The following is a 72,089-nucleotide window of genomic DNA, read 5'->3' on the forward strand; positions in this document are numbered from 1 at the left end:
AAGCTGGTGCTGGTGGACAAGAACATAAGGAAGCTTGGCACGAGAAATGGTCATTCAGCCAGATTTTTCCATCCCTAATTCAGGGTGCTGAGGCCAATTGTTGTGCTACTTTCACTGCCCCCCTCCCCCCCACCCTGCTGAGATTAGCTAATTCAGCACAGACTGGGATGGAACCTGGCTTCTTCACCTCTTTAGGTGCCTTCCTTAGTGCTATACATTATTCCCAACCAAGGAGGCAACCAGATAATCTGCTCTCAGCCCACAGCCAGGCAACCTCCTGAGGGAAAATTCTGCATCAATAAATCCCGATCCCCAAACGCTATCGAGAAAACTCCAAAATATGCATCTATCCTTGCGTCTTGGCTCATTTGTGGTACTCTTACCTCTGGGTGTGAAGATTATGGACTTGTGCTCCATGCGTAGGTACCCCAGTGTAACACTGAGATTCCTGCACTGTCAGAGGTGCTCTCCTTCAGATGAGATGCTAAATCAAGGTACCGTCTGCCTGTTCTAGTGGATGCTTAAGATCCTGTTGCTCAGCTTGAAGAGAGTTCACTGATATCTTGGTGGACATTCCTCTCTCAACCAATAACACCACAAAACGGATTCATTGGTCATTCTTCTCAGTGCTGTTTTTGGGGATATCGCTCGTGCAGAATGGCTCCAAAATTCATTGTGTGACACGCTTTGAGAGATTTTGCCCAGATATATAAATGCAACTATAATTCTCTCTCCACTTTCTGCTGTTGTACTGCTTCCTTCTGTTCTGGCTGAACAGCAACCGTCATGGCCGCTGCAGCGTTTGATTACCTCAGTCAGTTCCGAACTCTATAACGTCCATGGAATCATGCGGCCACATCCGTTTGATCTCATTCTGGCCCTCAGAAAAGCCTCACCTTGACTGAAGCAAAGCATCCTTCTGATCTGCCTCCCCTCGCACTCTGAGCCTATCGAAGTCCCATCCTCACCCCTTTAATCTCCATTCCGAACCCCAGAAACATCCCATTCTGAACCAGGAAAGCTTCCCACTGATTCTCTCAAATTCCCATTCTGGCTGTGCTTTGCCAGACCACCCACACTAAGATAAGCTTGGTTTTCATGCTCAGATTTGCCTTCATTCTCCAGTACGATAAACTAAACACGTCTCTGTTTATACAGCACACTCATGTTAAGTGTGATTTTCTACAATTATGAATACACTTATCAGGCATAACCACTTGAGGGGTGCGCAGACACTGAGCCATTGTTTGAAAAAGGCTGGCTTAGATTTGCTGAAATGTGACAAATTAGGATTGCTTAAAAATACCCTTAGATTTGCACTTGCTAGAGGTTTGCAGAAGAGAAGATGGAAATTATATGTTCAACTGATTCCTAAATAAATGAAAAATTAACAGATATAGGTGTCAGCTGTGGCTCAGCACTCTCACCTCTGAATCAGAAGGCTGTAGATTCAAGTTTCTGGAGTTGATTGTTCAAATCAACTCCAGGGATTTGAACACAAAATCCAGGCTGACACTCCAGTGCAGTACTGAAGGAGTGCTGCACTATCGGAGCTGCCGTCTTTCAGATGAGACATTAAGTTGAGGCCCCATCTGCCCTCTCAGGTGGGTGTAAAAGATCCCATGGCACTATTTCGAAGATGAATAGGGGAGTTCTCCCCAGTGTCCTGGCCAATATTTATCTATCAACCAACATCACTCAAACAAATGATCTGGTCATTATCACACTGTTGCTTGTGGAGCTTGCTGTGTGCAAATTGAATGCCACATTTCCTACATTACTAGTGACTACACTTCAAAAAGTAAAGCGCTTTGGGACATCCTGAGGTCATGAAAGATACTATATAAATTCAAGTCTTTCTTTCTTTATTTTATCCCTGTGACGTTTCTCCTGGGACTCTGACTAAGAGTACGAGCAGGTGAGTCTGAGTGTCCCCATGCCCTCTACCAATGCTGCTGTATGACCAGCCAGTCGTGGGCACTGAGGTGCAATCTGTGTTTGGGGCAGGGATCCTTGCCTGCACATGAGGGTGCATCAAACAACTGGGCTTGAATCAGAGGGAGAGACAGTGCATGTATTTGAATGACGGCTGAGACTGAATATGCAGCTGGCTTTTCTTGCTCGCCTCCAAGATAGTGCCACAGGATCCTTTACTTCCAGCTGAGAGGAGGTAAAGGAGGCATTGGTTTAATGCCTCATCCGAAAGACGGCATCTCTGACAGTGCAGCACTCCCTCCGCACTGGAGTATCAGCCTGGATATGTGCTCAAGCCATTGGCGTGGGGCTTAAACCCATAACCATCTGACTCAGAGGTGAGGGTGCTACCACTGAGCCACAGCTGACAGCCCTTTAAATATATAAAATATATAAAATATATTTTCAGAAACAGTGGTGACACGGCGACACTGATGCTTCAATAAGCAATGCCGCAGAGTATCAGGGCATCGAACTTTCTCCGGTAATTCCCTATGCCAGGTGAGCTGTCAGAGAGAGATGCCAGGGAATGGTTGGACATTTTGCCACTTGGAGGAAGAGAAATTCTCTCAGTCACTCTGGTACAGTCCCTTTTACCCAACTCAAATACAGCATTGGTTCTGGGCTGAGAGCAGATTATCTGGCTGCCTTCCTGGTTGGGAATAATGCATAGCACTAAGGAGGGCACCTAAAGAGGTGGTAAAATACGTTCAAAATGCACTTCTAAAAGCTCTCCCGATAACGTATTAAGTAAATGCATCACGTGGTCAGATTATAAAGTGCCTAGTTCACTCCCTGTTCTGTTAACTAATCTTACTTGGGGTTGCAGTTGGAGTGTAATAGTTAACTTCAGTGTTCCTGGGCTAGGAAAGAAATACAAACAGCCAGGATTCTTGCTACTAATTGCTGTCCAGTGATTCCTACTGGAAAGTGTGTGTGGTTATCGAGGACCCAATATTCCTGCCTTTACAAATGGGCGAGCAGCAGTGTCATGTCAGCCCGAAATGCTCATGGACTATTTGTCAGTGTTCAGTCTAAGGCTTCTTTCTTTAAAAAAACAGATAGCCAGGTGATGAAGGATAGAACACTAGAGCCTGGTCTTCAGTTGCTTCCAAGCCTTTATTCACAGAGCTCACCCTTACACATCATGCACCCCCTAGACAAGCTCCCTCTGATAAATGGATACAAGAAAGTCACCAATTGATACCCACCACCTGAATACAATTAGCACTAATTGATATAAAACACATGAATACAATTAACACTTCCTCACCAGAAGTGGATTAACAGGCACTGGCATAGAAGTATCACCGTGAGATCCAATCTCTTGATGTGGACCCTCGAAGACCTCAGCCTGCTGTCTGGCTTGATCAGCCATCTTTACCCATAGCCCCTTTCGAACTGACAGAAGAGGATGGGGCTGCTGCAAACTAACGGTGGTTGGCACAACAGCTTCTCCCGCCACTCCCCTCACCCTAGCAGTCACCCAAGAGGCGCCCATAGTGGTAGGGGTGCCCATCGATCCTATTAAAATGAGGGAACCTCTCCCGATCCCGGATACTCTGGCCAGGTCACTGGTGGGTAGATCCTGACACTCTGTGTTTGCCACATACATAGTCACATGCATCAAGAGAAAAGAGCAACACTGACAGTGAGCAAGATGAAAGAGACAAATGAAAAAACATGGCAAAGAGCGGATAAAAAAGGGAAAATCACCAAGGCCACACTCCCAGCGCTGAGCTTTGCTGGACGGGAGATTGGTTGGGGATAGGACTGCAACATCAACTGCCAATTCTCCGGCCCTCCAACTCATTCTCCTGCTGATCGAGGCTCCCTGAATACAGGATCGCAGAAATAAATCTTTACCTGATTGGCTTCAACAGAAATAAAAATTGAGAGAGTTGTAAAATGGGCTGCCGATTCACTATTGCCCCTTTTGACACTATCGCACAAAGTCAAAATCTACTCTAACGTCCTCAGAACGGGAAGAGAGAAAATCAATGGGGGCGGGGAGTGAGAAAATATAAGGTGCTTAAGAAATAAGACGACAAATTATAAATTTCCGAAAAGTTACACTTGAAGGGACAGAGCATCAATGGACAATCCAAACCCAGTTTTCCTCTTGGAGTTGTGGTCGTCAATTAATGGCTGAAAGTAGTATTCCCTGCTTCCTTGTGGAGATGAGCTTCTTCCAGCAGTATGGCATCCGCAGCCAGCTGCTGCAGCTGTGTCCCTGGTTAGATTTGCCACTTTTATCTAACCAGGGACACAGCTCTGTTCCTGTGGCAGTCGTTTATTTTTCGTCCTCTCACCCAGTCACAGTCTGTGTAAAAACACAAATGGCAAAATATTCTTTTTCTGTACTGTCACCCAGGCCCCCCTGCCTGCTTTGAAATGTTTCATCGCGGTGGGATACGCTGCCTAAATATTTGTCTAAGGATGTTGCCAGTGTGTCACTGTGTAGCCTGAAGTTTACTCGGTAAATCCTAAGTGAGAACAGCCAGTTCGGATAGACTGATTGCTCTCTAAGTCATTCAGAAATGGAAGATTTTGCTTGTGCTTTGAAGAAAATCTTGTTTTCAAATGTGACAGTGAATTCCCATTCAAAATGAGTGTAATGTGGGGGATTATAAGAGGGTGTTTCAGGGTCTCCTATTGATAAGAAAGCTGTAGTATACAGACCAGGAGAGTCTTAGCTTCAATCTCTTATCAGTGCTGAGTTAACTGATCTAAGCCAGGGCAGCAGGAATATTTTTCTTGAGCCCACTCTATCGAACACAACTGATTGCGTTTTGACCGAACGGCTGGTTTCAGGTACAAGAGGAGCAACTGGGGGGGGTCACGGTTTCAGTGTCCTGTGATTTTTTTTTTGGTCACCGTCCATCAAGACACGATAGAGGCTTCCTGCAAAAAGGACGAAGTGCAAAAAAAGGGGATTAAATTCGATTTGGGCGGAGACGCGAAACAGGCGGTATTGCATCTGGCCCGAGTTATACGTCCCGCCTGATATTTAGGTCTATCAAACAGAATATCGAGCGGCAGATGTGATACCGCCCATTTCACGTCCCCACTCAAGTTGGGTTTCACCCCCACTTATATCATAGGGTCAATCGCTGCGCAAAATAATGGGGGGTTCTCAGCAACATCTGTGCAATAGAGGTGAATTGTCCTTCTGCCTGAGATGAGCACTTCCCTTTATAAATAGGTGACTCTCCAATGGCACCAAGCTAGCAGTCTATGTGGGAAAGTCTCTCTCCTCCCATCATGGTTGACGTTATGTATAATATGGTAACTTGAGATAAAGGAAATAGTAATCAGAAATAAAAACACAAATCAATCATCTCATAGCTTCTCCTTTTTCTAAATGTAAAAAATGTGAACTATTAAATATACCTGAATGCATTTTGCATCCATATTAAAACATGTATTTCTTTCTGATCGTTGCATTGTGCACCCAGAAAATTAAATAAATAACACCGTTGATTAAGAGAATTCAATGTAGAAACAAAGTATGTCGAACATTTTTTAAAAAAACATGGCCATTTAAATATATTACTTAGTAACATTATTGAATTATTGCAATTATTTATAAAATGACAGTAACATACTGCTTTACATGTTTAAGTTGGTGAAAGGATTTGATTGGGGAGATAGAGAGAAACTATTTCCTCTGGTGGGAGAGTCCAGAACAAGTGGGCATAACCTTAAAATTAGAGCTAGGCCATTCAGGGGTGATGTCAGGAAGCACTTCTTCACACAAAGGGGAGTGGAAATCTGAAAATCTCTCCTCCAAAAAGCTGTTGAGGCTGGGGGTCAATTGAAAATTTCAAAACGGAGATTGACAGACTTGTTTTAGGTAAAGTTTTAAAGGATATGGAACCAAGGCAGGTAAATGCAGTTAAGATACAGATCATCTATGATTTAATTGAATGGCAGAACAGGTTCAAGGGGCTGAATGGCCTATTCCTTTTCCTATGTTCAGACTTTGATTTTACATGCTATTTTAACATTGAAAGGATTTTGTTGCTATATTGGAAACATCTCTAAATACAACAGATTCTATGTTTTCCTATTGTTCATACAACTGGGTGAACAGTGATCAGTAGTACACTACGTAGTTAGATTCAGCACACCTGGACAGTTTTGCCTTCTGCTAGTTCTTGACTTGATGCTTTCCCCGTTTCTCTGATATAAACAATCGCAAAGTCATAGACAGAGCAGCAATCTGCTTTAATCTGTTTCTCATTATCACAGACTCATTCTAATTGGCTGTGTTTAAAATTATTGCAGCTAAATTGCACGTACCTCTCATTGTGATTGGGTCTGTTGAAATGAATGAAATAAGGGCAATTAACACTTTAGCCACATAAAAAGGAAAGCACCATTCCCCAAGAGAGTTGACATACAGCCAGAGATTTGAGATAAGAAAAGTCTGTGTTCTTAAAATAATTTTTTGGGTTTTCCCAAAGCATAATATTACACCCCACTGAGTAAGTCGGGAAGGGTTGTTTTTTATACCGTTTCCTTTGCTGTGTGATCCCTTATTCACAAGGGCGTGCCGGGCCGAGCTAGACTAATGTAGTGACACAATCTTTCTCCTCTGCCTGCCCACTTATAACATCAGTTCCTGCATTATATTATGTTCTAAATCAGTGAGTGAGATAAAGGCTTTACTGAATTCTCATATATCTAGAAAAGTGTTTAAAAAATTAACACTTCTTTATATTCATTTTGAACTACCTCTCATCTCCCTCTCTCTCTCTTCTCCCTCATCAGATTTTGTCAAAACCTCTCCCTCCTCCTTTAAGACATATCAGGAAACCTTCCTGGTCACCTGTCGTAATACCTCCTTATGTAGCTCAGTGTCTAATTTTGTTTGATAACACTCCTGTGAAGCATCTTGGGACATTTTACGACTTTAAAGGCACTATATAAATGCAAGTTGTTGATGTTGAAATGAAACCAGGACAATTATAATGCAAATTTCTGCCCCCTCTCCACTTTTCACCCCTCTCCTGAAAGCACTGACTTTTGCTGAGCTATACAGTCACAGAGAAGCCAGCCACTCTCTCATACCTTGCCTAAGTGACCTCTCTTCATGTTTGAGCCCAGGCAGTGAGTCTTGGCAGGCTTTTCAACCATGGAGGCATCACAGCCAAACCTGATGCCGTTCACGTCTGACATAGGCACACACAAACTCAACTGGACCAGCCACATAAATGCCGTGGCTACTAGGCCAGGTCAGAGGCTGGGTGTTCTGCAGTGACTGGCTCACCTCCTGACTGCACAAAGGCACAAGTCAGGAGTGTGATGGAATACTCTCCACTTGCCTGGATGACTGCAGCTCCAACAACACTCAAGAAGCTCGACACCATCCAGGACAAAGCAGCCCGCTTGATTGGCACCCCATCCACCACCTTAAACATCCACTACCTCCACCACTGATGCACCGTGGCTGCAGTGTGTACCATCCACAAGATGCACTGCAGCAACTCACCAAGGATTCTTCAACAGCACCTCCCAAACTCATGAACTTCACCAACTAGAAGAAAAAGGGCAGAAGGTGCATGGGAACACCATCACCTCCAAGTTCCCCTCCAAGTCACACACCATCCTGACCTGGACATATATCGGCCGTTCCTTCATCGTTGCTGGGTCAAAATCCTGGAACTCCTTACCTAACAGCACTGTGGGAGAACATTCACCACACGGACTGCAGTGGTTCATGAAGGTGGCTCACCACCACCTTCTCAAGGGCAATTAGGGATGGGCAAGAAATGCTGGCCTTGCCAGCGATGGCCGTATTCCAAGAATGAATTAAAATAAATCATTCACTTTTCAGGTGTTCCTGGATAGCAGTCAGGAGAAGGGACCTTGGCTGCTTTTTCTTCTCCCTTACCCTAGTGAGCTGATAACAATTGTAGTGCCTCTATTGTCTCTCCTGGAGGGTTTCAGTGCCTCCAATAGCATGAATGCTGGGTCCTTTGCACTACAGTGTGGCCTTGGAAGCCAGATGCTTGGCATCCAAGGCAATGACGCATGAGATGATTGAGGAGGGTGAAGGGGAGAATACTGTTTAAATTAGCACCCACTCCCACCCAAATCCCGCACAAACTCAGGCGAAATGCAGCAGCAGCAGAGGAGCATAGCATAGATTCGTCCAAATCAGATATGAACAGAGCAGCGAGGTCCAGCCTTAAAACACACACCACAAGGGAGATCAGCCACCAGGAAAGCCGATCGGAATAACGGTAAGAGACAGATAACATTAGCTTGGGATGAACCCCTAAATGTACCATCCTGTGTATCTGTCTCTAAAGTGTTTCAACATTGTGTCTGTTGAGCGGGAGCCACATTTAAAATGAAGTGCCGACTTGAGTTTTTTGTACAATATAATACAAATGATCGGCAGTAACATCAGACCTTTGGTCAGTGCCTGTAATTTGGGGCCTACCTAAGTTTCCAATTGTAGCTACGCCCTTGGGCTTATGTTATCTAAATCAGAACAGGCCATGGAAAGGACCTAGGATCTTCCTGGTCTGTTTGGCTAAATACCCTGGTGCATTTCTCCATTAAAGTAGGAGTGTCCAAGTTATCTGCCTTCATGGGACCATTAGGATTTATTCATCATTGAGGTAACAGTGCCAAGAACAGACCATTCCAATTCTCCAGGCCCAAAAACTGCAACAGAACAAACTTACGATTAAGAAATAAAATCAAAAAAAGAAATGAGTTGCCTGGACTTCATGGCCTACTAGATTGGGCACCTCTGCACAAAAGTATTGGTGAACTCACTTTTAGCTCACCAGGTGGGTTTAATCATGAACACATAACCACCTGTGCTGCGGTCAAGTTAACTCATCTGGGTGCAACCAGGCTCTAAGGCCCGGTGATGAGTTAGGTTTTCTGGTGGCAGCCCTTCCTGTTCTGACATGTTCTTACTCAAGAAAGATTCATCAGTCCATGATCATGGCATGACTTCATCAACCTGTACCGTCTTTGACATTTGATTGGTTGAAAGATTGGGTTTGGGAGCTGATTTTCAGCCAATAAGAAACCAGATTGTTTGACTTCATTCTCACCTCCAAAATGAAAGGTGTGAATCACGAGGATGAGAGAAAAAGTACACTATCAGCATTGAAGAACAAACCTAAATGGCATCTGTGCTAATGGAATTATAATTATGAACCAGTACAGGAATGAAAATTTGAAGTGCTCAAAATAGTGGCTGGTGTTAGGACAGTTTTAAAGGGATAAGCCTTCTCTATACTCCTGACAAGTACTAATGGTAAATTGAGATGTGCATCCCCTTTGCTGCTGAACTGGCCTCTTAACCTTTGACCTGTGCGGGGCAGACCATTTGATTTTCAGAAGGCATTTGCTGACAGCTTTATGATGGAGAGCTGCAGAACTGTAAAGAGAGGGCGCTGTAAATTTCAGAATTCGAGAGAGGACAATTAACGGGGCCAAAGTGTGGGAAAGTTTTCATGAAATGTACCGCGTGACACGCCATTTCATTAGATTCTGGAATAGTTTTGCCTTCGTACGATTAAAACAAAACAGTACAAGTTGTTAATACATACCTTAGAAAAACAGCTTAATGGTCATATATTATAATTTAACTGTTCCCATGGGTAATGGGGGATTGAGTGCTGGGTTAACAGTGTGTAATTTTTTAATGATATGAAGTCACCATATCCACCTTAAAATAACTATATCCACAATCCCTCTGCCCTTGCTGAAAAAAACATTAAAGTTCAGGCTACCATACTTAATGGCAAGTTTGATTTAAATATAGATTTTTTTTTGCCTTACATTTCAGGTAATAGATATATTTTATTTAAACTGTATTCTCCTCTTCCCCCTCCTCTGTCATCTCATGCACCATTGTCTCCGTTGTCAAGCATTTGGCTTCCAAGGTCACACTTTAGTTCAAAGGTTATTGGAGGCACTGAAACCCTCCAGGAGAGGCCATTCCACCTCTACCCTCCAATGGCAAAGATAAGCTGCCGCCAGTGGCAACGATTGCCTGGATCTCATAGAATCATAGAATGATACAGCACAGAAGGAAGCTATTTGGCCCATCGTGCCTGTGCTGGCTCTTTAAAAGAGCTACCCAATTAGTCCAATGGATCTGCCATTTTGATTCTGGCTATGAGCAGCCTGAACTTTCAGCCTGAACATGCAGATTATCAATGTGCATTTATCATTGGCCAGACCCGTATTGGACCATCCCCCCACATCAGGGAGCTGCACTAGGGAAGCAAAATCTCAAATGTGATCAAAGTAACGGCACCTGTGCAAGACTGTGCATCCACAGTCGCATTAATGCTGCATTTGTGATATTTGAATAACTGCACTTGTACAAACTGTCCTCACGCATAGTTACTGTAAGACCCAATACACCCCATAGAGTAAACATGATGAATTGGGCAGCAAAGGAACATTGGGATCAGCTATGTTGTTCTCTACATCCTCTCCAATACATGTATAAGTCTGTGTGCCATGGTGACCAGTGCCAACACATTACTCCAACTGTGCTCTGACCAACATATTGTAAAGTGTTAACACCACCTCTGGAGCCCGGTATTCTACTGTCTGGCTGTGTTAGCGCAGCATTCTATTTGCATTTTAATTGCTTTCCTGCATTGTGTAGACATTCGAAAGTCATGAGTCTATCGTCAATCCCAGGTCCCTCTCAAGGCGAGGGATCAGAGGAAAATATCTCTCACTCTTCATCTTGACAAATTTTGACACATATGGACACATGCAGAGAAATGATGCACTGCATAGATACCGTCACAGTTTAATGGATGAACCTGTTTCCTTACAATGGACCAGACAGAATTGGGTTATTGTACTGGGAGCCCTTTTTTTCTGGCTTGAATTTAAGAGAAACAGAGGACGCTGCAGAAACAGCGACTTCCTGCCAAAAAGAAGTCTGTCAGTGGTGTGTCAACCCCAATTGACTTTGAAGTACATGTGTGCATTGGAAGCTTGCTAAGAAGTCATGTTATGTTTTCTGTTATGTTGGTCATACATTGGACCAGTTCTGGCACTGGTTTCAGTGGTGGGATGCTGATCTCTTCTAATGATCGACCAAAACAAACTTTACTTGGCTCAGCCTCCCACACTCATCATGTGATTAACCCTCTCATGAACCTAAAGTAGACAGAGCCATCCAAGAATATTACACAGAAGGAGTCACCGCTGGAGAACAAAGATGTACAATAGAATCACACTGAAGATAGGACAAGGTGTATATGGTTCACAAGTGAGGGAGCCTCGTTTAAGGAATGGCATGGTGGCACAGTACATTGGGAGCATCAGGATGTGGCGCTATGCCATTCAGTTTAAATTCATCATGGCGAGGAAGCACTGAGGAGATGCCAGATCTTTCCCCACAGGCAATGGAGAAAAAAAAAGCACCTCTTAGCAATCAATTCAGAATGGCATTGAAGCAAGCATGGAGGAAGGGCATCACCTGTCTGCTTGCTCTGCATGTTCCTCGTCCGACTGAGATTAAGAGGCTTTCGCATCTTGCTCCACACTCATAAATCAACCCCATATTTCTCTTTATTATGCCTTGTTGGTACCCCAATAAGCTAATTACCGATGGTTGTTCAATGGACCTGCGAAGAAATCTATTGAATTATGTTCATTCGGTCGTGAATGATTGATGAAATGTTAAAATAGCAGTGTAGGATTATGTTAACTCCATGGCAGAGCTGTGGGCTCTGATGGTGACGACCCAGGTTGAAATCTCAGCCTCAACAATATCCCTCCTCCCTTCACCCAGCAGCAAAGAAACCATCAAGACATATTTTCTTACGCATCGAGGTGGTGGAAGCAGATTCAATAATAACTTTCAAAAGGGAATTGGATAAATACTTGAAATGGAAAAATCTGCAGGACTATGGGGAAAAAGCAAGCGAGTGGGACTAATTGGATAGCTCTTTCAAAAAGCCAGTACAGGCATGATGGGCCGAATGGCCTCTTTCTGTGCTGTAAGATTCTATGATTCTAGGATTAAGTATTTGATAATCTAATTTTTTGCTACAACCTCCAATCTCAGTTAAAATCTTTGTCTCCAATGGCTGACTCTTTAATCAAGCTCCTTCTACAGACAATCTACCTCATCCCACCCATGGGAAATACACTATAGTCCTCAAAGGTGATGAAGCAAATTCCAGATTATCTATCCATCCGTACATGTTCACTATTCAACCTTTGTTGTCTGCTCTCCCCAGATAACATCCCCTCTGCCCCAGGAACACATGAACCATTGTGTCCCATGGAGCATTTCATTATCTCAGTCGATACTTATCCCTTTAAGTTCCAGTCTTATTCTTCACATTAACAGTAAGTGCCAGCAGGTCATTCACACATGGGGGTTATCAGCTGAGCACAATGTCCATGTACAAACATATTCAAGCGCAGGTCACTGGAAAGCAATCAGAAGCAGGAACTCTGACTGAATTACTTTTTTCTCTCTCTCTCTCTCTCAAGTCCAGGACTGCTGTGGCCAATTGTATCAACCCTCTTGGTACTTGGACTGAGACCAGCTAACTCAGCTCAAACCTGGAACCCTGCTGGCCTGGATGGCTCAGAACTACACAAGTCAGTGCCTTTACTCATTAAGCTGGGGGGAGTGGCCTGTGTAACCCTGCCATAAAGAAAGGTATCAGTTCATTGCAAAGAGAGGTGAAGAAAGAAAAACAACTCAGTCCTCGCTGCGGGCTGGAGTTCGGCCAACTCGTTCATAAATTATTTAGGTGCCAGAGTTAAATTTATTGCTTAAAAGCTTGTAAAGAATTTATGAGGAAACCAAAAGGTATATTTGGTAAGGTCCAGGATATGTTAAAATGCAAAGGAGTATTATGACAGCTTCCAAGTATCTCGCAAAGGTCAGCAAAGAACACACTTTGGCTTAGCTGAAAAATGAAAATACCAGCACTTACTAAAAAGCTACCACTGGACTAGTTTCTTCCCATAAACTATTCCAGGCAGCTATTTTTGTAATGTACACAAGCTCAGGTGCTGAAGTGATTTAAAGCACATGGTATCTGGGAGGACTGACAGTCCTGTATTTTCAGATAAAATATGTAGTCCTTTCATCAGGATCAGCTATTACTGTCAGGATTGTTACTGAAATGACTTTCTTCTGAATGGTGCAACATGTGATTAACCCCTCTTGCGCCACCAATGTTAGGATGTCCTTCACACAAAGGGGGTAATTTTAACTCTGATCGATGGTGTAGAACAGGCGATAATGAATTAACCGCCCATTATCCACCACGTTTGATTTTCCTTTCCATTGAAGTTAATGAAAGGGAAAGTGGGAAGAGGTGTAGAATAGGTGGCTAATTCGATGTCGCCCATTTTACACAATCGCCCAAAGTTAAAATTACCCCAAAAAAGTGATCAACACATGGAATGGGATGGACTGCCAGTTAGGGAGGTAGAGACAAAAACTTTGGAACCATTTGACAAACATTCAATGCTGTGACAGAGTGTAGGTCTTTTTTTCTGGATGTCCCTTTAAGGACCGCGCAGTGCAAGCTCTGACTAGGGCAAATTAATTTAGCCGTCCTGGTCTGAAATAGGAGCAAGTGCCTGAAATGAGGTGTGCGCCCATTTCAGGCGGCAGCCAGAGCTGCCTAAAAAAAAAGCCCCTGACCAATTTAGCAGTAGCTCAAACGCCCTTGCAGATTGGGCGCGGGCCTCTGCCTTGCTAAATTGGTTATCACTACGCCCGTTTCAGGGCCATAAAATGGGCGCAACAATGTTGAATTTATGCCCCAATGCCTTTCAACACTTTCAAAGAAAAATGTATTGGACAAAATAAATTTATTTTTTAATTTCCAAAAAATGTCCTTGACGAATTCTGTGCTCATCTAGGTGAAGATGTTGGTGCTCAAGAAATGGAACAGTTTTCCATTGTAGGCATTCTGTTTCAGCATCAAGTACTCCCAGGTCAAGTGTAGCACAGTGAGTGAAGCTCTCCATACTTTGCCCCAACCTCAGAAAGGTACCCTCAACTGCACCAGTGTGACATTATTCCATTTCTCACACCAACCAAAACAAAAATTTAAGTTAATTGGCAAAAGAGCCAAAGATGAGATGAGGAGAAATGTTTATTATGATCTGAAATACATTGCCTGAAAGGGTGGTGAAAGCAGAATCAATAGTAACGTTCAGAAGAGAATTGGATACATTTTTCTTTATTCGTTCATGGGATGTGGGCGTCACTGGCGAGGCCGGCATTTATTGCCCATCATTAATTGCCCTTGAGAAGGTGGTGGTGAGCCGCCTTCTTGAACCACTTGAGGGGAGAAAATACTTGAGGGGAGAAAATTACAAGGCTATTGGGAAAGAGCAGGGAAGTGGGACTAATTGGATAGCTCTTTCAAAGAGCCGGCACAGGCACGATGGGCCAAATGGCCTCCTTCTGTGCTGTAAGATTCTATGATTCTATAACCGTTGTGTTGACAATGGATGGCAATTTAATGCCAATTATTAGGGAGAGTTGTGTGCTCCATGCCTGTGAGGGAACTGGATTGGTTCTGCCCAAACTCATTTCTTGTAGGATCCTTAGAGCTATCAGTCAGAGCAAACTTTCATCACATCAGTCTGGACTGGATTCAAACTTATTTTCCAGAGATGAACGATTAGAGTCTACGCCACTGTTTCACCGCAGATTTGATCTTTAACAGTGTTTCTTTCTGTAGTCTACTTTACATGAAGGTGCCAGGGAACAAGTAATCTGCTAGCAACTGATCTGCTGTTCATTTGTCTTAGATTAATGTGATTTTTCATAAAGTTTGGAGGGTATTCCTTAGACATCATAAATGAGGAGTAAAGACTTAATGCGTTATGGAGGCTTAGGAAGGCAATAATCGCGGAACTCACCAGACTGCTTGAGCCTCCTGTATCCACTTACGTTGAAAATTAATCTTTATTTACCATTTTTTTCCCTTCCTCTCCTGAAGTTGTTAACAAATTCCTGTGCTACATAGTTATTGCAGCCCTCTGGTACCTCGCCAGAAGTGACTATTCTCTGTGTGTAAGTCTGGACAGTGCATGTCGGCAGGGTTGTTGACTCTAGGGAGGTATCACTATCAAGTCCATTCCTGTCCTTACCCAATGTCTGCATTTTACAGCAGAGGTCACACAGTAGCAATGAGGTGTGGCAATTCTGCCTGATTTCTCCTCTCCCCTGGCCCAAGGGCACTGAGACAATTGTAGCACCGCCAACTGGTGGTAGGACCTAGGGGCCTCCCGATCTGCATTACCACACAAGACGTGCCTTTGCCCATTAAGCCATTGGGGCAGCTCTTTTACAATGAGTCATTCATCTTCTTAGCCATCCAGGCAATGCTTGAGTAATAGCGGATTCAGCAATGCTGTTGTTTTTCCATCTTGAAGCAGTTACCCATTTCATCCCACGCTGTGTCCTTTCTCTTTAGCCCCCCGTTCTCCTGGTTTACACAGCTAAAGAACTGGAATTAATTTTTTTCGCAGGGAGTGAATCACAGAAGATGTTGTTACCATATTAGTAGTTCCTTCCATTTAGATGTGGGACCGAAAATGTGCTTATGTACCACATCAAAGAAGCACATGTATATTGAATTGAGAGTCTTTCAGTTAGCAACTAAAGTCTCATCATTCCAGATCTGGGGAAAGATGTACCTCATGACCATTCCCAATATTTTCTTTTAAATTATTCTTCTGGCCAAGACGTACTGGCTCTTTGTACTTTGTACATTGGATGTTTAAACTCTTAATCACAGGCAGAACTCTTTCCTTAGGCTCTTCGATCTTCACTTCCCCCAATTCTATTATTTTTTTCTGCTTTACCTCCTTTGTCTTTCTCTACTTTTTAATTTTTTTTTTATCCATTGTGTTTGTTCTTTGATTACAACACATTGGCCCGGATTTTGCAGGAGCAGGGCATCTTGCGGTGTGCCCGGTTAGTTAGATATTTTTCCTCACGCCTCAGCTCAAAGATTTTTGCCCTGCGAGTTGCTGGAAGTGCGAGCTAATAACGGAGACATGAGGGTAACAGGCCATCTGGGACCTCAGTGAATAATGGGAACAGTGTATCTCCTTAATTAATAAGATTTAACAACTGAGAAAGAAACAGAGGAATGACCGAGAAGGAAATAGGGTGAATTAGAGTCAAATCAGGTACAAAGAGAAATAAAGGCCTCGATATAACCAGGGAGGCAGATTGGCAGCGGGGGGGATGACGACTGGGCGCGGGGGTAACCCGCCCAGTCAAATCGGTGGGTTCCCCACGCGATTGCGGGTAAATTGAAGCCACTTACCTTGGCTTCCGGGTTTCCCGTTGGAAACCTACGCAGTGGGCGGACTGCGCACCCGCATCACAGGCTGTCAGCTGGAGGAGCCCTATTTAAAGGGGCAGTCCTCCAATGCTGCTCCTGTAGCAAACAGCCAAAATTACAGCATGGAGCAGCCCAGGGGAAAGGCTGCCCCCAAGTTTAATGATGCCTCACTCCAGGTGTTGCTGGATGGGGTGAGGAGGAGGAGGAGGGAGATCTTCTACCCGGCGGACGGGAGGAAGTGGCCTTCCTCTGCCACCAAGAAGGCCTGACTCAAGGTGGCAGAGGAGGTCAGCAGCACCACCAACATATCCTGCACCAGGATACAGTGCAGGTAGCATTTCAATGACCTAACCAAAGTGAGCACACTTACTCATTCTCCTACACTCCGTCTTCCACATCACCGCCCCCACCCCACAACTCATTCTGCACTGCCAACACTACTCTATCACATCACTCCTCACACCCACTCAAACCTCATCCTCATCTTACCTGCACTTACTCACCTCCCCAGTACTCATCCCACCACTACCACTCAACCCAATCCTCATACAATCTCATGGCTCTGTCTCATACTCACCCTCTGATGTATCTCTTTCACGGTCACCCTCACCCAACCTGCCACTACCTCTGCTGCGGCCACAGGGGATGCATCACGAATGAGTAGTAGGAAGCGTAAGGCAAAGGTTTCGTGAGCACAAAGGGGATGCACAAGGGTGTTTGACACTTTGTCATGTTTTTTATTTATATTTGGTTTTGGTTCAACTCACATTAAATATTATATTGTCACCACTACTGTCACGTCTTGGTCATTCTTGACTGGCTTGTGCAATAAGTCCCTTTCATAAGGTTCTTCATGAACACCCGCACTTGGTGCCACCCATTAGGTCACCCTACAGTGGATGTATGTGTAGTTGCACGACTATTTTGTGCAGGTGTCTATGGCGCAGCACTGTGTTGTGGAGCTCCACGTGGCGGAGGTGGACGGCATGCCTGGCGAGGCTGGTGATGTTGCTCGTCCTCAGATGAAGTGATGAATGCAGCCATGGCGCCCCCCCCATCCTGACGGTATGAGTTTGAGGGGGTCCGCAAAGTAGATAAATGTGTTTGCACAGCAGAGTTTAGGGTATAAATTAATAATTTTGAGTGGAAAGGTAAAACTTTCTCTGAAGTGACAGAGTGCCCTGCTGCAATAAATGAAGTATTTCCCCCAACTGTCAAAAGATCCTTTGCATCTCCCACTGGCTGCTGACTGAAACATGTCTGCTCCAACAGGGAGTGTTTCCCACAGCCCGGGAAACACGCTGAGGATCCATGAAAATTACACCCCCGCCAAAATCTCCAGTCAATGAGGTCTGTCAAGTACCTCAACTAGGTAAGTAAGTATTTAAATTGTCATCCCGCCGGCTTTAATTGCCGGTGGGAGTCCCGCACGCCCGAACGCGTCATTGGGGAACCCAAAAGTGGGCGGGTTGGAGCCGGGCTCCAGATCCACTCTGGGATTCCCCCATTTTAGGAGCCCCTCGCCCCGAACGCACCCGCTCGGCCATCCTAAAATCGACGCCAAAATGAGGGAAAGAAAGATTGGATTAAGAGAGAGAGAAAAAAGAGAAAGAAAAATTTAAATTAAAAATTTTTTAAATCTCGAACAACAATTTTCTACTTGCAGGAATGAAACTCCACAGTTTAAATTGTCCCCTTTCTGGGCTGGAGAGGTTGAGTGGCATTACAGGAACATAAATCTCCTCATTAAAAAGGTACTTACGCTGTTAATTACCAGCACTAACTTTTTATGGCACGTTAAGGGGCTGCTCTTTCAAAACTGAGATGAGGAGAAACTTCTTCACTCAGAGGGTGGTAGGTCTGTGGAATTTGCTGCCCCAGGAAGCTGTGGAAGCTACATCATTAGATAAATTTAAAACAGAAATAGACAGTTTCCTAGAAGTAAAGGGAATTAGGGGTTATGGGGAGCGGGCAGGAAATTGGACATGAAGCTGAGTTCGGATCGGTCAATGCCCTGTGGGTGGCGGAGAGGGCCCAGGGGCTATGTGGCCGGGTCCTGCTCCGACTTCTTGTGTTCTTTAGATTTGTGGTTGGCATCAGATCAGCCATGATCTTATTGAATGGCGGAGCAGGCTCGAGGGGCCGATTGGCCTACTCCTGCTCCAATTTCTTATGTTCTTATGTTCTTATGTTTAATTGGCAATTAATGTGCAATTGCTGCAACTTCATGAAACTCACAGGGAGGTTGAGCGCGAGCTCCCATTTTCACGAGGCTAACAGCAGAGAGACGCCAATTGTCCAGCAACTTGTGACGATTCACAATTCACAGGGTATCTCTTCCTTGCCACAAGTTGTTGGATGATTTACACATTAATAAGGGTAAGTGCCATTAGACTCGCCTTTATTTTGGCAGAAAAAACTGGGCCATTGTCACTCATTAATTTCTTAGTGTGCACTGCATGTGGTACAGTGCAGCTGGTACGTATTGATAATGAATGAGCCTGACAATATGGTATGCAATGAGCCCAGAGTTTGTTCCTGGACAGTTGCAGTAAGGTCAGGTTGTGACTGCCTGCCTCCTGAGTCAATATTTTGTGGCTTTTGGGTATACCACTATGGGTTGTGGGTTACTATATTTGGGTAGAGTGAAGCAACAAAGTTAAGAGAAAGAAAGTTAAAAGAAAGATAGAAAGAACATACATGCATTCATATAGCACCTTTCATGATCTAAAGACATCCCAAAGCACTTCACAACCAATGAAGTTCTTTTGAGTGTAGTCAGTGTTGTAATGTAGGGAAATGCAGCAGCCAATTTGCGTACTGCAAGGTCCCACACACAGCAATTAAATAAATGACTGGATAATCTGTTTGAATAATGTTGGTTGAAGGATCAATATTGGCCAAGTCACCAGGAGAACGCCCTTACTCTTCTTCAAATAGTGGCATGAATCCTCTACATCCAACTGAGAGAGCAGATGGGGCCTTGGTTTAAGGTCTTATCCATTAACACTAAAAAATACACATTGGGTTGCAGTATTTACAGCAAATAAATATCAACAATCAACTATTTGTAGTCACAAGAAACTAAGAAGGCAATTTGGTTCATCAAATCTGTTCCTTCCACAAGCTATCTACAATTGACCATGGGCTCTACCAAAACCTATTTAACCTTCTAAGGGAAGGTTCTGTAAAACTACTCCTTCATCCCCAAAGGCCAATGAGCAACCTCCAGAATACTCATCCATCTGCACATCCCCATTATTCAACCCTGGCCTAATGCCCTGCAGACAACATTCACCCTGTGTGAGTGACACCAGAATCATCATGGCCCATGGAGTATTTAAGCATCCAGAGGTTGGATAATGTGCAGCTTAACGTATCTCATAATGTGGTCCCTTAGAGTATTGCATAGTCTCGGCTACTGCTCCCATCAGTGAGCTTTATAGTGAGAAGGCTCGAATTTGGAGAGAAAGCATGAGTAATTTCAATGAAGGATAGGGAAAAAAAATGAAATAAACAAAAGATTATACAGAGAGAAACAAACTAGAAAGGGGAGAACCAAGGGAGAGTTACAGGAACCTCCTCCAAGGAAACAGATCAGAGGGACTTGAACAAGAAGGACTACAAGATAGTTGGATCACAAAATTAATCAGTGGATAGAAAGAAAATCAGAAGTAAAGATAGTTATGGGGGGGTATACCATATACTAAAGATATAACATGTTGTATTTAATATTGTGGAAACAAATAGCTCATCAAAATATCTAATTTTACAATACAAGTTTAAAGGAAGGAGAAAGTGATATATCCACCATTATTGGCTCCCAGGGACTTATATCCACCATTATTGGCTCCCAGGGAGATATATCCACTATTATTAGTTCCCAGGGACGTATGTCCACCATTATTGGCTCCCAGGGACATGTATCCACCATTATTGGCTCCCAGGGACATGTATCCACCATTATTGGCTCCCAGGAAAATATATCCACCATTATTGGCTCCCAGGGACATGTATCCACCATTATTGGCTCCCAGGGACTTATATCCACCATTATTGGCTCCCAGGGACTTATATCCACCATTATTGGTTCCCAGAGACATACGGTCACCATTATTGGTTCCCAGAGACGTATCTCCAATATTATTGGTTCCCAGAGATGTATCTCCACTTTTATTGGTTCCCAGAGATGTATCTCCACTTTTATTGGTTCCCAGAGATGTATCTCCACCATTATTGGTTCCCAGAGACATATCTCCAATATTATTGGTTCCCAGAGATATATCTCCACCATTATTGGTTCCCAGAGACATATCTCCAATTATTATTGGTTCTCAGAGACATATCTCCAATATTATTGATTCCTTGTTGAGTTGTCACCATTGTGCTAGTAGTCTGTATTGAAAATATAAGAGAAGATTGCATGGTATCCACTAGGTACCAACTAGGAGGGAAAGTAGAGATGATGGTCATTTAGGGTGGGGCAATTCAAACGTAACCATGTTTCTGGCTGGGACTATGACTATGTAAGTCCAAGCTTATGATGACAATCTAGGGCAGAGAATCAGGGCCTTAACCAAATGAAATTCTGGTGTGGGATCTCCCCGGTCCAGATTTAGAAGATATGTCTTCACTTTATATTTTATTAAACATTTCCCCTCAATTCAATTTTCTGCCCTTTTCAAGAAGAGAAAATCATGTTAATGCTAAAGGGATCAAGGGATATGGGGAAAAAGCGGGAACAGGGTACTGAGTTAGACGATCAGCCATGATCATTTTGAATGGCGGAGCAGGCCCGAAAGGCTGAATGGCCTACTCTTGCTCCTATTTTCTATGTTTCTATGTTAAAATTCTCTCTGACTCCCACAAACAACTGAATATTCCAGGATATCAAATTAGCATTAAACCTATTTTCAGTCTTTGCTGAGTTTGCTGAGCTTAGCTGGGGAAATAGATGAAGCCCCACAATTAGTCTCATCGCCCCTGCACCAGGGAAGGACAAGAAAAAAATCTGCTGCTTGTTCTCTAAGAGAGAACAGAGAGGTCAGAGTGGGAGTGGGACAGAAAATTAAAACGGCAAGCGACTGGAAGCTCAGGGTCACGCTTGCCATTATAATTCCCCTTCCGACTCCCACTCTGACCTCTCTGTCCTCGGCCTCTTACACTGTTCCAATGAAGCTCAACGTAAGCTCGAGGAACAGCACCTCATCTTTCCTTTAGGCACTTTACAACCTTCTGAACCCAACATTGATTTCAATAACTTCAGATCATAACCACTGCTCCCATTTTCTCAGACAGCAGGTGCTGGTAATGATTCTGCTGTTGCCATTTACAGCTCCTCTAGACCCATCTTTTGTTTCTTTACTTGTCCCATTACCACCCTCCTTGCCTTGCACCATCATCCCTTTTGTCATTTAATCACTCCTGCCCTCCATCCTATCACAAACCTTCCCTTTTGTTCATTCCTCCCCTCCCCTTTGCCTGGCTTTGTACTTGCTTAAAAACTGTTAAATCTTCAACTTCTGACGAAAGATCATGGACCTGAAACGCTAACTCTGTTTCTTTCTCCACAAATGCTGCCTGACTTGCTGAGTATTTCCAACATTTTCTGTTTTCAGCATCCATGGTATTTTGCTTTTGATTAAGTACTTTTGAAGTGTAGTCACTGTTGTAATGTAGGAAACGCAGCAGCCAATTTGCACAAAGGTCCCACAAACAGCAATGAGATAATGACCAGATAATCTGTTTCAGTGATGTTGGTTGAGGGATAAATATTGGCCAGGACGCCAGGGAGAATTCCCCTGCTCTTCTTCAAAAGACTGCCATGGAATCTTTTACATCCACCTGAGAGAGCTGACGTGATCTCAGTTTAATGTCTCATCCAGAAGACAGCACCTCCAACAGTGCAGCATTCCCTCAGTACTGCACTAGAGTGTTAGCTTAGATTGTGTGCTCAAGTTTCACGTGAATTGGACTTGAACCCACAACCTTCTAACTCAGAGGCGTGTGTGCTACCATTGAGCCACGGCTAAGACCTCATAGATGCAACATGGCCATTTGGAGTGAGGTACCTGGAGGATGTCAATGTAGTGGGACAGTACCCTAGTTAGACCGCACCTGGAGTACTGTGAGCAGTTCTGGGCACCGGACCTTCGGAAGGACATATTGGCCTTGGAGGGAGTGCAGCGTAGGTTTACTAGAATGATACCCGGACTTCAAGGGTTAAGTTACGAGGAGAGATTACACAAATTGGGGTTGTATTCTCTAGAGTTTCGAAGGTTAAGGGGTGATCTGATCGAAGTTTATAAGATATTAAGGGGAACAGATAGGGTAATAGAGAGAAACTATTTCCGCTGGTTGGGGATTTTAGGAGTAGGGGGCACAGTCTAAAAATTAGAGCCAGACCTTTCAGAAGCGAGATTAGAAAACGTTTCTACACACAAAGGGTCATAGAAGTTTGGAACTCTCTTCCACAAACGGCAATTGATATTAGCTCAATTGCTAAATTTAAGTCTGAGATAGATAGCTTTTTGGCAACCAAAGGTATTAAGGGATATGGGCCAAGGGCAGGTATATGGAGTTAGATCACAGATCAGCCATGATCTTATCAAATGGCGGAGCAGGCACGAGGGGCTGAATAGCCTACTCCTGTTCCTATGTTCCTAACGTCACTGCCTTGAGGAGAGGATGGAAAAGAATTGGAAAAATAAGATTAAATTAGGAATCGGGGAGAGGGATTACTAGAAGGCCTTGCTATTGTATTGCCATTCAGTGTGTCCTCCACTGAACACATTCCTTGTTTAATATCTTGTTACCACAAGGGCTAGAGAAGCTTAAACCACTAAAAACATTTATTTTGAAGCTGTTGCTAAAAATACATGGGACGTCGCTGAGTGTGGGAGGTGCTAGTCTTTGCCGGGTTGAGAAATTCAGCTGACCTTTCGTAGCACAGAGAAAATATTTACACTAACTTTTAAAAAATATATATTTTGGCACTTGAAGATACGTGAAGAAAGTCTTATGTGTTTATTTCAGCATTGGCCAATCAAGAAAACCGACACATGCATGCTGTACCGAGTTATTAGCAGAATAAAAGTGATGGTTGCTCTTGCCTTGCTCTTGTTGTTTATTAATGATTCCATTTTCAAAATTTTAGGCACCAGATAATTACCAGCATTGAGCAAATAGAGAATAACGGATATCTGAGAGTGAGTTACAGCCTGGAATCTAATCCAACGGTTTGGATGGTTTATATATATAGAATAATGGATACCTAGGAGTAATGGATACTCAGGAGTGAGTTAAAGGCTGGAATTTAATCAAGAGGTTCGGATGGTTTATGTATAAGAATAATGGATAGCTCAGATTAAGTTACAAACTAGAAACTAACCAGTAGGTTCAGCTGGTTTATAGGGGGAATAGATAGCGAGGAGTGAGTTCGAGTCAGGAATCTAATCAAGGGGCTTTGGTTTAAGGAGAAGAAAAGGCCAATAGGCCCATTCAGTTTGTTCCTTTCAAACCCTTCTCATTTATGTTAGCCTCTCCAATTGTGCTATTCGGGCTTCTGGGCTTTGCCCTGTAGATCTAGCCCTTAGGTTTTCACTATTATGCTCTCGGGGCTGACAAGAAATGCTTAGAGTGAGATTTATGATCACAAATAGACAAGTTGCAGACCCATTTAAACAAATGGAGCTATGTTTACTTTTAAGAGTGACATGTGTCAAAATAGATTACATATTTAAACCAAAATGAGCATCACTGCTATTACGTCTAGTCATTATTTGGGATCAAACTTCTAGCCTGGTTTACTTCCCAATAATCTAGACCTGGTGTAAAATAGTACACAGGCTTTGGCCCAAACTCTAGGCCTGCTGTATTATACCTGACCCCAAACTTCTAAGCCTTGTCTATTATACTGTACAGACTTAGGCCCAAATCTTGTCAATAATACTTTGCAAGCCTAGATACAAGCTGATACTTAATTAGGAGGATGAAAATCGACTCGGGCAGTAGGGTAAAACGTGCGATAGTGAATCAGCAGCCTGTTTTACACTCCACCTGATTTTCTTTTCCCCTAAGTTGTCTTCATTTGGTACCCCTTTAAATAAATCCAATTTTTAGCTGTTAGTGCACCAGCTGACAATTTATTCCATTAATTAATAACCATATGGGAGAGGGTCTTAACTTTCACTTTACCGGTGCTTGTCTTATTTTATGCTCATACCTTATCTTCTAAGTTCTAAATTAGTACAAAGGAGTTTTTAAAAATATGATCAAGGTTCCCACTTCTCAATTTTTGCATCAGACAGTCTGTTTTTTCAGTTGGCTTTCCATAAATGTTTAAAATATAAACTAGACACTAAAGTGCAAATTAATTGATCCTGCACTTACAGCGCGAAGCCTCGCTACAGAAGAGCACAGGTTGGAGGTTGGCCCCAATTAAATATCAGCTTGTATCTAGGCCTGCAAAGTACTTTGGAAGTCTAGTCGCTGGTGTAATGTAGGGAAACATGGCAGCCAATTTGCGCACAGCAAGCTCCCACAAACAGCAATGAGATAATGATCAGATATTTGTTTTAGTGGTATTGGTTGAGGGATAAATATTGACCAGGACACTAGGGAGAACTCATGCTCTTCTTCGCAATAGTGCTGTGGGAACTTTTACATCCACTTGAGAAGGCAGACGAGGCCTTGGTTTAACGTCTCATCCAAAAGACGATACCTCCCTCAGTGCTGCTCTGGAGCATCAGCCTAGATTTTGTGCTCAAGTCCCTGGAGTGGGAGTTGAACTTTCTGACTCAGAAGTGAGATCACCACCACTGAGCCACAGCTTATCTAGAGATAGATAAGGAAGATTCTCCAACCCACACTCTGGTTGAGTGAAGCTCGGTGCTGACAGCACAAGATGTCTGAATAAACTCCTCCAAAGTCTTTTTCTTTAAGTTCATTTTCCACACCTGTTTTGGCATCTCATGACATGGAGATGTTAATTATTATGGTTTTCAGTAAATTTTCATCAGCAGCAAAGGATACCTCAGAACTCAAGCCGAGTCCCAAGCCTCCCTGCTCCACCTCGATCCTTCCCCTGGCAAGCCTTGCTCAGTTGTGGCTCAGTGGTAGTAATCTCGACTCTGAGTGAGAAGGTTGTGGGTTCAACTTCTGCTCCTTGGACTTGAGCACAAAATCTAGGCTGACGCTCGAGTGCAGCACTGAGGGGTGAAATGTTAAACTGCAGCTCCATTTACCCTCTCAGGTGGATATAGATCCCATGGCACTATTTTGAAGAAGAGCAGGGGAGTTCTCCCCAGTGTCTTGGCCAATATTTATCCCTCTACCAACAGCTAGAATCAGATTATCTGGTCATTATTTCATTGCTGTTTGTGGGACCTTGCTGTGCGCAAATTGGCTGCCGCGATTCCCTACATTACAACAGTGACAACACTTCAAAACTACTTCATTGGCTGTAAAGCACTTGAGGACATCCTGAGGTTGTGAAAGGCACTACATAAATGCAAGTTCTTACTTTCTTTGGTAAAAGGTCAGAACTCTGAAACTGACATGGTAAGTGGACGTCCTCCATCCTTACCATAGTGCATGCTGAAGTTGCCTTTGTGATGGTTTATTTTCATCAAATTAGTCATTCAAACATAGGGATTTTGGCTGCTGGTTTGAGGGACATAAGTTTTCCTTTTTGAGTAATGAGCTCCCTTTCCGGCCCACACCATATGGCCAGATTTTCTTCTTTCAAATGACATCCTGTCTAATCACACAGTGAAACAAAACAATGGAGAGTAAAAGGAAAACTATACAACTCATTCAACGTGTCAAACCGGGAAACAATCCAATCTTTTTTTTATTCTCCATTTTTATGACATATTGCATTTCTTTCCTTCAGGTCTCAATGCAGCAATCCCTGACCGAAAAAGGGTGAGCAACCTACTGTGGAGCTTCTGCCAATACCCCCTCATCATCCAGGTATTCCACGGTATGTGAGTGGGTGTGAGTGACTTGCCTGATGCTTTTATCATTTCTAGTATTCTCCCCTCCTCTCCTAGATGGCATTGGCTTATGCTGTGGTATAGTTCCATGGATCTGAACCAGGCTCTGGTATCTGGTCCAAGTGGCCATTCTACTAACCTGAGCCTTACCAGTGTCAGCAGGCTAGTTGATCATGGAAGACGTCATAGCCAAGCCTGATCCAGTCCTATCCCAGCAGGAGTTTTTAGGTAGCAACCAGGAGCAACAATGCTGATTGCTTTTTCTCCTCTTTAGCTAAGGGCACCAGGGCCAAATGTAGCATACCTTCTGCTGTTCCAACCAAGATCAGTTAACTCAGCATGGACTGGGGAATCAAATCTGAGATCCTCCTGGGTCTGCATGGCTCAGTACTAGTCTGTACGATGCATTTACAAACATATGAACATACATAATTGACGGCCAAGAAATGACCAGCTGACCCATCAAGCCTACCCTACACCATGATGGCCGGAGCATCATGATCAAACCCACCCTCCCTCCTTCCCCAACTATCCCCTTCTCCCCCTCCCCGCGGCCATCTAATCTCATGGGAGAGGCAAAAAAAGAGAAAAAGTCCAGGGCCAATAAGGGGAAAATGTACTCTGGAAAATTCCTCTCGAACCCCCTCAGGTGATCGAAACCAGTCCAGGAGATCACATGAACCATCTTGCCTTCTACATGATGCGATCTCTGCTCCAGCCAAGAACCGGTCAAACTCCCTTTTGATGGCAGAAAGTCAACACCCACCACACCAGCCAGCAATGTATTCCAGAGGCTCACTGCTCTCTGGGAATAGAAGAACTACCTAACATCCAGTCTGTTCCTACTCTTATATAGTTTAAACTCATGTCCTCTGGTCCTCCCCAATCTATTAAACTGGAATAATCTATCAAAAGGCACGCTACCCAGCCCTTTTATTATTTTATAGACCTCTATCAGGTCATCTCTAAGTCTACTTTGCTCTAAAGTAAATAGTCCCAGGTCCTTGAGCCTATCTGAGTAGCTGAGGCTCTTTAAGATAGGAATCATATTTGTAGCTCTCCTCTGCACCTTTTCCAAGATCACGATATCACCCACCATGTTGGGGGACCAAAACTGGGCACAGTACTCCAGATGCTGTCTGACCAGTGACCTGCATAGTGTCAAAATGGTGTCCCTTGATTTATACTGAATGGTTCGTTTAATACAACCCAATACCCTGTTAGCTTTAGCAACAGTTTCTCTCCATTGATCATGAACCTTCAGCGGTCTGTGTAAAATAACACCAAGATCTTTTCCTCTCTCAACCTCTTTCAGTACTGTTCCCTGCAAATGATACGTGTATTCTGTGTTGGCCCTACCAACATGCATGACACTACATTTATTTAAATTAAATGCCATTTGCCATTGTATGGCCCACTCCCCTGGCACATCTAAATCTATTAGCATTGGACTGCACTCCTCTACTGTCTTAACCCTTGCACAAATTTTGATATCATCTGCAAACTTACTGACCATACTCCCAACACTGCTGTCCAGATCATTAATACAAACAGTGAACACTAGTGGGCCTAGGACTGATCCCTGGGGGACACCACTAGTAACGTGCCTCTAGGTTGAACCAGATCCATTAACTATAACTTTCTGGCTGTGGGATTGGGGCCAATTCCTAATCCAGTATTTCAAATTCCTACTGATACCACAAGATTCTATCTTGTGAAGTAACCTAGTGTAAGGCACATAATCAAAGGCTTTCTGTTTCATCAGGGGGTCCAAATAATTGATCATCCCTCCCATCCTGCAATGAAATGCCAGGATTTCCTTCTGCTTTATCGTACAGGGGTTCACAGCCATGAATCCATTCAGTGTATTGAAGCATCAGTGTGCTATGGCACTGTGCCAACACTGGTGAAAAATGATGCACCAGACTTAAGAGGTAAAGTTGAAGAGGTTAGTTCTAGGTAGGATAATGCAGGAAGCAAAGGCAGTCTGGTAACAAGACACTATAGAGAATAGCACTGCACAGTGTGCAAGAATATTCCATTCTCCAACATTGGCATTCCTTACATTGATGTACATTAATAATAATCCCATCCGTGGTATTTTCTTTTGGGAGGAGGGGGATCAAGCTCATCAAGGAGTTCCTTTATATAATAAACTAGCCAATCACCCATAGCATTGCACACAGGGAGACAAGAATAAGCGTAGATAAATCAGGGTTAAGGGGCAGGAGATAATTGGAGCAAGGTGTGCAGATGTAATTCATTCCTTTTAAAGTCATACATTCTGTCCTTATTTTTATGTAATATTTAATTTGATATTATTTATTCCCTTATTTATAATATATTAAAAATCTTCTATCTGTGCGCAGTAGCTTTCAAATTATTCCATTCAAAATTCCCATGTCCACATTTATAATGGAAACCACCTATGTAAACTAGTCACACTACAAATACACCCTCCTGCCAAAGGTGGTGTTACAGCCAGTAATACATTGTGCTATTGTATAATATGTACAGGAGTGTTATAGCCTGTAAATACTGTCCGCTATTGTATAATATGTACAGGAGTGTTATAGCCTGTAAATACTGTCTGCTATTGTATAATATGTACAGGAGTGTTATAGCCTGTAAATACTGTCCGCTATTGTATAATATGTACAGGAGTGTTATAGCCTGTAAATACTGTCTGCTATTGTATAATATGTACAGGAGTGTTATAGCCTGTAAATACTGTCTGCTATTGTATAATATGTACAGGAGTGTTATAGCCTGTAAATACTGTCTGCTATTGTATAATATGTACAGGAGTGTTATAGCCTGTAAATACTGTCTGCTGTTGTATAATATGTGCAGGAGTGTTACAGCCAGTAAATACTGTCTGCTGTTGTATAATATGTGCAAGAGTGTTACAGCCAGTAAATACTGTCTGCTGTTGTATAATATGCGCAAGAGTGTTACAGCCAGTAAATACTGTCTGCTGTTGTATAATATGTGCAGGAGTGTTACAGCTGGGTCCCCAACTCTTTATAATCTATTTTGACGATTTGGAGGAGGGGACCGAGTGTAACGTATCAAAGTTTGCAGATGATACAAAGATGGGAGGGAAGGTAGAGAGTGAGGAGGACATAAAAAACCTACAAGGGGATATAGACAGGCTGGGTGAGTGGGCAGAGATTTGGCAGATGCAATACAATATTGGAAAATGTGAGGTTATGCACTTTGGCAGGAAAAATCAGAGAGCAAGTTATTATCTTAAAGGCGAGAAACTGGAAAGTACTGCAGTACAAAGGGATCTGGGATCCGAGTGCAAGAAAATCAAAAAAATTAGTATGCAGGTGCAGCAGGTGATCAAGAAGGCCAACGGAATGTTGGCTTTTATTGCTAGGGGGATAGAATATAAAAACAGGGAGGTATTGCTGCAGTTATATAAGGTATTGGTGAGACCGCACCTGGAATACTGCATACAGTTTTGGTGTCCATACTTAAGAAAAGACATACTTGCTCTCGAGGCATTACAAAGAAGGTTCACTCGGTTAATCCCGGGGATGAGGGGGCGGACATATGAGGAGATGTTGAGTAGATTGGGACTCTACTCATTGGAGTTCAGAAGAATGAGAGGCGATCTTATTGAAACATATAAGATTGTGAAGGGGCTTGATCGGGTGGATGCGGTAAGGATGTTCCCAAGGATGGGTGAAACTAGAACGAGGAGGCATAATCTTAGAATAAGGGGCTGCTCTTTCAAAACTGAGATGAGGAGAAACTTCTTCACTCAGAGGGTGGTAGGTCTGTAGAATTTGCTGCCCCAGGAAGCTGTGGAAGCTACATCATTAAATAAATTTAAAACAGAAATAGACAGTTTCCTAGAAGTAAAGAGAATTAGGGGTTATGGGGAGCGGGCAGGAAATTGGACATGAATTTAGATTTGAGGTTAGGATCAGATCAGCCATGATCTTATAGAATGGCGGAGCAGGCTCGAGGGACCGATTGGCCTACTCCTGCTCCTATTTCTTATGTTCTTATGTTCTTATGTACAGGAGTGTTACAGCCAGTAAATACTGTCTGCTGTTGTATAATATGTACAGGAGTGTTACAGCCTGTAAATACTGTCTGCTATTGTATAATATGTACAGGAGTGTTACAGCCAGTAAATATTGTCTGCTATTGTATAATATGTACAGGAGTGTTACAGCCAGTAAATATTGTCTGCTATTGTATAATATGTACAGGAGTGTTACAGCCTGTAAATACTGTCTGCTGTTGTATAATATGTACAGGAGTGTTACAGCTTGTAAATACTGTCCGCTATTGTATAATATGTACAGGAGTGTTACAGCCTGTAAATACTGTCCGCTATTGTATAATATGTACAGCAGTGTTACAGCCTGTAAATACTGTCCGCTATTGTATAATATGTACAGGAGTGTTACAGCTTGTAAATACTGTCCGCTATTGTATAATATGTACAGGAGTGTTAGAAAGAAAGAACTTGCATTTATAAAGTGCTTTTATGACATCTCAAAGCACTTCACAGCCAATTGAATACTTTTGAAGTGTCGTCACTGTTGTAATGTAGAAAACGTGGCAGTCAATTTGCACACAGCAAGGTCCAACAAACAGCAATGAGATAAATGACCAGATAATCTGTTTTCAGTGATGTTGGTTGAGGGATAAATATTAGCCAGGACACCTCCCTTGCTCTTCTTCGTATAGTGCCATGGGATCTTTTATGTCCTCCTGAGAGGGCAAATCAAAGTCTCAGTTTGACATCTCATCTGAAAGACGGCACCTCCGACAGTGGACTCACTCAGTACAGTAGTGAAGTATCAACCTAGATTATATGCTCAAGTCTCTGAGGTGGGGCTTAGAACCCAGGACCTTCTGACTCAAAGGTGAGAGTGCTACCACTGAAGCAAGGCTGAGACTGGTGCTATAGTTTGTAACAGAGTCTGTTATTGTATAATGTATATAGGAGTGTTATAGCTAGTAATAGTGTGCTATTGTTTAATATGGATAGAAGTGTTAAAGCCAGTAATACCATGTGCTATAACCAAAGTGTTATAGCCAGTATGTTTGTTAGAGTTCTTTGAGGAGGTGACAGATTCTGGTGGATGTGGGAAATGCAGTGTATGTGATGTACATGGACTTTCAGAAAGGCTCTGACAAGTTACCACACAGGAGACTATTGGAGAAGATTAAGGAGCATGTGATTAAGGGAAGGGTAGCTAACTGGATTAAAAACTGGTTAGAAGGGAGGAAACCGAGTAGGAGTTAAGGGCAGGTAGCAGTGTCCCACAGGGATTTGTTCTGGGACGTTTTAGTTCATTGTGTAGGTCAATGATGCAGATATTGAGCTCGAGGGAGTGGTGTCCAAATTTGCAGATAAGACTAAAATAGGAAGCATAGTAAATAATTCTGGGGACCAAAGGAGGATGGAGGAATTGGCAAAAAAAAATGACAGGTGGAATTCAATGTCAGTAAATGTGAGATGGTATATTTTAGTAAAAAAAAATAAAAGTAATAATGATTCTTTAAATGGGGAAAAGTTGGGTGATGTGGAAGAGCAGAGGGATTTGGGGATTCAGGTTCACAAGACATTACAAGCAGCACCTCAAGTGGATAAGGCCATAAAAAGTTAATGGAACACTGGGTTTTATGGCAAGAAGTATAGACTGTAAAAGTTGAGATGTAATAGTGAATCTGTATAAAACCTTAGGAAGACCACAGTCGGAGTACTATGTGCACTTTTGGGCTTCACAATATAGGAAGGATGTTGAGGCAATAGAAAAGGTACAGCACAGATTCACTAGGATTCTGTCTGGTATGAGGAAATATAAATATTAAGAGAAACTTTAAAAATGGGGACTGTTTTTGTTAGAACAGAGGAGATTATAGGGAGATTTGATAGAGATGTTTAAAATTATGAATTGATGGGACAGGGTAGATAGAAATTGACTGTTTCCAGTGATTGATGGGACTAGAACAAGGGGACAAAGATAAAAGATTAAATGCAAGGGATTTAGGACAGAGAAAAGGAGAAACCTTTTTTACACAGAGGGTTGGAGGCTGTGGAATCACCAACCAAAGTTAATGATTGAAGCAAACTTTTAAGAACAGGCTAGACAGGTGATTGAAGTAAATGTTATATTTTTAATTGTTTTAATTTAACGTTGTATTTTGAGTGTTTCATTGCTTAGTTCAGGGATAATATTGTAGTGATAACATCACCCTGGCATCTCAATAGTTTTGTTAGTTGAGATTAAGGTTTATTTCAGCACTATATCATTCTGTGTAGGTCAATGATAGAAATATCCAGCTGGAGGGATTGGTGTCCAAATTTTCAGATGATATTACAATAGGAAGCATAGTAAATAATTCTGAGGACCAAAGGAGGATGGTGGAATTGCCAAAAAAAAATAGTGACAGATGGAATTCAGTGTCAGTAAATGTGAGATGGTACTTATTAATAAAAAAATAAAAGTAATAATTATACTTTAAATGGGGGAAAACTGGGTGATGTGGAAGAGCAGAGGGAGTTGGGGGTTCTGGTTCATAAGACATTATAAGCAGCACCACATGTGGATCAGAAGTGGATTAAAAAGGGTTTTAAAAATGGGGAGCTCAGGGATCTTAGAGCTGCCATCTTGACCTGCCATCAGTCTCATTGCTAATTCGCTACATGTTATATGGGGTAATTTTCTGAATTTGTACTCTCAGTGGGGAGCCATGCCCGCTGGGACATCTCAAAAATTCTAGCACACAATTTTTAGACCATTTAAAATAATGGTCGGAAACACATACATGGCATGTGTAGGAATTTCTGATGCGTGCTCTCGGTAGGTGAGGTTCCCTCCTGGGAGCGCAGAGTCAGAAAATAAGCCTTTTGTGTTATATATTATAAAAAGGAGGCCATGCGTTAAACTGTGACACTTTAAGTAAATGAATTTTAACTGACAAGTCACAAAGCCTTGCCTGAGCTAAGTAGGTCAGGGGTATATACCACAGGTCCCAGCCAGAATGGAGATGATTGGGTAATTCCCCCGTCAATCATGCCTGCTGTAAGTAACTGGGATTGATTTTATGCACAGAATTTATATTATGTAACTATCCTCCACTCACTGCATTTTGCTGGAGAAATAATCTTGCTTTTATCGGGAGACTCTGTTTGCTGTAGTTTCGTTCATGAGTTCGGAAACTCTGTAAATTAAAACTACAAGTCCCTCCCCGCCTCCAACACATTAGCTGACACAGTGGTGTAAATACTCACTCTGATTTTAAAAAGTGCTGGTGAGTAAAATTAGCCCCTCACCTTGGAGCCTGGGTTCAAATCCATCCCAGACTGATGGGTTGAAAGTTTCCTCCATCTGCTGGTTTTAAGAGTCTTACGAGAAATGAGCTTGGGTTGACTCAAAGCAACATAAAAACTGCGGCCAATTGGCGCTAAACTCGCAACCCTCACACAGGGAGGTCACTGGATGGTTGGTGCTAGAAATGGAAAAATGGCACATTGAAGCAGTAGGAGAAAATGATGCACGTTATTTAGACAGAGTTTTTGGGTGCTTTACTCTGCACTTAACTGTGCTATATTTGACCTGAGCGGTGCTTGCTTCTGAAATTGGGTGTCCGAAATATGAAACTACTCCATTGATCCATCCTAGCATCCTTTCACTTCAATTAACATAATTAATCATTAAAAAGGAGTATCTCAATATTTAGTGTGCAGGAATTTGCTTGGGTTTTGTTGACAGTAATTAAGCATAAGCAAAATGATCAAAATGTTCACTCTCCTTTAAGCTGTCAGCTATGCTGTGTCCTTTGATGTGTCTACATTGGGATACTTATTTACAACAACTTTTGTGCATCATTTTCTCCTACTGCTTCAATGTGCCATTTTTCCATTTCTCGCACCAACTTTTGCACTGAACTATTCTGATTGATTTAAAAAGTGCGACATCGCCATCTGGTGGCTGTAAGTATAGTGCTACACGATCAAACAAATATTCTGAAAATTCAAAAAAAACTGGAAATTCACCGCAAGTTGATCAACATTTGAAAGAGAAAGGACAGGTTAACTTTCAGGTGGAACCCTTCATTACACCTGGTGCACTCAGACTAATAGAATCCCTTTCATAGGACTAAAAGGGCAATTCAGGACATGCCCAAGAGAACAAAGAAGGGAGTGGAGACCGTGGTCAGGGTCAGGAGTTCAAATCCACCAACTACTTTCACGAAAAGCTTCAAAGACTCACTGTTGCAGCTCTAAGGCAAACTGAAATATGAACATATCTGCTCACCTTTGTGAATAATGTGTGGAACTATAAACCATGAATTATCTCCATTTGGCCCAATATTACACAACATTCTAGATAACAGATTCAATTATGTCACCATTATACATCAGCCCTCAGAGGTTTGAGGGTAGAGAAATTTGGGAATTCCCTTGCTTTGCTGTGCATGGGTTGATCAGTAAAACACACAGACTTTTGTTCATTTTCCCCTTTTGTTTTTTTGGAAGGTACCCAAATGGTTTCTGGCGAAGGCCTTTGCTCTGACTGAGAACAGTTGTTTTAGTTTGCGATGTTGTCAATGCAAATTGCAATAATAGTCAATGACTGAACTGTTCGGATGGGAGGGAATGTCCTGTAGGAGATCCGACTCCTGCACCACAGAGCAAGATGATAATTCAGTGGATTGTGAGATCCACCAAGATCTCACCTTCCACATGGAATGCCAGTTTCTCTCCTTTTAGTCATACAATAACTATAAGAGGGAATGTTAGGAAGAGATTTGTGTGATAGCATATGCAAAGGCATAGTGACACCATAGAATCATCCTAAACACATTCATCTCCAAGATCCCAAAACTGCAATGCCCTACCTCGATCAGCCTACAATCTAAAACCCAAGCTGAGCATCACCTTACTCCTTCTTGGCTTATCTTGTCTACGCTTTTCAATCATGGTGTTGTGCTGCACTATGAGCCTTCATCTATATTTCTCAGCTAAAAAAACAGGAAATATGTGAAAGGAAAGTCATTGCTAGCTGTATCGCAGCTGAGTCAATACAAAGTTGTGAGTAGCGTTCTTTTATCCCACAGCAACTGATTTTCAACTTTTAAAAGTCTGGCATTGACCTCGTGGTCACCGTAAGGTTTGTGGTGCCCTCACTTACTGTGCCCTCTCGGCTAAGGTAGGTCATGAGAAGGTGATCTCATTTTGTCTCTGATCTGTGACCTAGACAAATTTGTGTTGCTTTGCTGTTCCACCTCAACTAGGGGCATGCTGAGTTCAAAGTCCATGCAGGAATGTTTTATTAAATTCTTCACAATATCCTGCGACACCAAAGGTTCCAAAACATTCAATCAAACAACTGCATGTAATTCACCAGGCAGAGCAGAGCCCATTTGATCCAATGATTAGATCCATTCAATCCAGTGATTAGTTTATTGCCAAACTGAGTTGTTGCAGGGTAGATGTGACGCTCACTGCAAAATGTCACACAGAGAACAAACAAGGATGGCTGGTGTAGGAAATGTAAAAATGTCACACTGCCGCAGTTATGTTTTGGGTTAAGGGCAAATGTTGTCTAGAGGGAGCTTTATCCTGCGTCTAACCCTTGCTATATCTGACCTCGAAGTGTTTGATACTGAGACTACAGCTGTAGCTGAAGAAAAATTCCACTTATAAGTTTGCCTTTGATGAACATAAAATGTATCTGATAACATTGGAGGAAATCCTTTAACCCAATAAAATTGGATTTCCGTCTTAACCTTGACTGTGCTGAGGGCAAGTTTATTCAGGCAGAAAACTAAGGTTCTTATTGGTGATTAAGAATGTGTCAGATATAAACATGATCGCACTTATGATGTGACCGTATCAGTCATTACTCTCCTGGCTTTCAATTGGCTGAGAAAACAGCCTTTGCGGCTGATTTTTAGCCAATCATGTATTCTTTTTTAACCGTAAAATGGATTAGACCATAAGAAGGAAAAAATTGTCTCAAAGTTATTTTTTATTAGACAACTGTGATATAGAAGTGAAGTGGGTTAGATTGGATGGAAAAAAGGAAATTATAAATTAAAAATGGGCAAAGGATGAAAAGAAAGAATGCGGCAAAGAAATGACAGTGAGCAGAATGAAAGTATTTCAAATAATTTTCAATTAAAATTGCTTTAAGTGCATATTTTTATAGTTTAAAGCTAGCAATATAGTAAGAACACTCCTCCTGACATTTGAGCAGTTTTATTACTGTAATATTAATGTTTGTTTCAAAGTTGCAATGAAGGAAATGGAAACTTTAAAAAACAACACAGTGGGGGTAGATCTTGACTTTGTGCGATAGTGTAAATCGGGTGATAGCGAGTCGGCAGCTTGTTTTATATCTCTCCCGACTTTTGCTTCTGTTGAAGTCATTGGAAATAAAAATCAGGAGAGATGTAAAATGTTCTGACGATTCACTGTCACCCATTTTACACTATCGCACAAAGTCAAAATTACCCCCAGGAAGACAAGCATTTCCCTGGACCTGATGCAGTTAAAGGGTTAATCTCTGGCTGGAGCCTTTTCAAAGCATCTCACTTCAGTGGTCTGGTTTATCTCTCCCATTCTACTTTCATTCCAGCTTTCCAGCTGACCTGTCACACAAGCTATATTGCAACGTACTTTTTGAACCAAACCAGTTGCTCTCAAAAATGCAAATCACATACTAATTGTTAAATTAAATGAATATTCACATTCTCTGGCACTGAGCTATTTAACCCCGTTGGGAATATTGGTGGCTGAATGTTTAACACACTCATATCACATTCCTCTATCTGCTATTTATTTTAAATGGGTTAATCCTTCCATTAAAATAGTAGGCAGAGGAATGTTATATGAAGAGGTTAAGTATTCGACCAGTGTTATAACCAGCAGTCAATCATATAATCGACTAGGTCGACAACTAATATACTTTTGAATGTCATGGTCCAGATTACACGTCCAGGCTGTGAAGCCACCTATGAATATATTTAACATAAAAACAGAAAATGCTGGAAATAAAGTTCTGTCATCAGCTGAAAAGAGAGAAAACAGGTTACTGTTTTGGGTAGAGATGCTTCAGCAGATCTGAGTGTACTCATAGAAATTAAAGCATAGAAGGAGGCCATTTGACCCATTGTGCCAGTGCAAGCCCTTCAACTGGAGCTACCTACTGTCACCCCATTTCCCTCCCCTTTAATTCCATTCCCGTGCCTTCTACTCTTTTTACTCATCAGCAATCTTTGCCATTGGTCTTCATGCTTCAAAGGTGGAGAGAGTGTAACATATGATGTGGCCCAATCAATCTTCAGGCCTTTGCCACTTGAAGAAGGTTTAAACCCAATCGTAAGGCAATTTTTATAGAGTTGCCTCCACCCCTGCAACAAAGTGAACAATGGGAGCAGAAGAATAAAGATAGGTGAATTTGGAAAAAGAGTGAAGTTAAAGTTAAACGGAGTGATTGATTCCGCAATGTGTTCACAGGGTTGGAAAATCACAGGGCTATGTGCTCCTGATCTCTAGAAATCCACTCCCTGCCAACCCCAGTCTCCACTGGGAGCACTAGATCATGGATTCACCTCTAATTAAAAATAGGACATAAGTTGTCAGTCTGGTAGAGTATATGATTGACTGTTGGCTATACATCAGCCATACACTTAACCTCTTCATAGAACATTCCGCTGAACCCATTTAAATTAAATAGAACAGGAGGGAAAAAGAGGCCACTGGAGAAACATGGGTTAAAGGTTGAATATTTGTTATTACTTGAGCATGTGATCTGAGCTGTGACTTCAGTACAGGACTGAGGAAGTACTGCACTGTTGGATGAGATGTTAAGCCAAGGCCCCATCTGCTTGTTCCAATGCACATTAAAGTTGCCATAGCAACTACTTGAAGGAGAGCTGGCCAACATTCTCCTTCAACCAATACCACCAAGAAACAGAATATCTGCTCACTTATCTCATTTGCTGTTTCGAGACTTTGCTGCACGCAAAGTGACTACTTCGGAAGTGCTGAGGGACAATTTGAGGATGTGGTAAAGAACTATATAAGTGCAAGCTCTTTTTTTAAAAAAGTTACGTAAATTCATGCTTCTATTATTTGGTTTAGTACTTTAGGGTTAACATTACAATAATAAATGTATTCCTGTTGTTTGAGCAGATTTATCACTGTAACGCTAGTGTTTGTTTCAGAGTCGCACTGAAAACCTTTAAAATCAGATGGCCCAGGGAGAGGAGAGTTTCCCTGAATCTGCCATCTTTTAAGTATAACTCCTGTACATTGCTTCAGTTAGATGTGTGGGATGTGTGGGATGTGAGGTGGAACGGGACTTATTCCACTTTTACCAGCAGGTCTCTTAACGTTAATCTCAAGCATCAAGATTCTTGATGTCCTTGTTGCACAATATTCCCACAAGGTAACTGACGCTTATGACAATATGAATGCAGCTTTATCAGGACATGATCAATATATCTTTACGTTTCATATATTTCATATTTTTCGACGAGGAAATCCCTCAGTGGTTCACAAGGTGCCTGGTGTTGTACCAAACCATAAAGACCAGAAGGGTCCCAGGTTTGATTCCCACTCTATGCTGAGTTAGCTGATCTTAGTCCGGGTAACAGTTGGAGGACTGCAATTAACTTCAGTGCCCTTGGACTAAGCAGAGGAAAAGACTAAGAGTTCATTGTTATTTAATAACTTCTGCTGGAAAGTGTGTGGACATGAGGGAAGGAAAAGAGCCGACTGTGCTCCACAGTTGAGTAGCCTGTCAAAACTCATTTTGACTCGGGGAGGGAGTCGGGGGATCCATCTGCACCTCCCCCCACCCACCCCCCATCCCCCAGAGCCTGAGGCCCTGAGAGACTTTAACTCCCAGGCCTTGTTACCATCCTCCGATGCTGACTCCCGCTCGAAGCCGGTGGGAATTACTTCACCTCCAGCAGGCAAGAATCGGAATTTGTGGGGGTCAAGCTGCCGAGGAACAATGGAATTGGTCCCCGCAAGGTAAGTGAGGATTGGGGGCAGGGGGGAATTGGGAAAGACCATGAAGGGGGGTGGGGTAGGGGGGGGGGGGGATGGCAGGACGGGGAAGCCTAGGGCAGAGGAGGCCCAGGATTTCCTTGTGGTGCCAGGAGGAGCACAAGGACCCTTAAAAGGGAAAGAACAAATTGACCTTACCTGGGCCTCCTGTGGCCAGGATTCTGCCTGCCTATTTGCTGGTGGGCTCAAGGCTGTGCGGGCCCTAATCGAGCCCACAGTGAAAATGGCGTGTGTATCCCAGTGACGAAATCGGATGCGACTTCGCCATTTAATTAAGGCCCCACTCCTCTTGGGACGGGACCCTTTTCGGTGCCCTGAGTTCAGGCAACTTAAGATGGCGGGAGGGGGGCAGGAACGCGGAGCAAATCCCACACAACCGACACCCCCACTGCCCCCCCCCCCCCCCCACCCCGGCCATCTTAATTTCCAGCCTGCCAGGCAGTAGGGGTTAAAATACCCCCGCCAGTGTCCAGACTCACACCAGAAGAATAGCCACTTGGGCAAGATACAAGAGGCCCGCCAGCACATCTGGAACTGTGCCCCAGCAAGAGTCAATGCTTTTAGGAGAGCAGAGAGAAGAAAAACATGTTACTCTGGGCCCGGCAGAGAGGGGCAGGGCTGTTGAGTGAGGAATTATGCTTGTGGCTTTACGTGAATATTCTGGTTATAAACCTAAGCCTCAGAAAGAGGGAAAATCCATAAACACTAAACCATTGAGCCATATATCGTACACCATAAAACTCAGGGCCAATAATAAAATATAATTACTTGGGAGATATTTGAAGACATCGTAACCTCTTGCAAACCTTCAAAACCACAAGGGAAAAACATGCCAAAGAAAAATGCAACTGATACTTTTTAATAAAATTCAGCTAAAAAGATTTTTATTCCATCACTGGTGGTTGGGAGCATCTGTATTTCCTCCATATAAAAATGCATCTATAACTACTCTCCTGATTGCTCAGTGAGTAAATGATTGTTCTGTTCTGAGGCATACAGACTAGTAACGTCCCCCAGGTTTGATCTGTGAGCCAAGCTGACCTCAGCCGGTGCAATAGAATGGGCTAGGGATGGGGAACAATCCGACAGGGTTCCTGTTCCTTAGTGTACTATCCATCCCATACAAATGGTCACTACTGATGAAGGTTGCACATGTCATAGAACCATTGAAACTGACAGCACAGGAGGAGGCCATTCGGCCTATCGTGCCTGTGCCAGCTCTTTGAACGCGTTATCCAATTAGTCCCACTCCCTCCTGCTCTTTCCCCATAGCCCTGCAAATTTTTCCTTTTCCCTTTTGAAAGTTAGAATTGAATCTGCTTCCACCACCCTTTCAGGCAGTGAATTCAAGATCATAACAACTCTCTGCGTAAAAAAAAAAGTCTCCTCATCTCCACCTCCCCCCCTCCCCAGTTCTTAAATCTGTGTCCTCTGTTTATCGACCCTCCTGCCAGTGGAAACAGTCATGACCTGGCTTTTCTCTTTACAGATGCTGACTGACCTGCTGTGTACTTCCAACCTTTCTTTGTTTTGATATCGGGCGCTGCTGACTGATATCAGGGAGATCACTTCTGACGCCCAGCCCGTGGACTACAATTAAACCACGTCCGACTAAAAAGCAATTTTCTCCTGTCTAAATTGAATCTGTGAGAGAGCAGGAGGAAGATAACAAGATCCTGGCAGTAATCTCATCGAGGGGTTTAGATGAAATTATAAACCGCAAGTGGGAAGCCTGAGCAGTTTCTGTCATCTGAACCTCGAGATTCGATTGTAACTTTGATATCGCTCCCTTTTTTGCTCACAGCTGGTGCCATGGCCGACAGCAGAGGCCAACGCATGCCATGCATGACGATGACCCCATGAAAGATTAACCCTCGCCCGCTAAAGGTGAATCCAGTCTCTGTGGGGGCCGTCCGGTCATTGGGGCAGTTGGCAAATATGTAGTCCTGGGTTTTAATGCTTAATAGCATTTCAAGAGCGTTAATCCTGAGTGGTTTCAGTGGCATCAGTAAGAACTTAAGCTTCTCTGTTCTAGTTACAACATCATCTGAGCAATAACAACTTGTACTTGTACAGGATCTACAATGTAATAAAGCATATCAAGGTTCCTCACGCAGGAGAGAAACAGAGTTGACTGAAAGGATGTTATTGAATAGGCTCTTAAAGGGGGGAGAGAGTTCCAGAGGTTGGACGTAGATAGCTGAAAGCAATTCTACTAAGTGAGAAGCATTGAGGGAGCAAATACACAGGAGACCAGAGATGGAGGACCATGGGGCTGGAGATGGTTTCAGAGGTAGCAAGGGTCATGGCCCTGGTGGATTTTTAAACGAGGATGAGGATTTTGAATTTAATACATTGTCTAATGGACACCACCAAGTACAGGATTGTTGGACTTAATGTGGGACAGGACTCAGGCATTGGAGTTCTGGACAAGTTTAAGTTTGTGCAGGGAAGATCTTAGGAAGTTAATGAGTGGAGCATTTGATAAGCCGCTCTTGGTTGAATTAATCCTCTATGATTACTCCCAGGTAATCATTACTTTATACATGAACCATCTAACACCTCCAATTACATTCAACCTGTCCCTCATTATATTCTATATATAAACCATCCAAATCTCCCGGTTAGATAACAGTCTATAACTCACTGCTGAGCATCCCTCGTAATTGCCTCATACAGTCTTCAATCAACGTCATTTCAGTTCTGTGTTTAACTGTCATTCACCACAGTATATGTGATAAGTAATAATTATAGATATTAAGGAATGCATATAATTTGCATACGAATGACTAATTGATCTGAATGCATCCAACCCCAATTATTTTACTTTGAACTGCTAGAATCCAGAGTACATAGCTAAACCATATTTTGAATTGTAGAGGACTTGTTTGAGTCCTGAGATAGGTTGTCCAGGAGCCCTGCTCCAGCACCCAGCGGTACAGTGAAAGTTTGACATTCAAATTGGATGTTGTGAAAGGGACTTGTCCAAACTGGACAGCTTGCCAATACAATTCAGCCTTCTGTTCTTCAGGTTTTATTTTTCTGAATACAAGTCCAAAAATCAGCTTTTGCGATCAAAATCAAACTGAATGCTCGTAATCAGAGAACTTTGTGTCAGCGGCAACAATTTTAGAGGGAGCAAAGGACATATTTAAATAAATAAACACTTCCAACTGTCTTTACGAAGTATCATTCTAAAAGGAGTTGGTGAAGCATTAACTACATCCTCAGTGCCTTCTCCCTCATGGATCGAAGCCACCTGAAAGTCACCCAGTCGACACATGGCGTGATCTCCATCGATGCCGTCTGTCGGCACAGAGAGAAGATGAAATACTCTCTATGCCAAACGGGGAAAGTCCACCAGAACTACAGGATGACAATTTGTGGGAAGATTTCCTCTGATTCCTGTTTCAATCAAAATCATAAACTTGTTCTTTTAGAACACTAGAAATAGTGAACATAGGAAATCTTTCTGCCGTGGTACGTTGTCATTGACACACTGTGATCAGAGGACAATTTTCCTCCTTGATATTTCTGGGTTTGTGGGTTAAACCCTAATTTTGGAATTCATCTTTCATGAGCTAATTGGGTTTGACCCTAAAATCAGAAGGCTTAAATATGATGAAAATAAAGCCTGATGCAATTAGTGTTGATTCATTCAAATGAAAATTAGATAGTTTTTTTTTCAGAAAATGACATTTTGCGATACAGTATATGAGTAATTTCAGATATGACGTGTGGTAAGTGTATCAGGCTTGGGAGGAACAGGTGACTCAGGACCTATGGTCTTACAGTTCTCCCCCGCTGGGGTTTTTGTCACATTGTGTCTGGATCTGTTGTAGACTAATTGAAAGAGATTGATTGCTATGATTAGTCAACAACTCATTCTATCATGCAACTACCAGGATGGTAGAAGGCGAACCAGATGGACCTTGGTGTTTTGTCGTCTAGCAATTCCTATGTTCCTACTCAGTATCCACGTTTGGCCATGAGACACTACCAGCAATCCTCTTGCACTTTTGGACAGAATACAAGAGAAAGCTTGTCATCCAACCTCCAACTTCTCCCTTAGTTTTCCCTTCCTCCTACAATCTTCAGGCGTTCAAAACTCAAGCTTGGCATCACCCAACGCCTACTTGATTTATCTAATCTTCTCTCCTAATCTTTTCAAACTTGGTGTTTTGCGCTATGCTCCTTGACCTTTCACCTAGGTTCTTCAATAAGAAATAGGTAAAATAAATATTAATGTCGACAAAGCATGCTGAAGACATCTAGAGGTAGTGGAGCAGAACCGCATTAACTTAATTTCCACTGTGACTTCTTGAATCCTGGAACTCCCTACCTAACAGCACTGTGGGAGAACCTTCACCACACGGACTGCAGCGGTTCGAGAAGGCAGCTCACCACCACCTTCTCAAGGGCAATTAGGGATGGGCAATAAATGCTGGCCTTGCCAGCGACGCCCACATCCCATGAACGAATATAAAAAAAAAATCCAATACAGGACTTCCAAAAATTGGAGATGGGACTCCGAACTTTGAGAATCCTAGATGCAACAGAATATGGCGAGGCTCTGCTCATGCAAGGTGCGAGGGGCTGAATCCAAGCTCGAAGCCTGAAACAACTTGAAATCTCCTTGCTAATCACAGGGAAACATGACACTTCCTAGGACATTGTCCTTTGGGTAGAATACCACAAGCCCAGTGGAAACAAAGCATAAACGTCACATCGCAACAGCATTCAAATAAATTCTCTGTAGACAAAGCAAATAACGACACGGACAAACATCTGGTTTGTACGTTTATTAATTTTTGCCCAACTTTCTGATTATTTTGTTATCTTGCCAACGGGGCTCTTGTTTGTCTAGCTTTATGGCTGGATGGATTGCCCTGTATAAATACAGTCCTAAATTTTAAAAAAACAGCTTCATTGAGCCCCTGTGGTCAATTTTTTTTATTCGTTCATGGGATGTGGGCTTCGCTGGCGAGGCTGGCATTTATTGCCCATCCCTAATTGCCCTTGAGAAGGTGGTGGTGAGCCGCCACCTTGAACCGCTGCAGTCCGTGTGGTGAAGATTCTCCCACAGTGCTGTTAGGAAGGGAGTTCCAGGGTTTTGACCCAGCGATGCTGAAGGAACGGTGATATATTTCCAAGTCGGGATGGTGTGTGACTTGGAGGGGAACGTGCAGGTGGTGTTGTTCCCATGTACCTGCTGCTCTTGTCCTTCTAGGTGGCAGAGGTCGCGGGTTTGGGAGGTGCTGTCGAAGAAGCAGGTGAGGGGTGATCAATGTTTTTCCATCAATTAGATGTATATCATGCATTGAATGGGTTAAAGAGGTCACCTTACATTGCCCCAACCAAATCCAACCCCTGAGGAGGACCTTCCACCATTCTGTTTCTAACATTCTCTACTCTTGCAGCCTCTCTAAAGAAGATTGTCTAATTAGAGTAACATGTGAGGCTAAATTGGTACCATAGACTCATGCTAAGGAAAATTTCACGTGGCGATGAAGTAACAAGAATGGTGTTCATACATAAATCCTGGATGATTCATTTTCCCCTTTCCTTTCTGTTGATTTCTTCCAACATTTTTACTCACAGGGCATCGTGGGGGAGCGCTGCATTCATCCATATTAGAATGGGCACGCTAGAATGATCTAGGGCTATGGGAGGTACATGTAACTAGAAACACATGCACAACTCAACGTAACTGCTGAGGTGGCCTAACAGTTGCCTAATGACTGCCTGAAAACTGTGGCACATTCTTAGTTGAATGGGGTGGGACCTTGCGAGGAGAATAATGGAATGGAGGAGCATTGGTGAAGGTCTAAATAAAAAGATTTTTATTAATTATAATCCATGTTTTTGTTTTTAGTTAGTTGTAAGTGCTAATGGACAGTCTCGAAGAAGGCATTATCTGTATACTACTTGTAACATAGATTTAAGACTGTTGATTTCCAATAAAGGAGGTTGAACACAAATCATCATTTCTGTTGACAGTAGATTGATTTCTATCTATGTATCCTGTTTCCTTTCTTAAATCTACTTCTATGTTAGAGGGTCTAGCCCTCTGCGTTCTTTTTAACTTAACATAGCTTTCAAGAGTTCTGAATAATTTAATAAAAAGAAAATTGCCACGTCACACTGGCTGGAATGAACCTAGGAGATAAGGGAGGAGTCTGGCTTGATGGACTGTCTGAAGCCAACAATGAAAGTGCTCCATCAGTAAGTTCCTTCAGCGAGGAGGGTGGAGTGACATGTTTCGAATTCTGAGGGAAGGAGACAAAGGCTAAGAGGGAGCAGTAAACCAATGCAATTGGACGTCTTGCTTCAGGGTGAGTGCAGGTGGCCTTTGGTTAGTGGGATGGGTGGATTGGCTATTCTGCTCATCCTTCTCCTCACCTCAGGGAGATAAAAATTAAAAATAAGGGAAATAGCCCCCATCCCCACCCCTCCAATAAGATTTGGGGGAAGGGAGGAAATGCATTGATCCAAGCAAACCAAGGGGTCCCTTAATAACCAATCTCTTATTAAGTTAGTGGATCTCAGCTGGAACGGTGATGAAGATGTCACTATCGGCCTCAACTGCTCCCCTGGGCTAGGGATGGGAAAAATCAGTCAGGGTTCGCATTCCTGGTCAATATGATAGCAGGCAGCACACTTGCTCCCCCTGCCAGCCCCTTGACCCCTGGACCAGAATGCCCCAGCTGCTGCTAAGATGCTACAGTCTGCATCTGGACATTCGTGTGCTTTGACCCTCTGTGGATGATCAGCAGCCTTCACCCTCCCATGTCACAGCCACTGGGTTAACACCTCATAGGAGCATCAGATTAGGCAAAAGAGCACTGAAACCAGGCACTAAGGGTTTGCCTGAGGGTGACTTTTAGTTTTCCGACATTTTTGTTCACAATTGAAAAATGAACGATTTGGAACCAATTTCTTGGTGTGCACTGTTTCTTTGGATTGGTGTTTGTTTGAAGTGAGGTGATGGCAGTACCGATGCTGGTGATGGAGTTGAAGGCGTTCATCTGGAGGGTGGAAGGAGTCTTCCTGTAGGGACTGTTGGTGTGGGGGGGAGGGTGGGCTGATTCAACCAAAGTGTTCCTCGATGATTTGCTGCCGTACAGCTCGGGCAGCTGGCAGCATTGGTGGCCCTTGTCTTCCTTGGCATCCTCAGCGTCCTCCTGCTCTTTCTGCTCCTGTGCTTCCGCTTTTTCCTCCCCAGGTGATTCTAAGGGTTGCCCCCTTTTCGAGGCAAAGCTATGGAGTTTGCAGCAAACAACAACGAATCTGGAGACTCTCAAAGCTATATTGCAGGACGCCTCCAGACCTATCCGGGCAACGGAACCTCTGTTTCAAGATGCCAATTGTTTGCTCAGTCAGAGCTCTGGTAGAGGCCTGGTTCTGATTGTAGCGCTCCCCTGTACCTGTGGTCGGTTTCCTGACAGGTGTCATGAGCCACGGGCTCAGGGGATACACCGTGTCCCCAAGCAACCAGCCTGGCACCTGATGGTCTAGGTAGAAGAAAGTGGGGTTTGAGCCCTGTGTCGGATAAAGGCACCACGACAACTGCCTGGGAACTCGGCACAGACCTGCACGATGTGCTGCCTGTCGTCACACACCAGCTGAATGTTGAGTGAGTGGTACTCCGATTTCTCGATACAGAACATGCAAGGCTATGTGGGTGCAGCCAATTTCGCCCTGCACTTGAGGGAAGCCTGCTATCCTGACAAAGCCCAGAACTCTGTTTTCCTGCTTTGCAGCCCACATGGAGAAAGTGATGAAATTGTTTTGCTTAGCGAAGAGTGCATCCATCACTTGCTTGATACAACAATGCACGGCAAATTGACTGATGTTAATGTCACCCGTTGCAACTTGGAATGACCCTGAGGCGTAGAAATTCAAGGCCACAGTAACCTTCAGAGCCACAGGCAATGGAGTGTGTGACTTAGTGCTGGTCCACATTTAGTGCTGCAATAGATGACATAGTTCTGTCGCAGCCTCCCCGGTGAAGTGCAGACACTCCGGACACACTGCTCCTCAGTTGATTGCAGGACAAATGTTCTTTTCCTGTACACTCCGGTAGCGTAAGGCCTCCCGTGCCCTCTTCTCCCAGCAGTTGCAGGCCTCCGCACTCCGGCTTGCTGCTCTTCCTCCTCCTCATCCTCTAGCCCCCGCGACAGACGGAGCAGCACACCCAATGCTGGCAGAGTGACTTTGTGCACAAGCTCCTGGGTAGAGAATGTCCTGCAGCTTCAAAAATTAACTCTGCAACAATTTTCGAACTTAGCTAGAGCAGCCAACACAGCCAGAAATAGGCCTAAAAGTCCACAAGCAGCTTACAGTGACTTACCTGAATGCAGCTGAGCAGCCCATTACATAACGTTAGTGCAGCCTCCTTGCCGACTGTCGCCATCAAGGATTTGTGGGCGAGTTTTAAAATGATCTACGTTAAAGGCGCTATATAAATGTAAGTTTTTGTTGAAAAAAACAGCACCTCCAAAAGTCCAATTTGGCAAAAGTGTCCTTAACCAGGTGCAGAACCCGAATTTACATACATTTGTTAGGCCACTGCTGCTTTCAGGCAGGTGCTGTGGACGACTAAAAGTCGCCCGAGTCGATATTGCACCCGGCACAATTTGGACGTCTTATGTGGACCTTACGTCAGAGAAACGGGCAGCCATGAGTTTAATTTCTCCCCCAGCACAGTTTTCATGCTTGTGATGCCATTATTATGATGAAGATGACAAAAAGCTCTCTTTTCTTGGTCTTCTCTTTTTGCCTCTTCCAAGAACGGAGCCAAATCCGTGGCCAAACATTTTTTATTTACAAAAAAGGCTCTTTAACCCATCAAGCACCACAGGTGAGCCTACTCGCCTGGGTGTTCTTGGGTTGTTGGTGGAGCCATTCTGGGTTTTGAAGAGTAAAAATGCATCAAAGATTGAATGAGACATGACCCAACCCTGTCAATCTTCCAATTCTGAGCTTTCCATTGGCTGCAGTTACTGGCTGGGGCGGAGATCGCATCATACAAGAGGTAGATAAACCAATGCAATTGGATGTCTTGCTTGTGGGTGAGTGCAGGTGGCCCTTGTTTAGTGGGATGGGTGGATGACTATTCTGCCTATTCCCCTCCTCACCTCAGGGAGATAAAAATTAAAAATAAAGGAAACACCACCCCCCCCCCCTACTATAAAGATACAGGGTGGAGGGGGAATGCACTGTCAGTTTTGGTGCTGATCCAAGAAAAGCAAGAGGTCCCTGGCTAAACTCTTGTTAAGTTAGTGGATCTCAGCTGGAATGATGATAAAGATGTCACTATTGGCCTCAATTTACCAAATTATGTAAGATGTGGACAATATGGTCTCCTGGACTAGTTTCAGTCACCTAGAGGGATCAGAGAGGAACTTTGCAGATTTTTTTCCCTCAAATTGGCTGTGGGCTTTTAATCTGGTTTCTCACCTCTCCCAAGACGCCTCATGGCACCTGGGGAATAAAGAGCCTCTTGACATGATGCATAAGGCACCACAACTGTATGGGACAGACTAGCCGGTCTTTTTCTGTCTGAAGTTTTCGTATGTTCCTATGAAACGTCAACGGTAAAAGCCAATTTTATTTTAAATTGCTCCCACCTCCAAAATAGGAGTGAAAAGGAAGGAGGAAGACGGAACATTTACAGCTTAAATTTCAGGGAGGGTTAGATCAGGAAAGAAAAGGAACCAAATTAAAGTTCAAAAGTGAAATAGGACAGAAAGAAAATGAAAGGCAAAAGGGTAAGCACAGCTGAAGGATTTAAATTGTAATTTTTATGGAAAAAGCAGTTTTATTTCTGTGGTCTAGATTAACGTTACATCATTTCATCTTTGTCTGATTTTGAGTGGCTTTTTTACTACATCATTTCAGTGAAAATTTATAACATTAGTTGGCCCAGAGAGAGATGTGTTTCCCAGACTTGCCAGTAGTCTACGGGTTAATAACATAAAGTTTGTTCAGACAGAATGTGTTTGGTGATTCAAACACTAATGTTTGAAATTACAGTGACGAGTGGAAGTCGTTCCTAGTATTTACCTTGGGGTTCGAAAGGTCTCAATGTTTCATTTGCCAAGGTATCTCCTACATGGGCACAGCGCCATCTAGTTGAGAGACTCTTAAATGCAATACTTTTTATTTCTTGTTCCCAATTTGATTCCCTGTTTTTTTTCTCTCCCCTAAAGGTGCTGAACTAGTACAGTTCCAAGGGCAGCAGCTGCCCACCTGTTATATGTGTGAGCCCAGTCAGTGTCTCCATACGTTCACCTATGAAGGGCCTCACAGTTGAGACCAGCCCATTCCTGCCTGACCTCCTCCTATGTGCACTTTAGAGCAGGAAGCACTGGGTGGAGATCAGGAGCGGGGAACCCTGGCTGTGTTTTATTTCCCTTCCTTGCCTGGAGGATGCTGTGGCCAACTGCAGCAATTCTATAACCAGCATAGCTGAGATCAGCCAGCTCGACACAGACCTGGGATCAAACTGGGATCTTGCAGTCTGAATGACTCAGCATTATACCAGTTGGTATGGCCCCTTGTTGGAAGACTTTTTTAAAAATTCATTCTCGGGATATGGATGTCACTGGCAAGGCCGGCATTTATTGTCCATCCCTAGTTGCCCTGAGAAGGTGCTGGTGGGCCTTATTCTTGAATAAATTAATAGCTTGTTAGGTCACTTCAGAGGGCAGTTAAGAGTCAACTGCATTGATGTGGGACTGGAATCACATGTAGGCCAAACTGAGTAAGGACGGCAGGTTTCCTTCCCTAAAGGACATTAGTGAACCAGTTGGGTTTTTACGATGATCCGAACACTTCATGGTCACTTTTACTGATATTCCTCTGTTTGCAACATGTAGTGAAATCATAAATGATCTTGTAAAGAAAGTATCTACGATTTTATTTCATTTACCCAGAGAAAGTTCCACCCCCCCATTTGTTTTCTGTGAACGCCTTAAAGCTGATTTTATGATAATGACTACTGACAAGGCGCCTTGCCCACTGGCAGCGCCCATGATTCCCCAATAGGCAATGCCAGCGGGTGAGGTAATGTGCATCTGTGAAAACAACATTCCTTCTACCTTCATCAATGAATTCTCACCAAAAAAAATATAATTAAAAAATAATATTTTTTAAAAATCATTGCAGGGTTAACTCCTACTTCACACGACTGCTGCATCTGCCAGCGAGTTCCTTAAATACAACACATTTGCTCAGACAAGTGCTGGAGATTTTTTGGGGGGGACACAGCTCCTGCTTCTTAGTGCTGGAGGCTGAGTGGGTGTGTCTGAAACAGCAAGTGTAACAGTCAGACGATCAGAGTTTCAGGTCCCATTGAAACCTTAAGATATTCAGAATTAAAATAATACCTACTGGAGGGGCAACTTTGGCTCGACATCCCCCGCCCTGTCGCTACACGGTGGATCTGTGAAAATTCTGGAAGCAGGAATTATCCCACAGTTAGGCGTCATTTGTAACTAAAATGAACAATTAAAAAGTAAGTTACAACACTGGCTCAATGGCTTAATGCATTGTCCAATGTGCAAGTGAGCAACAAAGGTGAGAAAGTTCTCCCTTTGTATTCCCCAGTCTTTGACGAGTTAGTTCATATTAACGAGATAGGGGCAATAGAACTGGTCTCTGGGAAGAGGCAAAAAAATAATCAGCTTGGGATCCCGCCCATGATCACTCTCCTGGAGAGTGAGCATTGGGCGAGGCAGCAGTGCGTCAATTGCTTAAACAGCCTGGTAATATGCTCAGATGTCAAGAGCATCAATTGGATCAGGTGCCAGAGGACGTAGAGGATGGGGGTGGGGGTGGGGGGTGATAGTAGTGCTAGGGGTGAGGCTGCAACCCAATGTGAGTCAGAGCCCTCAGAAGAGAGGAGAAAATCAGATGGGAAAAAAAAGAGAAAGTAAGAAGATACTACAAGAAAAAGTGGAAAAAAGGAACAGAAAGTATATATTGAAAAAAAAAATCCATTACTTAGTCTGAGTGGCCCTATTCCCTCAGCACTGAAGTGAAGGCTTTGCCAACCACTTGCAAAAATTTATTGCAGTAATTTTGCAATTCATCAATATCATCAGGAAACCTTAAAAATGGTTGTCATGGTGAATTATGTCCTGTGGCTATCAAACATCATGTGACAAGGAGAGGGATGTTTTCTGTTATGTCAGGTGACCCAAGAACAGCACAAATCCTGTAAACGCAATGAAAACAATAACACTGCCTGACAACTCTTCATCGGGTTTTGGAAACTTTTTTTTTCTCACTGACTAAACTGTTTTCAAAGTGATTAAAGTCCGTATTAAGCCACGGCTTCCATCGTAGGCCAGTAAAGCTGTATAAACATGAGAAAAATGAAGAGGTTTTTGAAAGCAGCCATTTGGAATCAATTAGCCGCACACTTTCCTTATTTCACTAAAGTGCTCTGACATTTTCTGGCTGGGAGAAGCAACTCCCGCTCAACCTGGGTAACACAAAGGTCACGGATACATGTAAAGTGTGAGAATAGTTCCGAAAGAAAAACACGGAGGCAGCTAGCTGGCGAGTCTCGATCAACGTATCACCGATGCCACTTCTGAGCACCTTACAAGTGAATATTTCGGATTAAGTGGTCAGATGTTACAGAAACATCAACTGCCTCCCTTTTTGTCAAATGTTAAACTTGTACAAGACCTTAATTAGACCACAGCTGTAGTATTGTGTACAGCTGTGGGCACCCCATTATAGGAAGGATTTAAAAGCAATGGAAAATGTGCAGCATAGATTGACTAGGATCTTTCCAAGGGTGAGGAGTTACAATTATGAAGAGAGACTTGAGAAGTTAGTTTTTTTTTTACACTAGAGCTGAGCTGGTTATGAAGCAACCTGAAAAACGTCTTCCAGGGTTATGATAAAGTGACTAATGGTAGATTGTTTCCACTGGTTGGCATGAAGGTAACCAGTGGGAACAAACTTAAGATAATCATAAGAATTAAAGGGGAGATTCACGCAGCGGGTGGCTAGAAGGTGGAATTCTCTGCCACAAACATATGAAACAGACTCCATAAATTCTTTAAAAGGGATTTAGTTGCTTGAAAAAGATGAATGTTAAAGGATAAGAAGAGCGAGCAGGCGAGTGGGATTAGGCTAAGTAGTTCATGTGGGAAAATACACCAATGCAGACATGATGAGGTGAATGAGCTGTTCCTGTGCTGGGACATGCAGTGATTCGATGAATTAATTTATTTTGCCTGTAGCTCCCTGATGGCTCAATTGTGGTAATGAGCCATACACACCAGGAAGGTCCCAGGTTCATTTTCCCCGGTCTGTGCTGAGTCGGGGTGGTAGCAGGGGTGTTGCAAATAGTTCGATCACACCATGGCTCGAAAGGCGTCCCTCCTCCTGATTGCTGTCCATTGACTCCTGCTGGAAAGTAAATGCATGTGGATGTCATTTGAGGACGGGATTGGGTCCACTGTGATGAGTGCCAGGAATGAACGAGCTCCTGCCACGCCCTGGCACGGCTCATGTTTGAAGTACGGTGGCTCGTACGAAGTATGCGTATTTGGCTGTTGTACGGGTGGTCATTCCTGTTGAGTGACGTCATTTGTCAGGACTAAACACTTCAGCCCCAAATATCAGCAGGTCTTCCTGCACACTCCCACCATAAGTCAGACAGGAGTGCGGCAGAAGACCCACAGAATAGGCTGGAACCCTGATACACCAGGTCCCAGCCTGAGCTCCCGCTCTCCAAAGGGCCTTGGTTGGGGCTGAACGTCCGCCTGTCCCAGACATAATCCCCTATGACAGAGCACGAGTGACTGGCAGAAATGGGAATCCCAGGCCGGTCTGCGATCCGCCAGAGCAGCCAGTATGCCAACTGAGAGGAGATGTACCAGTCAGCTCGCCAGGAGACATGGAACCTGGAATACCCAAAGAATTTCCTACAACTTCTTTCTTTTTGGCCCCTTTTATTTAGAGATTGATGGTCAAGGATATTTGAGGCCTTTGACCCATTGAGCAGCACAGATTTTATCTACTATTGACCTGCAGATTTATAGTAAAGCACAGAATTAAAATTTCACTACACGTAAAATATTCGCTACTTGCAGAGGTGAATTCCAGTTTCACCCACAATTGATAATATCTGAATCTTGGATTAATTTATATATATTCATAAACCTAGGTGAAGGGCCAAGACCCAGCATGCAGCTCATCACCAAGGTTGAAAAGAACAGGAGAGAGGATGAGATGAATCAGGAAGTAATGGTTAGGTAACACTAAGCTTGGAGTTTAAAATACTGTAGATTGTAGGAGGAAGGGAATACTGGGGAGGTAGCGAGTTCCACAGTTTTGAGGATCTGGGAAAGAATGAGTTTGAGTAGAAGATGGAACGATGATTCTTGAATTCAATACAGTGAGGGTGCGAGGAGGATGAAGAAAAGAGAAAAAAACTTGCATTTATATCGCAACTTGTGACATCTTACGATGTTCTGAAATACTTTACAAACAGTGGAGTTCCTTTGAAGTCTAGGTACTGTTATTATGTTGACAAATGCAACAGCCAAAAAGCACACAACAAGGTCTCACAGCACATGAATGAATGATCAGATTATCTGTTTTTGATAGTGTTGGCTGAGAGAAAAAATTTGGCTAGCATACTGGAAGAACTTCCTGCTTTTCAAATAGTGCCATGGGATCCTTTATAACTACCTGAGCAGACGGTCAGGGCCTCAGTTCGACATCTCATCCAAAAGACAACACCTCCAACAATAGCAGCACTCTCTCAGTACTGCCTAGATTACCTGCTCAAGTCCATCATGGGGCTTGACCGCCACAATCTGCTGCAATGGAGGCAAAGGGCTGAACCAAGCTGACCATTAAAAGCATTGTAAGATGGTATATTTGGAGCTTGAGAGGAACAAGAGAGAAGCAGTACAGAGGAATACGGATCAAAGTATTATTGATAAAATAGAGAAGGAATAGAAATCAAGTAACAAATGATTAATGTTGACCTACAGGGGGAACTAAGTGTGCACATGAATAGTGCTGAAATCGAATTGCACACAATCTCAAAACCAAACACCAATATGGGATGTATGACATTGTATGACTCTGTACATACAATTCATCCCTAACCAGCTGCTATTTTGTAAATTTTGTTCAAGGCACATTTTTCTACGCTTCCATTTATCTTTAAAATGGTTACCCCTGAATCAAGGCTAGTCAAGTGAGAGGAACCCAACTGTAATGAAGAATAATGGGGCTGACATCACGCTGTAATGGCACAATGAATGACTAATGTCAGAGGTTAAAAGCTGTGGGAAAATAATCTTTATATTCTGACATAAGAATGTGAACTTTACAGGGAGACAAACGACCTTGTATAAATTGTAATATTGGGGATTCTGTTTGGGAGTTCCATGAAGAACCCAGATCTACACGGTAGGGTTAAAAAAGAATCAGTCACTCAATGGCCCAGTGGGTAAGTGAAGCATATAGTCCAAGACTGATCCATACAGACCAGATGATCACAGGTTCCAGCTTCAGTCAACGTACATTGTCTGGGCAGACATGTGAAGAATGGCAATTGGGTGACATATCAGAGTGTACCGGTGAATTTAAACTCCAGCATGAGTCATTGATTTCAGAAGAGGCAAGAAAGTAGGAGAGGGAAAAATGCAAATAATTAATAATACAAAAAAACAAGGAATAGGCAAATAGTTAGCGGATGACTGGAAACATTGGGCGAGGACAGGATTGGCTTGACGTTGTGCCCACTACAGTTCAATATTCTGCTGACACTCACTGTCTAGGCTCACGCATTAGATATGATCCCTTGGATGAGGGGTGGCAGCAACTGTAGAAGCAGACCCCAGGAGGAGTCAACCCCTTCGAGAGAAGAGGGGAGGAAACTGAAAAAAAGAGAAGCAGGTCAGGTTTGCCGTGATTTCAGCCTGAGGACTCATATTGCTACTCTGCCCATTAGGCTGATTATTTGAGTGCCACGCTCTCTACTTTTGTTGGATAGTGACGAGGAATCTTTAACATCTAGATGAATTTAGGGCCTCTAAGTTTAGCGTCTTATCTGAAGTACATCACCTCCAACAATGCAGCACTCCCTCAGTATTACACTGGTGTATCAGCCTAGGTTATGCACACAAGTCCAGGAAAGGAGCTTGAACCTATGACTTTCATGACTCAAAGGTCAGGGGGCTACCAACTGGGCAAAGCTGACACTCGAATACTATAGCTCTACAACCAGCATCCAGCTGCATTTTGAACACTTTTAAAGTTTTCATCTTCACTGCCCTGCCTGGCAGTTTACTCTCGAGATTTATTAGCTTTTATGTAAAAATGTGTTTCCTGATATATCTGTTTTAAATTTACTTTTCACTAAATCAAATCTATGTCTACTTGTCCTATTAGGCTATAGTACTTTGAAGTAACATCTTGGTTTTATCTAAACTGCCTCATATGTGTTAGCTGTGGCTCTGTGGGTAGCAGTCTCACCTCCGAGTCAAAAGGGTGTGGGTTCAAGTCTCACTCCAGAGATTTGGGCACAAAATCTAGGCTGACACTCCTCTTGCAATACTGAGGGAGCGTTGTTAAGACCTCCCTGTACATGGACGACGTCACCGTCTTCTGCTCCGAACAACAGTTGGTCCACACATTGATGGGCATCTGCGACCACCTCGAGGGGGCCAGAGTGAACCGAAGTAAGAGCAAGGCCATGTTCTTCGGCAGATGGGAGACCTGATCCTTTGTCCCCTTCACCATCAGGTCCGACTACCTTAAGGTGCTGGGGATCTGGCTCGGGGGGCCCCTGGCCTGCACAAAGAACTGGGAGGAACGGATCGCCAAGGCCAAACAGAAGCTTGGTATGTGAGTGGGGCGATCCCTCTCCATAACTGGTAGGAACCTGTGATAAGGTGTGAGGTACACGTGGTGTTGCTCTATGTGGCCAGGATCTGGCCCATTCCCCACAACTCTACCATCATAGTTACCCGAGCTATCTTCCACTTTGTCTGGAGGACCAAGGTAGAAAGCGTCCACTGGGTCACCATGTACAAGCCCCCAGATAAAGGAGGGAAGAGCGTCCCTAATGCCACCCTGATCCTGATGGCCACTTTTTTGTGTGGCTGCCTCAGGCTGTGTGCAGAGCCCCAGTATGCAAACATCAAGTGTCACTACGTGCTGAGTTTCTACCTGTCCAACATACTGAGAAGGCTGGGTCTGGCCACACTGGCCGAGCAGGCACAGCACATCCCATCAAACTGGACTGTTCCCACCCCCCCCACCCCACCCACCAGTCCCAGATGGAGAAGTTCCTGAGGAGGAAACCCTTCGATCACAAAGCCATCAGACAGTGGTCAACATCAAACGTCCTGAGAGTCCTGCAAGGAACGGAGAAGGTGGACTTGATCAGCTTCTTCCGCAACCAGACGGTTAATGCCATTTGGCTGAACGTCTCGTCGCTGGAACTGACAACAGGCACCAGGATGTAGCCTGGATGGTGGTGTGAAAGGCTCTCCCAGTGCGGTCCTTCCAACACGCACGGAACCTCAGCGTCACCGCGAGCTGCCCTCGAGGCTGTGGAGGGGAGGAGACCATCGTCCACCTCCTGATGGACTGCCCCTTTGCGCAGAGGGTGTGGAGAGAGATGCTTTGGTATCTGTCCCGGTTCATCCCCAACGGTTCGATAACACAAGACACTGTGCTCTACGGGATGTCCCCCGGGACGCACACCGAGACAGATATCACCTGCGGATGGAAGACCATCAACTCGGTGAAGGAGGCCCTTTGGTCCACCCGAAACCTGCTGGTCTTCCAGCTAAACAAGCTGTCCACAAACAAATGTTGCTGACTGGCACACTCCAAGGTCCAGGAGTACATGCTGTGGGACGCAATGAAGCGAGGTGCGACCAACACAAAGGCCCTATGGGAAAGGCCACCGTGTAAAACCACCCCACCTTGTATTGTACAGAATGTATTAGAAAATATGTACTGTGTTTTAAAATTGTAACAATAAGATGATAGTGTATACGATCTGTACTGTGTTGCTTTGAACTGCTGTGCTGTATTTTGTGCCCTCTATTTGAACTGTGTGTAGACCGTGTGTATCTTTAAATTTTATGAAATAAAGTATATTTTGAAATTTAAATGAACTGTCAGAGGTGCTGTCTTTTGGCTGAGAGGTTAAACTGAGGTCCCATCTGCTCTCTCAAGTGGACATAAAAGAACCCATGACACTATTTCGAAGAAGAGCAGGGGATTCTCCCCAGTGTCCTGGCCAATATTTATCCCTCAACCATCATCACTAAAACGGATGATCTGGTCATGATCTCATTGCTGTTTGTAGGAGCTTGCTGTGCGCAAATCGGCTGCTGCGTTTCCTACATTACAATGGTGACTACACTTCAAAAGTACTTTGTTGGCGGTAAAGCGCTTTGGGACGTCCGGAGGTCGTGAAAGGTGCTATATAAATGCACATTCTTCCTTTCTTTACCTCGATCCCTCTCTTAACCTTCTTCTTTCTAGACTATAAAGATTAAGCTCTTTGTTTTTAAAATTGATCATCCCCTTTACACCTGGGCGTGTTCTAGTTGTTCTATTCTGCACCCTCTCCTATCCTTGTCACCGCATGATGGCCAGAAGTGAGCATTGTACTTCAAGTGTGGTCTGGCCAGTGCATTGTAAAGACTTAGCATAACCTCAGTAGACTTGTATTCCACTGTTCTGGCTTTGTATCCGAGCATTTTATTAGCTTTTCCTTGCCTCACCACATTGAATGTCAGGCTGCTGCCTGGGTACCAAAGGAATCATATTGGGATGTATTTTATTGGCTGATTAAGGGGATTACTATAGCTGCCATGTATTACAAAAAATATTATACACAGATATCCTAAATATATTGGTTATCGCTGGCTAGCCAACCTTTATTTACTTTATTCTGCCTCCAATTTCTCCCCATTTTCCCCCTCCATTCTGACAGCACTGACTTTTGCTGCAGTACAGGTCCATGGGTCCCAGTAACGTTCCATTAACTTGATTCTTCATGGAGCAGTAAACGAATACATGTGACACACAGAAGTTACCTCAACATCGGCTTTGCTCAGTCTATTTCTGTAGTGATGTGGAACACTGAGTTCAGGGTGTGAGGGAACTGAATTGAAGGGAGGAATTGCATTAAAAGGGGAATTAACATTTGGTATACTACAAACCTGTGGTAATGAAAGAATTGGCATTTGTATGATCTCCCAACGTACTTCACAATCAATTAGATACTTTTGAAGTGCAGTCACTATTGCTATGTGGGTAAACAGGGCAGCTAATTTGTGCAAGGACCCACAAACAGCAATGAGATGAATGACCAGTTAATCTGTTTTGATGGTGTTGGTTGAGGCAGGAATGTTGACCAGGACATTGGGAGAATTCCCTGCTCCTCAGTAGTGCTGTGGGATCTTTTACAACCATCTGAACCACCTGCTTTAACATCTCATCCAAAAGACAGCACCTCTAACAGTGCAGCACTCCCTCAGTGCTGAACTGGAGTGCCAGTCTAGATTATGTGCTCAAATCTGGCATGGGGCTTGCACCCTCAACCTTCTACCTCAGAGATGCTATCAACTGATCCAACCTGACACAATGGCCTTTAACGATGCTCCCTCATACCACCAGCCTGGGCAACCCTACCATATCAATAACTCCAATAGGCAAGCGGGAACAACAATCCTACCTCCATTTTTAATCCAAGGTGCAATGTAAGCATTTCACAAATGTGACTGATTTCAGGAAGGTTGGTGTCAAGGATGCCACAGTTGGACTCATGCAAGGAAAAATCAGCCGATGTTCCTGCTCCTGATTGCTATTCAGTGGCTCCTGCCTGCTAGTGGGAGTACGGACACAAGGTGAGGACAAGATTGAATTCGGATGTGACGCCCTCCCCACAACACTTAACTAGCCCGTCAATACTCAATGTCTGAGCTCACACAGGAAGAATGACTGGGTTGAGGTACGGGAGGGATGCTGGAACCTGTACAACTGCACCCCAGCAAGAGCCTGCAGGAAAAGAGAGGGAGAAAGAGGATGAACATTTCAGGGGTGGGGTACAGGGGAAAAAAATGAGATTAACGAGAAGCATTTCAAAAATCCTGCATGCAAATGTAAACTTCTCTCTGGAGATCAGTTATAAATGACTTGCTACTGTGCACAATCATGTAATCCAGTTTGATTACACACGGGCCTGTCACCGATGCAAAGACGGAACTTCTGTGACCAGCAACATGTAACTGGACCGTGGCAATCCTGTCAGCACCAGTTTATACTTTAGCAACAATCAGTGCTTCTCATACTTGAGTGTAGCTATTTTGGTTACATTGCACCTGCAGTAGGCCAGCAATTGTAGACAGATTCCTTTAGACGGTAGAATGTTTCGACAGCATTGGACAGGTGGACACTTGAATGGCCTATTTACATGAGGAATCATATTTAATTTGCACTGAGATGATCCAAATAGCCGTGGTACTTTTCTGTCATCTCCTTCCTCTATTGAACCTTACTGGGAGAGCTCTGTTTCCAGCTGTGCTTAGCAGCCTCAGTCAGTTATTCCGAGAAATAGAACTGATGTCTCCTTTATGTCACAGGCACATTTCTACTTGAGATGGTTTTTTGTTATGCTGGGACTCCTCTTGATAAGAATGTGTGGCAGTCAAGAATCCAACTAGCAACCCAGCTCATATTATACAAATGTCTTTGTTATCCTAGTCTTGACATAAGGAGCGAACACATGGGCCTTGAAATTCGATGGTGCCCTGCCCATTTTTCAGATGCAAAATGGGCACTTAAGCATTCAATATAGCGAGTGGGGCAGGGCGGGACGGGATGGGACGCCTGCCATTTCTGCATGGGCTTCTACAGTTCGTCACCAATCAAGGCCAGATGCCAATGGTGCTTACAACGAATATCTGGAGTCTTCTGGTACAACTACCTCATGAACGTGGAGATCAGAAGGCACAGAGCACAACCCGCTGTCTCCGAAACCATCAGTCTCTGACCACTGCAACTATTCGGGCATTTCGCTCGGCCAGATGAGAACTTTGGTGTGAAGAAAGCCCTGCAGGCACCCCAGTCAAGGTTCCCTCCAGAGTGGCGAAGACCTCGAGGCTGACCAAGGATGACTTGGACCCACGCAGTCATAGAGGACCTAAAAATGCTCAACTTAGGCTTCCACATTACGGGGCACCACATGCAAGACAGAGAAGGCTGGAAACATCACACATGCACCGCCATGCTCCCATCGGTGGAGTAGGTGATCAGTAGTAGGAGGGGCTCCTGGTGCTGTGAACTCCACCCCATTGACATTGCTGAACAGTTTCCACAACATTGGTGGAGAAACAACTATGACGTTCGTCTCCTGGCCTTCCTCGATGTCTGTGCTGGCTGATTCAATCCCTTGTGTGTGCTGACTTGGTGGCTCTTAGCTGGAGTATGTAAGCAATCTTACAACACCAGGTTATAGTCCAACAGTTTTATTTGAAAATCACAAGCTTTCGGAGGCTTTCTCCTTCGTCAGGTGAGTGACTCACCTGACGAAGGAGTTAAGCTCCAAAAGCTTGTGATTTTCAAATAAAACTGTTGGACTATAACCTGGTGTTGTAAGATTGCTTACATTTGTCCACCCCAGTCCATCACCGGCATCTCCACATCTTAGCTGGAGTGGCAGTGCGGGCATTACAATTGCCCTTTTCAGGGTTAGAGAGGGGAGAATCAACCAGGGTTCTCATTCCTGATCACTGTGCAGTGAACCCTGCTGGAACTGCCAAATAGCTTAATGACACCCACTGTCAAAGCTTAACATAAAACTAATAGCCATTTGCTTGACATATCAGACATCCCCTGCCATATCCAAAAAAGGAATCAGTGGCTCAGAGGAGAAGGGCAGAAAATTGTTGAAGGAAAGGAACATTTTCCATTGTGAGTACCCGGTATCAATACCATAGCAACATAGGGACATCATGAACAGGAATAGCCCATTCAGCCCCTTGGACCAGCTCCACCATTCAATTAAATCATGGCTGAGCTGCACCTCAACTCCATTTTCCCACCTATGCTTCATATCCCTTGATACCCTTACCCAACTAAATATCACAGTCTTGAAAGCTCCAATTGTCCCAGCATCCACAGCCTTTTGGGGGCAAGAGTTCCAAATTTCGACTACCCTTTGTGTGAAGACATGCTTTCTGTGTCTAATTGTGCTGTAGGAAGCACGTCCTGGTAAGGTACAGCGCAATTGGACACAGCATAAAGCTCCCTGTCCTCCTCCATAGCAATGTGCCTCAGATGTAAACTTAGCAGGCCATGCTTCCTGCACCACTGTAACAGCTCTCCATTTCTGACACCAATCATCTTCTGGTGTCTTTGAGAGGAGAGGGCCACATTAAGGGCAATTTTGTGCTCTGGGCCCATGCCACTGGGCACTGAATTGAGACTGCCCCCAGTCATTTCACATAACGACCCTGACAGCCAGCAGGGAAGAATTTCATGTCCTCAATACTACCAAGTGAACCCAGGCCCCCGAGGCGAAAGCCCAGTGACTAACCCCACTGTGCCATTCAGTAACAATCAATACAAGATCTGGGTAGGGATGAGCACCTGGACATTGCAAACTGATACTTCACTCAGTTCATTTGTAAAATAAAAAATGATCTGAGTGTCATAATTATGCTTTGCAGACACAAGAAAAATAATTTATTAAAATCTTTTCTGACATTAGCGGTTACGCTTGGTAACACATCACAGAGAAGAATGTGGAACTGGAAATTGTTGCCTACAGAAAGCTATCAACCATGCAAACCTGCTGAGATTTTCCTGCCACTCTCATTATTTAACAAGTCTTCAGTGTTACTGAGGCCAATTGGCACCAGGAAAGGAATGTAAAAGATTCAACCAAAATTCACACCCTTCCAAAAAAAAATCACTAGACTACTCCACCCAAGAGAAAGGCTGAGACAAGTAAGGCTTTATTAAAGGAGGTATCACCTATAATTAAACATGTTAAAGCCTACAGCTCCTCCAGTGGGCCTGTGACAAATGCAGGGATGTTATCATTGGACAAATCACTGGCATGAGATTTTCAGTCAAGAGTCATTTACTGAAGGTGTCAACTCACAATAAAATCAGAAGCTAAGCTAAAAGGAGAAAGCTCTCTCTGTCATATGGGCTTCAGGACATGGCCATATTTGTCTATCCTCTTCCTTATTTTCTTTTCGCTGTCTCTCTCTTCTTTTTTCTTACATTCTCTTTCCCTCTACGGAATTTGGATCATAGTATCATAGTATCATACTACTGTGATATGTTACAGCACAGAAGGAGGCCATTCAGCCCATCGTGCCTGTGCCGGCTCTTTGAAAGAACTATCCAGTTAGTCCCAGTCCCCTGTTCTTTCCCTATAGCCCTGTAATTATTTTCCCTTCAAGTATTTATCTAATTCCCTTTTGAAAGTTACTATTGAATCTGCTTCCACCACCCTTTCATGCAGTGCATTCCAGATCATTGGATCATAAGAATCATAAAAAGGTTACAGTATGGAAGAAGGCCATTCAGCCCATCGAGTCCGTGCCGGCTCTATGCAAGAGCAATCTAGCTAGTCCCACTCCCCCACCCTATCCCCTTAGCCCTGCAAATTTTTTCCTTTCAAGTACTTATCCAGTTCCCTTTTGAAGGCCATTATTCAATCTGCCTCCACCATCCCCTCTGGCAGTGCATTTCAGATCCTAACCACTCGCTGTGTAAAGATGTTTTTACTCATGTCACCTTTGGTCATAACAACTCTCTGCATAAAAAAATGTTCCTCATGTCGCCTCTGGTTCTTTTGCCAATCATCTTAAATCTGTGTCCTCTGGTTACCAACCCTTCTGCCAGTGGAAATAGTTTCTCCTTATTTACTCTTCAATAAACACTTCTATCAAATCTCCTCTTAACCTTCTCTGATCTAAGGAGAACAACCCAAGCTTCTCCAGTCTCTCCACATAACTGAAGTCCCTCATCCCTGGTACCATTCTAGTAAATCTGCACCCTCTCTAAGGCCTTGACATTCTTCCTAAAGTGCGGTGCCAGAATTGAATACAATACTCCAGCTGAGGCCTGTGACCTGTTATATAAAGGTTTAGCATAATTTCTTGCTTTTGTACTCTATAACTCTATTAACAAAGCCCAGGATCCCAAATGCTTTTTTAACAGCCTTCTCAACTTGTCCTGCCACTTTCAAAGATTTGTGTACATATACTCCCTGGTCTCTCTGTTCTTGCACCCCATTTAAGATTGAAACATTTAGTTTATATTGCCTCTCTTCATTCCTCCTGCCAAAATGCATCACTTCACACCTCTCTGCATTAAATTTCATCTGCCATGTGCCTGCCCATTTCACCAGTCTGTCTATGTCCTCCTGAAGTCTGTTACTATCATTCATATTGTTTACTACATTTCCGAGTTTCATGTCATCTGCAAACTTTGAAATTATACCTTGTATACCCAAGTCCAGGTCATTAATATATATCAAAAAGAGCAGTGGTCCTAATACTGACCCCTGGGGGACACGACTGTATACTTCCCTCCAGTGTGAAAAACAATCGTTAACCACTACTCTCTGCTTTCAGTACCTTAGTCAATTTTGTATCCATGCTGCCACTGTCCCTTTAATCCCATGGGCTTTAATTGTGCTTAGAAGTCTATTACATGGTACTTTATCTCATGCCTTTTGAAAATCCATATACACAACATCAACCCTCTCCATTACTTCATTAAAGAACTCAATCAGATTAGCCAAATACGATTTTCCTTTAACAAATCGATGCTGACTTTCATTTATTCATACTTTTCCAAATGCCAATTAATTTTGTCCCAGATTATTGTCTCTAAAAGTTTTCCCACCACTGACATTAGACTGACTGGCCTGTAATTGCCTGGTTTGTTCCTCTGCCCTTTTTTGAACAGGGGTGTAACATTTGCAATCCTCCAGTCCTCCGGCACCATCCCCATATCTACGAAGGATGGAAGATTGTGGCCAGTGCCTCCGCAATTTGTACTGTTACTTTCCTCAGTAACCTAGGATGCATCCCATTCGGACCGGGTGACCTTTCTACTTCGAGGACTGCCAATCTTTTAAGTACCTCCTCTTTATCTATTTTTATCCTATCCAATTTCGCTACTACCTCCTCCTTTACTACTACAATGGCAGCATCCTCTTCTCTAGTGAAGACCGATGCAAAGTATTCATTTAGTACCTCTGCCTCCACAAGAAGATCTCCTTTTTTATTCCTAATCGATCCCACCCTTCCTTTGACTACCCTTTACTATTTATATGTTTATAAAAGACTTTGGGTTCTGGTTTATGTTAGCCACTAATCTATTCTCATACTCTCTCTTTGTCCCTCTGATTCCCTTTTTTAGATCTCCTCTGTACTTTCTGTATTTAGTTTGGTTCTCTACTGTATTATGAACCTTATATTTGTCATAAGCCTCCTTTTGCTGTTTAATTTTAATCTCTATATCTTGAGTCATCCAGGGAGCACCAGCTTTGGATATCCTTCCTTTCCCCCTCGTGGGAATGTGCCTAAACTGTACCCGAACCATCTCGTCTTTGAAGGCCTCCCATTGTTCAATTACTGTTTTGCCTACCAATTTTTGATTCCAATCCACCAGGGCAAAATCCCTTTTTAACTCACTGAAGTTAGTCCTCCTCCAGTTAAATATTTTTATGCTATGTCCTTTTCCATAACTATTCTAAACCTAATGAATTCAATGTAACTTACAAAAGCAAAGGAAGTTATGTTGAACCTTTATAAAACACTGGTTCGGCCACAACTGGAGTATTGTGTCCAATTCTGGGCACCGCACTTTAGGAAGGATGTGAAGGCCTTAGAGAGGGTGCAGAAAAGATTTACTAGAATGGTTCCAGGGATGAGGGACTTCAGTTATGTGGATAGACTGGAGAAGCTGGGGTTATTCTCCTTGGAGCAGGGAAGGTTGAGAGGAGATCGGATAGAAGTGTTTAAAATCATGACGGGTTTAGCTAAAGTAAATAAAGAGAAACTGTTCCCATTGGCGGAAGGGTTGAGAACCAGAGGACACAGATTTAAGGTGATTGACAAAAGATCCAAAGGCAAAGTGTGGAAAAATATTTTTACGCAGCGAGTAGTTATGATCTGGAATGCACTGCCTGAAAGGGTCATGACTTTCAAAAAGGAATTGGATAAATATTTGAAGAGAAAAAATTTGCAGGGCTACGGGGAAAAAGCAGGGGAATGGGACTAACTGGATTGCTCTTACAAAGAGCCGGCACAGGCTCGATGGGCTGAATGGCCTCCTTCTGTGCTGTAACGATTCTATAATTCTATGATCAGTGTTCCCCAAATACTCCCCCACTGAATCATGCTCCACTTGCCCCACTTCATTTCCCAGAATTAAATCCAGTACTGCCTCCTTCCTCATTGGGCTGGAAACACTGATCAAGAAAGTTCTCTTGTATACTTTTCAGGAATTCCTCCCCCTCTTTGTCCTTTACACTGTTACTATCCCAGTCTATATTGGGATAATTGAAGTCCCCCATTATCACTACTCTATAGTTCTTGCATATTTCTGTCATTTGCCTGCAAATTTGTTCCTCTATCTCCTTCCCACTATTTGGTGGCCTATAGTACACACCCAGAAGTGTAATAGCTCCTTTACTGTTCCTTAATTCCATCCAAATAGATTCTGTCTTTGACCCCTCAATTACATCATCCCTTTCCAATTCCAAAATAGTTTATTTGATCAATACTGTCATCAACCACCCCCCCCCCACCCCCGTTTCTTTCCTTCTGTCTTTCCTGAAAACCTTGTAGCCAGGAATATTAAGTACTCAACCCTCCCCTTCTTTGAGCCAGGTCTCTGTTGTTGCCGCTACATCATAGTCCCATGTGGCGACTTGAGCCTGCAGCTCACCAACCTTATTCACCACGCTATGGGCATTTGCCCCTTGTTTGATCCCTCCTATTTCTGAACTATTCTTTACTCTCGTGCTATTTGTCTCTCCCAGTCCTCTGTGCACCTGTTTCTCCATTCTGGTGCCCACCCCCCCGCCAAATTAGTTCAAACCCTCCCCCACAGCACTAGTTAAACTCCCCATAAGGGCATTTGTCCCAGCTCTGTTGAGGTGGAACCCATCCAGCTTGTACAGGTCTCTCCTGCCCCAGAATTGGTCCTGATGCCCCAGGAATCTGAAGCCCTCCCTCCTGCATCATTTCTTCAGCCATGCATTAACCTGTCTTATCCTACTATTCCTACACTCACTAGCACGTGGCACTGGGAATAATCCAGAGATTACCACCTTTGAGGTCCTGTTTTTTAACTTCCTCCCTAGCCCCTGAAACTCTGACCGCAGGACCTCAACCCTTTTCCTTCCTGTGTCATTGGTTCTCACATGGACCACAACATCTGGTTGTTCCCCTTTCCCCTCAAAATGTTTAGCACCCTCTCAGTGATATCCTTTACCCTGGCACCAGGTAGGCAACACTCCATTTGAGACTCATGTCTGCAGTTGCAGAAATGCCTGGCTATCCTCCTGACTATCGAACCCCCTATAACAGCTGCATTTCCACACTTTCTTGTGCTCTGTGCAATCGAGTCTCCCATGGTGGCGTGGATTTGCTTCTGTCTGCATTCTCCTGAGGTGTCATCACCCTCACTGATATTTAACACCGAATATTGGTTTGTGAGTGCCACACTCCCAGGGGATTCCTGCACTGCTTGCCAGTTCCTCCTAGTCTGTCTGGTGGACACCCACTCCCTCTCCTCCTGAGCTCTCTGTAGCTGCAGGGTGACCACCTCCTGAAAAGTGCTATCCATGAAATTCTCAGCTTCCTGTATGCGCTGTAGTGACACCAGCTGCACCTCAAGCTCAAAAGCTCTAAGCTCGAGCTCGAGCAGTTGGCGGCACTTCCTACACATGTGGTTTTCCAGATGCTTGTCAATCAGATTACTGCATTCTCTATCATCCCAGCAATTCAGCTCATTTCTTAGACCTTTGCACTTCCCGTACTAACTCTCAATCCAGATTCCCTTCTCTTGTGAAATTGGGTCATGTTCACCTTATCTCTCTCACCCTTCTGACTAATGCCCTTTTGTCCTTACATCAGGATATTTTAAAGCTATGGAAGCTGCTGTTAATTCTCAAATTGTCAATCACCTTGAAAGTTCTGGCCTAATCCATGATCTCAAAGGTATCGTTTTCAGCAGGGTTGTTCGAGTGGGGATCTTATTGCCTGAGCTATGCACTTCTACTTTGGTGAATCACCTGTCACTGCCTTAGACATCTCCAAAGTCTTGGGGCTGATACCATGGGCTTCTAAACAAGTTTAACATCATATGAGCTGCCTCCAAAATCTATGTTCATGGCTTCCATTTTTCTCAAAATTGTGCTATAGTTGTTTGGCTCATCCTCTGATTCCTTTTCCATTAGCTCAGTGGTTCCTCAGGGCTTTGTTCTTCCACTCTGTTCCTCCTTCATATAAATGACCATCTCCGCTCATCATCCAACCCTCCGCACTCTTTTGCTGATGATTCCACTTTACATTCAAAACCTTCCTTCAGATCACATGCCCTCCAGTCCTTTCCAAGTGCACTGATGGAATCATTACCTCTTCATCTCCTCCATACCTTTGAATGAAGCAATTAAAATCATGTTTCTTTCAATCCTTCAATGATACAAGCCGCGATTTTAATGACGGAGCCGTGTGAGGGCCGGAGACATTTTTAACTCCTGGGCCTCATTTCCATGTTGGATGTCCGACTCCCGCCCGAACACGGCGAGAATCATTACCCAGCAAGAGGCTGCCACCAAGGACCCAAGGATTGGGGGGGGGGGGTGGTTTCGGAGGGGATCACGGTCAGGGGAGGGAGAGGGAAGCCCGGGGCATGGGAGGCCCAAGGTTTCCTTGTGGGGCACGGAGGACCATTGCTGTTCGTCTTGACCCACAAGAAAACCATGAAAGAATTAAAATTACTTGCCTGGGCATCTTCTGGCCCCCGGTCCTGCTTGGCACCAGGTTTCACTGGCAGACATGGCACTGTGGGCAACTTGTGCGACTGGGAGTTAAAATCGCATCAGGCTCTTAATTGCATCATGGGACCCCGACATTTATGTTAATGAGGCCTATGTCTGCCTACATTAGGCACACCCGATGCTGCCGAAAGCCGATAGATTAAACGGTGACCGGTGAGGGCATGTCAAGGACCGAGAGGGAAGTACTCTGCCCATATATTAATTGCCTGCCCTCCCCATTCTCGGCGGGCACAGTAAGTTAAAATCAGGGCTATAATTTCTAAGTCTAGCCAACAGCTCCCCGCCACCCCCCCCCCCCCCCCAGCCCTCGTACCTTTGAAGGCTCCACTCTTAGTTCTTCTTCAACATTCTTGGTCTCATTATCTGCGGTGAGCTCAAATGGAACTCCCATATCTCCTCCATTGCTAAAGCTGCCTTTTCCTCTTCTGTGCCACAAAACTTATTTTCCCCTTGACAATTCTTAACAACTGCCATACCTGGGCGGCTGTTCCAGCCCCTCTCTAACACTCCTGGACAGGACACAAGAAAAAGCCTTCCAGGCAATCACACTCTTCCTGTAGCCTTCAACCTCTCGTTCTTTCCTTCGCAAGCATTTTAGTCTCGATTCTACTGATGCCATTATGGTCAATGTTCCTGTTAACTTTCCTTTCATGTCCCTTGTAAGTGCCAAGTATACTATCCACCACCTCCTCCCTCTATCCTCACTGAGCTGAAATCAAGGCCCATCACACAGTACTGTAACAGGGCCTCAAAGCTGTGGAATTCCTCACCTTCCTTAATCTTTCCTGCTCCTTCTAATCTTTAGCCTTGTCAGCACCAAATCACTGCTTCCTGATTTACTCTGTCTTCTTCATTACTCGTTTTTTTTATCTTGATGTTGTCTTGTGTTACGGGCCTCGGATTTTGTAATAAAAATAAGTGCAGTTTTAATAGAGAGCTTTCAGTACCCATTTCCAACATTTTCCGTTTTTATTTCCAGCATTTTTTTACCTTATTTTTCTTATTTTTTTAGGCTAATTCTGTTTACAATATTTAATTTTATATTGTTCCTTCTCTCCTCTTGGCACTGGAATGACCTCAGCCAAAAGAACCCTTTTCGGAGTCTGGCTGCTGCTTCTCATTGATATCAATGAGGCAGCTGTACTTCGAAACTCTTCCCAGTCCTGCTTTACTTTTAAGTCTTTGACCTGCATTTCTAACACTTGAGGACCAGGACTGGGGGCTGCAAGTGATACTTTCTACCTATGATGTCCTGGAACTTGATGACATCACATAGGAACAACTCCATGTAAAATGGTCACTCCCAGGCAGCCTGTGATAATGAGTTGCAAAGTATGAAACATGGCAACAAAAGGTGGACAGACGCCATGAAATCTTGTTTCTTCATTATTTTCTTCTTGGGATATGGTCAAACTGCCAAAGGTCCCTTTACGCAGAGGGATGTGTGGAATGGACTGTCGAGGGAGGCAATGGGGGCTGATTGAGTTGTCAAATTCAAGAGAGCGTTAGATAAGTACCTGAAGAAAAATTTGATAGAGTGATATGACAGGATGCACTGCAGCAACTCGCCAAGGCTTCTTCGACAGCACCTCCCAAACCTGCGACCTCTACCACCTAGAAGGACAAGAGCAGTAGGCACATGGGAACAACACCACCTGCACGTTCCCCTCCAAGTCACACACCATCCCGACTTGGAAATATATCGCCGTTCCTTCATCGTCACTGGGTCAAAATCCTGGAACTCCCTTCCTAACAGCGCTGTGGGAGAACCTTCACCACACGGACTGCAGCAGTTCAAGAAGGCGGCTCACCACCACCTTCTCAAGGGCAATTAGGGATGGGCAATAAATGTTGGCCTTGTAGCGACGCCCACATCCCATGAACGAATAAAAACAAAGGTAATCAGGGACGATATTTCCTCGACACTGGGAATGGCCAGATGGTCCCTAGTGGTCTTTTCTGGTCCTGCATATTCTTGTGTTTCTTTATAACACAAAAACGATGAACAAAAGAGAATATCAGGCAATACGGATCAGTAGTTTAAGCAGTTCAGATAATCCTGGAAGAGATGAATGGAACAAAACACTTGACCTGATGCTGGGAAAAGTGAACTGGTGACTTGGGAAAGAATTGGGCTTTATGTAGAGTCAATGGGTGCAAGAGGTCATGCAAGGGTCACCCTCCTTTATGACATTATAGTATCCTTAAATTTTAAAGAGAAGGGTCATCCTTTACATGATTTCTTTCCCCCAGGGAAGCAACCTGATGCCAATTCTCTCTGTGGAGGAGGTGAACCGTGGAGTAATGTATTCGGCCACTGCTGAAGTGAAGCTAAGTCCCTTTAAGACCACAAGATCTAATTGCAGTGAGTAGGCACACCCTGAGGTCAATTAGAGGGTAATTTCTTTTAAGCACATCCTGAGCTCAATTATTCTTTCTCTGTAGAGTGGCAGCTGGTTGTAGATCCTTGGCTCCCACCCAAAGCCAGAAAAAAACCCAATAGGAAATAACTGGCTTTCTCCTTTTTTCGAAGTTTGTTTTGCGTTTATAATGAAGTGTTACACTTTGGGGGTAACGTTCATCTGCGGTGGCGGTGGAGCTGTGGCAGTATTGGATCGGCTGCCCATTATACACCCTGTCCGATTTTCGGGGTGTATAACCGGTGGCCGATCTGATGCCACCTGTTTTCCGCCCATGCCAAAGTTGAACGTTACCCCCTTCGTCTAAAGTGTGACTGATGCCTGAAATGTGATGAACTCGGAACCTTTATATACGTATAGACAGACGGGGCAATCAAGCAAAACAGGCAGTCCCTTTAAAAAGATTCCAAGTTAAAGAATGTTCATCACATAATATGTGGAGCTGTGTTGATAGTCATCAGCGTGTGTGAGGAAGAAGATTGATGAACTCAACGAGAACCATGTAAGCCATACGGTGCTTTTCAGACTTGTGTTGTAGGTAAGGTGAGTGACAGATGATGAGGACAAGACTCCCGCTGATTCTTGTCGGGTACAATGGATGAAGTGTTACAAAATGAATAGAATCTCACCTCGGCCAAGTCTGTCCCATTTCCAACAGCTTAGTCTAATAATTTTCCATGTTTATGTATGATTCTCATGATGGATAAGGTACGTAACCCGAGTCTGCTCAGACAGATGTGCATTATTTAAGTGAGGCACTTATCTGTCTGGTATCTTAAGCCCGTTTACATTACGACCAAGAGTGACACAGCTTTGTCTCCCTCTGGGCATGTTTTCAGCGTTGGCGAAACTGTGCTGAGTCAAGAGGTAGGGACATAACTATTGTACTAATATTCATCCAATATGACTTATTCAGTATGGGGACCTTACAACGCACTTTAATCCTCTTAACCCTTTCATTGCTGCAACGCTTGCCAACCAGCCTCCTAAACACTCCAATAAAAGTGCCCAAAGTGGCTGTTTCTACAATTTATATGTTTCAACTTAATGCCTGGTGATCTGTATCCAATTCTTTGGCAATCTAGTGGTGCTGCATCAGGATTCTATGTGGACAATAGGTTTGTGCGTGCTCCATGCAGTCTATGGAGGCTGACATTGTGGATTGAGAAGATAAAGGTT

This window comes from Heptranchias perlo, chromosome 32 (genome assembly GCF_035084215.1).
Source record: "Heptranchias perlo isolate sHepPer1 chromosome 32, sHepPer1.hap1, whole genome shotgun sequence".
NCBI lineage: Eukaryota > Metazoa > Chordata > Chondrichthyes > Hexanchiformes > Hexanchidae > Heptranchias > Heptranchias perlo.